Genomic DNA, 72089 nt, shown 5'->3' with positions numbered 1-72089 from the left:
TTTATGTTTGTTTAATTGATTAGATGTGTATTGTGATAGAAAGAAAGTTGTCAAGGATGAATGCCCAAGTCTTTGTCTTGAGCAACCAACACATAACATTTACACTTACTAAGATGACAAGACAATGGGAAGAATCTAGCGTTTAGATGTGGGCATGGTTAGCTTGAATTGTGTATCTGTATCCAAGTGCAGATTCAAAGTAGACAGTTGGAAATATGAAGCTGAAATTCAGGGTAGTGCGTGGGGGGAGTTGAAGTAGAAAGTATTTATGTGAAGCACTACCCTGATATACAGTGAATGCAGCAAAGATAAATCAGACCTTGCACCTGTCTCCAAAAAAACATATGATTGATTTTAGTAGAGAATACACATTTAGTTAAAGCATTGACGATTCTATGAGAAAGTTGCCACGAGGGGGAAGAGTGTATTATGACCACAGGAATTTTCTTGAAATTGTTTTCATGTCTCATATATTCAGTTCCTGAATCATTTTAACAAAATACAGTTGATAAAAATGTGCAATATTTGTACTTTTAATACCTATTCATTTGTTTTTCCATTATACACCTTGTTTGCTCATCCATTATTGGTTAAAAAAGAACATTTAAAATATAACATCAACTAAACTGTTCCATGCTGAAATTTTATATCATGTTTTTAAAACTTTTATAATGTCTATATATAGTAAGTACACCTACTGCATGACAATAGCCAATTAAACTAACCTAAGATGATATAATACTCAATACAGAAAATTGTCTACAAAGTATGGGAGGGAGTCATAAAGTGGAAAGATTGGTGGTAAGAATGCGATGAACAGAATGTAAGAAATACTTTCAAACTCCTAAATGTTGGCTAAACTAAAACTATATTTATCTTTGAGTTACATAGAAGAACTCTAACTAGGTTTTCAATTAATTACATTTAAGGAGACTCAGATATCTGAGATCTAATTTTACTTCCAGTAGTGATCATTACCTAAGCTTTAGGTATTTTGTCCCGGTTTCTACCCTACCCATGCCCATCCTCCTTCACCAGACAGGTGTGAAATTTGCAGACCTTAACAGTTAATCTACAACTGGTCAGTTTAACCAAGCAAAGTAAAAACTTTTCTAGTTTGAATATTTCTTATCATTTTGAAAATTATATAATTTAAATTTCTAAAATTATGATGTCGCATGTATTTGACAGTAGATATATTAGCTGCAGCCTACCTAAGAGCAAAGCCTGATACAAGGACATAGGTACAGGTAAATTATTTGGAAAGCTCTTGGCAAAATCAAGAGAGAAGGGTCAGAAAAATGAAGCCAGGGAAGGAGGATTTAGGATGTGTTTAGGGAACTGGTATGGGCACCAGTGTCTTGATTCTCCCAGTATCTCAGAGAATTTAGGATTGTTCTAAAATTGTCTGCAAAACAGCAAAGGGCTGAGACATCATTCCAAGGGAATGTGACATGTGTCATCAAAAGCCTACACTAGCTGTCAAAATCCAACCATTTGTTTCATGATTCTGCTGCAAAAATAAAACTATCCTCTAGAATCACAGGAATACAAAGGATTCACAGTGAACTAGAAAAAAAAAATCCTCTCAAACATGGGTCTTCCAGCCTCTGGTCTTGCCCAAGTAAAATTGAGATTGAACAATTCCAAAGTTAACTCAGAAGATCATCAACATTCCTAGAGCTTTGCATATTTTCACTGTACCACCCTAAACATGTCATTGATGACTGTTCTCCTGATCTAACTTCAGCATCTCAGGAATTGCAAGCAGATATTTAAAGACAGGGATATTGGAGAAGTATGATAGTTGACATTGTCTGCCACAAAATAGGTCTCACCGTATTTGTCTGTTTAATATTTAATTTAAATATATAAATTTAGCAAGGTTGAATTAGTAACCAAAAATATACTTCCATTTACAAGAGATAAAATTTGATGCCAACACAAGAAATATTTAATTCTTGACTTGAAGAATCTACTCATATTTTAAGCCACTATCTTTTTCCTGTGTCATTTTCATGGATATTTTGATAGCTCTAAATCTAAATACAGATAATCCTATATGACAGATCCCAAATAAACTTAAAAGCCTCAATAGTTAACGTTTCTCTTACCATTATAAATAGATGCATTCTCTGTTCATTATCCCCTCCAAGTCCCATATTAGCTTCCACCAGACATGTATATTTCAAATAAAGCTAAAGTAAAATTCTAGACAGTTATCTGCAGAAAAGATGAGCAAGCTTATTTATGATTCATTTGCCTTTTTAATTTAGGCTCTTCATTGGAAGACTCTGATACTGACAGTTTGAAGAGATATATAGGCCAACTATGGTCATTACACAGAGATATACTCAAGCACATCAGAATATTCTTGTCTCCTCTTTTAATTTACATAATTTCTAAATGTGTTGAGAATGGAAAGCATTGTTCATTGATGGCAGTTTTTACTACAGAAAAATCAGCAACATAAAACACATTGTGGCTTAAACAACGTTGAGAAAGTGATTGCTATAAGTTTTTTTTCATATCTCCCTTGTCAGAAACTTTTAGTTTGAATGCAGCTGTTTTCATCAAATGTTCTATCACAGGAACATTTACAAGTGGTCCTAGCAGGTCACTATCTGAGAATCAGATTTTATATCAAAGTTTCAGGGGATGCATGTATCTTTTCAAATTAATGGGTTTTTTAAAATTTTTTTATATATACCCAGGAGTGGAATTGCTGGGTCACATGGTAGTTTTATTTTTAGTTTTTTGAGGAACCTCCATACTGTTTTCCATAGTGGCTGCATCAATTTACCTTCCCAACAACAATGTACAAGTGTTCCCTTTTCTCCACATCCTTGCCAATGTTTGTTACTTGTGTTCATTTTGATGATAACCATTCTGACACATATGAAATGATATCTCATTGTGATTTTGATTTGCATTTCCCTGATGGTTAGTGTTGTTGAGCATCTTTTCATGTGACTGTTGACCATCTGCATGTCTTCTTTGGATGTCTATTCAGTTTCTCTACCCATTTTTTAATTGGTTGTTTGGTTTTTTGATGGTGAGTTGTATGAGCTATTTACATATGTTGGCTATTAATCTTTATCAGTCATATCATTTGAAAATATTTTCTCCCATTCAGTAGGTTGTTTTTTCTATTTGTCCGTGGCTTCCTTTGTTATGCAAAGGATTTAAATTTGATTAGGTCCCATTTATTTACTTTGGTTTCTATTTCCTTGGATTTAGGAGACAGATTCACAAAAATAGATTCATGCACCCTAATGTTCATAGCAGCATTATGTACAGTTTCCAAGATATGAAACAACTTAAGTGTCCATCAATATATGAATGGATAAAGAAGATGTGGTAATATATACACACAATGGAATACTACTCAGCCATAAAAATAATGAAATTCTACCATTTTGCAGTAACATATATGGACTTGGTGGGCACTATGCTAAGTGAAAAACATCAGAGAGAGAAAGACAAATACTGTATGATATCACTTATATGTGGAATCTAAAAAAATACAACAAACTAGTGAATATAACAAAAAAGAAGTAAACTCACTAATATAGAGAACAAACTAGTGGTGACCAGTGGGGAGAAGGAGCAGATGGGAAACAGAAGGGTGGGGGAGTGGAAAGTACAAACTATTGGCTGCAAGATAGGCTCAAGGATATATGGTACTACATGGGGAATATAACCAATATTGAGTAATAACTGTAAATGGAATGTAACACTTAAAATTGAATATTTTTAAAAATAAATAACAATTAATAAAATAGATTGGAATGATAGCTCCTAGGGAAGAGGAAATATTTTGGGCTGGTGCAACAACCAGTGGGTGAGTGGTCATTATAGAGATAGAAACTAACTTGATTATTTCCCAGATAAAAAGTGATCCAAGTGACAAATAGGAATAGCAGAGGAAAAACAGCTTGGGAAAGACAATGTTTTTTACTGTGCAGAATCAAAAAACATGATACTTTCACCTAAAAGGGATATAAGGTGGAGAGAATGAGAGAAAAAAAAGGAGAGAGAGAGAATGGAGAAAAGGAGAGAGAAGGAGAGACGATGAGCTGGAAGCTATAAGGGAGTGAAAGAATAAGAGAAAAATGAGGGAGTGAATAAAAAGAGTTAAAAAGGAAGGGAGAAAATGAAGGGAAGGGTACAGGCAGGAAGGAGGGGAGAATGCCAGACCTGTGCCAACATTCAAACCCTTAGGGTGCCCCATGATTCAGAAGATAGGCAACAGCAACCAAGTTTCCTCCCTTTAATAATATTAATGCATACTAGCTGTATGTTATCAGATGCTACTTAAATATGTCATCAAGAGAAAATGCTAGCCTAACTCAGGTTACATCTAATTTCTTTGGAAAATGTTTTCTCCAAAGTGGCTTAGAAAAAAGGATTGGTCTCAAATAGGGAAAGTTCTCTAGGTTTTATAGCTCCTCTTTTAACTATTTAAAAACCAGAAGACAAATCTTAAATTCTCTCTCTTTAAGAGGTCCCTATTAAGGCCTATGTGGATAGGCTTTAAAGAGACATTAAGTATGGGTATTATCAGAGCTTCTAAAAAACATTTAAATAAGAATGTTTGGTGGAGACTTCCGGGGAAGATGGTGGAAGAGTAAGGAGCGGATATCAACTTCCTCCCCACATATACACCAGAAATACAGCTACACGTGGAACAACTCCTACAGAACAGCTACTGAATGCTGGCAGAAGACCCCAGACCTCCAAAAAGGCAAGAAACTCCCCACATACCTGGGTAGGGCAAAGTGAAGAGATTCCCGCACAGAGGATCGGTGCTGACCGGCACTCACCAGCCCGAGAGGCTTGTCTGCTCGCCTGCCGGGGCAGGCGGCGCTGGAAGCTGAGGCTCGGGCTTCGGTCAGAGCACAGAGAGAGGACTGGGGCTGGTGGCAAGAACTCAGCCTGAAGGGGGTTAATGCGCCACAGCTAGCTGGGAGGGAGTCCGGGAAAACTCTGAGGCTGCCGAAGAGGCAAGAGACTTTTTCTTCCTTCTTGGTTTCCTGGTGCACGAGGAGAGGGGATTAAGAGCGCTGCTTAAAGGAGCTCCACAGACGGGTGCGAGTCGTGGCTGAAAGCGTGGAGCCCAGAGACGGGCGTGGGATGCTGGGGCTGCTGCTGCCCCAAAAAGAGGCCTGTGTGGGAGCAAAGGTCACTGTCCACGCTGCCCTTACAGGAGCCTGTGCAGCCCGTCACTGCCGGGGTCCCGGGATCCAGGGACGGCTTCCCTGGGAGAACGCACGGCGTGCCTCGGGCTGGTGCAACGTCACGCCGGGCTCTGCCACTACAGGATCGCCCCGCACTCCGTGCCCCTCCCTCCCCCCTGGCCTGAGTGAGCCAGAGTCCCCGAAGCAGCTGCTGATTAACCCTGTACTGTCTGAGCGAAGAACAGACGCCCTCCGGTGACCTACATGCAGAGGTGGGGCCAAATCCAAAGCTGAGACACGGGAGCTGTGAGAACAAAGAAGAGAAAGGGAAATCTCTCTCAGGAGTCTCAGAAGCAGCGGATTAAAGCTCCACAATCAACTAGATGTACCCTGTATCTGTGGAATACATGAAGAGACAACAAATCATCCCAAATTGAGGAGCCAGGAGTCAGTGCTGTGCCTCTGAGGTGGGAGAGCCAACTTCAGGACACTGGTCCACAAGAGACCTCCCAGCTCCACATAATATCAAACGGCAAAAATCTTCCAGAGATCTCCATCTCAACACTAGCACCCAGCTTCACTCAACGACCAGCAAGCTACAGTGCTGGACACCCTATGCCAAACAACTAGCAAGACAGGAACACAATGCCACCCATTAGCAGAGAGGCTGCCTAAAATCATAAAAAGTCCGCAGACACCGCAAAACACACCACCAGACGTGGACCTGCCCACCAGAAAGACAAGATCCAGCCTCATCAACCGGAACACAGGCACTAGTCCCCTCCACCAGGAAGCCTACACAACCCACTAAACCAACATTAGCCACTGGGGACAGACACCAAAAACAATGGGAACTACGAACCTGCAGCCTGCAAAAAGGAGACCCCAAACAGTAACATAAGCAAAATGAGAAGACAGAAAAACACACAGCAGGAGAAGGAGCAAGATAAAAACCCACCAGACCTAACAAATGAAGAGGAATAAGGCAGTCTACCTGAAAAAGAATTCAAAATAATGATAGTAAAGATGATCCAAGATTCTATTTCTAAGATCCAAAATCTTGGAAATAGAATAGACAAAATACACGAAACAGTTAACAAGGACCTAGAAGAATTAAAGATGAATCAAGCATCGATTAAAAAGACAATAAATGAAATGAAAAATACTCTAGATGGGATCCATAGCAGAATAACAGAGGCAGAAGAACGGATAAGTGAGGTGGAAGATAAAATAGTGGAAATAACTGCTGCAGAGCAAAATAAAGAAAAAAGAATGAAAAGAACAGAGGACAGTCTCAGAGACCTCTGGGACAACATTAAACGAACCAACATTCGAATTATAGGGGTTCCAGAAGAAGAAGAGAAAAAGAAAGGGACTGAGAAAATAGTTGAAGAGATTATAGTTGAAAACTTCCTTAATATAGGAAAGGAAAGAGTTAATCAAGTCCAGGAGGCACAGAGAGTCCCATACAGAATAAATCCAAGGAGAAATACGCCAAGACACATATTAATCAAACTGTCAAAAATTAAACACAAAGAAATCATATTAAAAGCAGCAAGGAAAAAACAACAAATAACACACAAGGGAATCCCCATCAGGATAACAGCTGATCTCTCAGCAGAAACTCTACAAGCCAGAAGGGAGTGGCAGGACATAATTAAAGTGATGAAGGAGAAAAACCTGCAACCAAGATTACTCTACCCAGCAAGGATCTCACTCAGATTTGATGGAGAAATTAAAACGTTTACAGACAAGCAAAAGCTGAGAGAGTTCAGCACCACCAAACCAGCTTTACAACAAATGCTAAAGGAACTTCTCTAGGCAAGAAACACAACAGAAGGAAAATAACTACAGTAACGAAACTAAAACAATTAAGGAAATGGGAATAGGAACATACATATCGATAATTACCTTAAATGTAAATGGACTAAATGTTCCCACCAAAAGACACAGAGTGACTGAATGGATACAAAAACAAGACCCATATATATGCTGTCTACAAGAGACCCACTTCAGACTTAGGGACACGTACAGACTGAAAATGAGGGGATTGAAAAAGACACTACATGCAAATGGAAATCAAAAGAAAACTGGAGTAACAATACTCACATCAGACAAAATAGACTTTAAAATAAAGACTACTAGAAGAGACAAAGAAGGACACTACATAATGATCAAGGGATCGATCCAAGAAGAAGATATAACAATTGTAAATATTTATGCACCCAACATAGGAACACCTCAATACATAAAGCAAATACTAACAGCCATAAAAGGGGAAATCGACAGTAACACACTCATAGTAGGGGACTTTAACACCACACTTTCACCAATGGACAGATCATCCAAAATGAAAATAAATAAGGAAACACAAGCTTTAAATGATACATTAAACAAGATGGACTTAATTGATATTTATAGGACATTCCATCCAAAAACAACAGAATACACATTTTTTTCAAGTGCTTATGGAACATTCTCAGGATAGATCATATCTTGGGTCACAAATCAAGCCTTGGTAAATTTAAGAAAATTGAAATTGTATCAAGTATCTTTTCCGACCACAATGCTATGAGACTAGATATCAATTACAGGAAAAGAGCTGTAAAAAATACAAACACATGGAGGCTAAACAATACACTACTCAATAATGAAGTGATCACTGAAGAAATCAAAGAGGAAATTTAAAAATACCTACAAACAAATGACAATGGAGACACGACGACCCAAAACCTATGGGATGCAGCAAACGCAGTTCTAAGGGGGAACTTTATAGCAATACAATGCTACCTTAAGAAACAGCAAACATCTCGAATAAACAACCTAAACTTGCACCTAAAGCAATTAGAGAAAGAAGAACAAAAACATCCCAAAGTTAGCAGAAGGAAAGAAATCGTAAAAATCAGATCAGAAATAAATGAAAAAGAAATGAAGGAAATGATAGCAAAGATGAATAAAACTAAAAGCTGGTTCTTTGAGAAGATAAACAAAATTGATAATCCATTAGCCAGACACATCAAGAAAAAAAGGGAGAAGACTCAAATCAATAGAATTAGAAATAAAAAATGAGAAGTAACAACTGACACTGCAGAAATACAAAAGATCACGAGAGATTACTACAAGCAACTGTATGCCAATAAAATGGACAACCTGGAAGAAATGGACAAATTCTTAGAAAGGCACAACCTGCCAAGACTGAATCAGGAAGAAATAGAAAATTTGAATAGACCAATCAGAAGCACTGAAATTGAAACTGTGATTAAAAATCTTCCAACAAACAAAAGCCCAGGACCAGATGGCTTCACAGGCGAATTCTATCAAACATTTACAGAAGAGCTAACACCCATCCTTCTCAAACTCTTCCAAACAATATCAGAGGAAGGAACACTCCCAAACTCATCCTACGAGGCCACCGTCACCTTGATACCAAAACCAGGCAAGGATGTCACACTGAAAGAAAACTACAGGCCAATATCCCTGATGAACATAGATGCAAAAATCCTCAACAAAATACTAGCAAACAGAATCCAACAGCACATTAAAAGGATCATACACCATGATCAAGTGGGGTTTATTCTAGGAATGCAAGGATTCTTCAATATATGCAAATCAATCAAAGTGATACACCATATTAACAAATTGAAGGAGAAAAAGCATATAGTAATCTCAATAGATGCAGAGAAAGCTTTCAACAAAATTCAGCACCCATTTATGATAAAAACCCAGCAGAAAGTAGGCATAGAGGGAAATTTCCTCAACATAATAAAGGCCATATATGACAAACCCACAGCCAGCATCATCATCAATGGTAAAAAACTGAAACAATTTCCACTAAGATCAGGAACAAGACAAGGTTGCCCACTCTCACCACTCTTATTCAACCTAGTTTTGGAAGGTTTAGCCACAGCAATCAGAGAAGAAAAGGAAATAAAAGGAATCCAAATCAGAAAAGAAGAAGTAAAGCTGTTACTGTTTGCAGATGACATGATACTATACATAGAGAATCCTAAAGATGCTACCAGTAAACTACTAGAGCTAATCAATGAATTTGGTAAAGAAGCAGGATACAAAATTAATACACAGAAATCTCTGGCATTCCTATATACTAATGATGAAAAATCTGAAAGTGAAATCAAGGAAACACTCCCATTTTCCATTGCAACAAAAAGAATAAAATATCTAGGAATAAACCTACCTAAGGAGACAAAAGACCTGTATGCAGAAAATTATAAGACACTGATGAAAGAAATTAAAGATGATACAAATAGATGGAGAAATGTACCATGTTCTTGGATTGGAAGAATCAACATTGTGAAAATGACTCTACTACCCAAAGCAATCTACAGATTCAATGCAATCCCTATCAAACTACCACTGGCATTTTTCACAGAACTAGAACAAAAAATTTCACAATTTGTATGCAAACACAAAAGACCCCGAATAGCCAAAGCAATCTTGAGAACGAAAAACGGAGCTGGAGGAATCAGGCTCCCTGACTTCAGACTACACTACAAAGCTACAGTAATCAACACAGTATGGTAGTGGCACAAAAACAGAAAGATAGATCAATGGAACAGGATAGAAAGTCCAGAGATAAACCCACGCACATATGGTCACCTTATCTTTGATAAAGGAGGCAGGAATGTACAGTGGAGAAATGATTGTCTCTTCAATATGTGGTGCCGGGAAAACTGGACAGGGACATGTAAAAGTATGGGATTAGATCACTCCCTAACTCCATACACAAAAATAAGCTCAAAATGGATTAAAGACCTAAATGTAAGGCCAGACACTATCAAACTCTTAGAGGAAAACATAGGCAGAACACTCTATGACATAACTCACAGCAAGATCCTTTTTAACCCACCTCCTAGAGAAATGGAAATAAAGACAAAAATAAACAAATGGGACCTAATGAAACTTAAAAGCTTTTGCACAGCAAAGGAAACCATAAACAAGACCAAAAGACAACCCTCAGAATGGGAGAAAATATTTGCAAATGAAGCAACTGACAAAGGATTAATCTCCAAAATTTATAAGCAGCTCATGCAGCTCAATAACAAAAAAACAAACAACCCAATCCAAAAATGGGCAGAAGACCTAAATAGACATTTCTCCACAGAAGATATACAGACTGCCAACAAACACATGAAAGGATGCTCAACACCTTTACTCATTAGAGAAATGCAAATCAAAACTACAATGAGATATCATCTCACACCAGTCAGAATGGCCATCATCAAGAAATCTAGAAACAATAAATGCTGGAGAGGGTGTGGAGAAAAGGGAACACTCTTGCACTGCTGGTGGGAATGTGAATTGGTACAGCCACTATGGAGAACAGTATGGAGGTTCCTTAAAAAACTACAAATAGAACTACCATATGACCCAGCAATCCCACTACCAGGCATATACCCTGAGAAAACCATAATTCAAAAAGAGACATGTACCAAAATGTTCATAGCAGCCCTATTTACAATAGCCCAGAGATGGAAACAACCTAAGTATCCATCATCGGATGAATGGATAAAGAAGATGTGGCACATATACACAATGGAATATTACTCAGCCATAAAAAGAGACGAAATTGAGCTATTTGTAATGAGGTGGATGGACCTAGAGTCTGTCATACAGAGTGAAGTAAGTCAGATAGAGAAAGACAAATACTGTATGCTGACACACATATATGGAATTTAAGAAAAAAACTGTCATGAAGTACATAGGAGTAAGACAGGAATAAAGACACAGACCTACTAGAGAATGGACTTGAGGATATGGGGAGGGGGAAGGGTAAGCTTTGACAAAGCGAAAGAGCAGCATGGACATATATACACTACCAAACATAAGGTAGATAGCTAGTGGGAAGCAGGCTCATGGCGCAGGGAGATCAGCTTGGTGCTTTGTGACCGCCTGGAGGGGTGGGATAGGGAGGGTGGGAGGGAGATGCAAAAGGGATGGGTTATGGGAACATATGTATATGTATAACTGATTAAATTTGTTATAAAGCAAAAAATAAAAAAAAAGAAACTAGTGGTATCTTGTCTCAATGACTAGTAGACATCATGTTTTCATCCCTGAATGCTTAGTACCTAAAGGAGGGGTGGTTCAGGAAGCTGGCTGGAGAACTAATCATTAAAGAAAAAAAAAAAAAAAGAGTGTTTGGTGACAACATTGAATGGTTCAGTGGAATGTGCATAAACGTTCAAGTCTAAATTATCTGGGTTCTTTGTGATATAAAGTAGGTCCTTATTAGTTATCTATTTTATATATAGTAGTATGTATATGTCTATCCCAGTCTTCAAAGAACACTACTCAATACTCTGTAATGGCCTATATGGGAAAAGAATCTAAAAAAGAGTGGATATATGTATATGCATAACTGATTCACTTTGCTGTACACCTAAAACTAACACAACATTGTAAATCAACTGTACTCCAATAAAAATTTAAGAAAAAAAAAATGAAAGACTAACGATATCTTGAAAAAAGTTATCTGGGTTCTTTTTTTGGCTTGCTGTCTGGGGGAATTTGAAGAAACAAGGCTTTTTCACCTCCAATTACTGCATCAATGAAATAGAGTTAATACCACTAATTTCAGAGATGCTGTGGGGACTTGATATGATGTAAGACTAGCACATGGCCCAGCCTCCAAGCTTCAGCCTCCAGGAGTGGTTTAGTTCCATCAATGTGTAAGTTGAATGTTGCTCTATATTTATCTATTTGAGTTACAAGATATTTATCAAAAACTATTTAAGTTCAAATCACCATGCTAGGTGCTGGAAAGTGGCTTTGCAGACTTCACTTGGATAAATATAAAATCGTTTATGTTATTTTATGTTTTGGAGTGAGAGGTAGGACTTAATAAATGATGCTTTATACCTTAGAAGTTTCTCTGCTCGTAGATTTTATTCTCTCTTCTGTTCACTAGCCAAATTGTCATGACCTGAATTGTGAGAGAGCTGTAGTTTAATTCACACTGCTGTGTATATATTTAAACACCTGTCTTTTCCCATAAAGTATAAACATTTTTAGGGCTAGACCTCTGTGTTACAGTTCTTTAAATTTCCTGTAATACCAAGAATATTGTGCTATATGTAGAGAAATTGTTGATAAAGTACTAGGGAGTTCTTACTAATTCCATTTGGAATTAGAAAACCAGAGAATTTATTATTATGCACTCTCTTGGACAGTTATATCTGAATTTGTGAACGATCATAAATTAACTCAAAAAAGTCCTATTTATGACTTTAGTTCCAATTTATTACTGAAGTGCGATTCACTCTGCCTCCTTGTAATATACCAAATCACAAAGAAAGCATGTATTCCAACTTCTTCAAGTCCAATTGCAATTGGCAAATGCTTCTTCAGATCATGAAAGAGCTATACACAGAAAAATGAAAATTTCTGGAAATACTGGAAGGCAGATAGTTTCTAGAGGACGTTGTCCTGTCTTACAGAGGAACAAATATTGAAAATGTTAGAAAGTTCAAATATATGCCAGTTGAAACAAAGCTACAAACAATCTATTACATTTATGAATTATAAATATATATTAGGCTTCAATTTGTTCATGAAAGTTTTATAATGTATATTTAAATTGCATTTAATAAACAAAATTGCAAATTAAAATTATTTTCTTTTTTATTAAGTTATATAAAATTACATTGGATATTTTGTATCACATTTTTGCTATTTGCAAAAAAAAGAAAAATCATTTTAATTAAAAATATTAAAGTAAGTTTGTGGTGTTTAAGCTAGTATTTTTTTTTACTGATAAACAATTTAATAATTATCTTCATGTACGAAATTAAAAAGCAAACAGAAAATGTTAATTTAATATATTTTAATATTTATTTATATTTTAATCTCTTGTTTCTTAATTTGCATTATAGACACTTTATATTTCCTCTGATAATTTAACTGTCATTGTTTTTTAAGTTCAGTGGTGGCATAAGCAAAAATGTATTAAAAACACTGGAAATGGAGTTCAGGAATCTTTGCTTTGAAATCAAATCTGTTGGTGATAAGACCAAATCATGTGACCTTGGGGAATTTCTGTCTACACTGAGCACATTTTCCTCAACTGTTAACATATCAGAAAAAGTGAGAGAACTCTGTGGGGTCACTTTTACAAAGGTATTATTATTGTTTTTATTATTATTGATTATTGTTTCTGGCATTACCAAATGCGTGACTGAGCCTCAGATATAATTTATGATTATTAGTCAACTCAAAATGATTGACAGAATATAATAGTTCTGTAAGATCAATGATTGTAATAGTGTAGCTCTAGATATGGGCAGAAGCAACAAGAGGGAAAAATTTCCTGGACCATAGTAGACTAGTAAGACAGGTGGTACAGAGGTTTCTGGCTACTGTTAACAGGGATTAGTCTGGTGATAGTACATTGAGAGTCTATCAATGAAATACTTGTCTAACCTGGGAATAAGCATTTCTAGCACCATGGGGCAAACTGGTCACAAAATGCCTCCTAAATCTTGGTCGAAATTAAGACCGAAAGGGAAGGGATTGTGAAATAAACAATGTTGCCCACCATCCAGTTCTACAAGAATCAAGTCATTAGCCACTGCAGTTGCTGACCTACAATACACCGTGAAAGGAATTCAGGGTGAAGATCAGGATGAAACACTCTGTTCTCTGGAGAAACTGGCAGAACAGACCTTCCTAACTAACAGGCATAGTTAGATTTTTTCCGAAGAAATTTTTTTATGAACCTGGATTTTGCATTTCCCATACTTAGAAAAGCAACAAATTCATTAATTAAAATATCTATTCCTTTTGGGTAGCAGCAATCTTCTACTGAGATGTGTGTTTGATTGCAGGTACCCCTTTCTCCAAAATCATGTAGATACTGACCTTCCTCTCTTACCCTTTTGGAACCGTTCTCAGAGATCTCTGAGAGATTGTCTCCTGGGCTATAATCCTCAGTTTGGCTCAAATAAAATTTTCTATTTCTTTCTTAGATTAATTAATTAGATTAATTAATTTTTTCTGTTGACAAAAATCTACCAGAAATTGAAGGGATAGAGAAACAGTTCAAAAATGCAATAAAGAAGCAATCAGATAAACACACAATATGTGAGAATCTATAAAACAAATTTATTTCTCCAACAAACAAAAACTTAAGTTGAGGGGAGAAGTATTATAGAGAGAATAAAGGGAACCTAAACAGCTTTTTTTTTTTTTCAGTATGCAGCCCTCTTACTGTTGTGGCCTCTCCCATTGCGGAGCACAGGATCCGGAGGCGCAGGCTCAGCGGCCATGGCTCACGGGCCCAGCCGCTCCATGGCATGTGGGATCTTCCAGGACAGGGGCACAAACCCGTGTCCCCTGCATTGGCAGGGGGACTCTCAACCACTGCACCACCAGGGAAGCCCTTAAACAGCTTTAATACCCAAATGTAGTGTTTGGACTTTGTTTGGAAATCGATTTGAACTAAGCAAGTGTAAAATAAATTCTATGAGTCAGTTGGGACAATTGAAATATGGGCTTGATGTTACACGGTAGTAAGTAATATTAATTTTTTAAAGATTGATATTGTCATGTTGGTTAACAAATAAAAGAGAATTCTATACCAGTATAAAGTCTTTACGAAAAAGTGGAAATATATGAAAATATGAGACAGTATACTGTCTGGGATTGATTGAAAATACTCTAGCACATAAAAAAAAAGTTGGGAGGGAGGGATACAGGATACAGACTGGCAAAAGTTTATACTTGTTGTAGCAGAATGAGGTATACAATATTTCATGATAGTATTATTTCTATTTTTATATTTTGATAATTTCATTGCTAAATGGCCCTAGGGAAATCTCACACACGATTTGCTAATAGTATAAATTTAAGATAACCTATGGTGAAAATTGTCATTCTACTAACACTTTACACAAGCTGGATGTCTCAAGCTAATATTAAGCTAAATTATATAATTTATATATCAGCAACCCTTTGGAATAAGCCATATTATTTATAGAAACTGTCAAAATAAATAAATATAAAATCATATTCATAATTTCATTCTGAAAAGTCACATATATTTAACCTTGGCTTGCCTTGTAATGTGTACCCCAATTATAAATAATCCTTAATTTTATAGATGAAAAATTATAGATATTGATAAAAATATGAATATGACTAATTGATAGAACTTCTCACCGATAATATATATGCAAATCTATCTAAAAGCTCCTTTTTAGAGAGCCATGGTATGTACTAATTACTGTGATAAAATCTTTAACAAAGATAATGATTTAACACTGTGCATCCTCCCAAATTTTTTAATTTATTTGACAATGGAATTCATTTTTCTCATGGCATGTGCAACACATATGTGCAAATATGTGCATGTAGTTGATGTGTATTCTTCAGAATTTTTACTCAACCAATAAATATGATTTAAACTAATATATTAGTATTAAGGAATCTATATTATGTCAATTAAGTCTTATCAGGTAGACTAGTTTGAATGGCTTTACTTAAAAATCAACTAAAATAGAAGTCACTGTCTTTTCAAGATTTAATATTCAGTCATATCAAATAATTGTTAGATTACTAATATATAAATTAAAATAAGAAAACTAGGGACATAAAAATAGAAAAACAAAATATATACTGTCTCATTTTAGAGTCATGTTTTATATTTTTAATAATATGATATGAACTGTTTGATAATTACATTCTGTTCCATTTGATGGGTGAAGAATTTAAAGAAATCTGCTGAGATGTCAGCATATTACATAAGAAAATGAGGAATCATAAAGATGCATAGGCAGAATGGCAATATAAGTAAAGTAGTGAATGAAAATATTTTTAATCATTAAAGGGGTAGGAGTCAAGCAAGCAACAATTGACTAGATAAAAGAAAAGAGAGATAACTGGAAAGCCTACATAAAGGTATATAATAGTAATCTCATGGGACCTAGTAATAGGATTAACACAGGGAATAATAATAAAAATTAAAAATAAAATAAAAAATAAAAATAATGAAATATAATTAGTGACATTAATTAGTGATATCACATAAACAGACCCACAGATCCCAATGATACTTCAATCATAATGGAGTTCAGTAGAAGAATCCTACAGAGATTAGATCAATATCCAGACATTCACCAAATTTATCAAGTATCTGGGCTCTGAAATATGCTCACTTTCTTACCTTCGGTAAGACATTTAGCCTCTGTAATATGTAATATCTAGGTTTAAGACCAGCATCTATTACAGAGTTGTAGTCAAGATTAAAGGGAATAAATTATGTTTTATGTATGCCCAAAACATACTAACAATGAAAAATGTCATTGGTTATTATGATCATAAATATTATTATTTATCATCCATGCTTTATATTGAAGACACAGGATTATTGAAGCAGTCTTTAACACCTAGTAGATACCCAGTGGCACAAGGGCTATATAAAAGTGAACTATTTTTAGATTAGTTTACTGAAAACTTTCAAGCTTGCTTGCATATTCACACATTCTTTAACAAAATTGAGGAATAGCCTATTTTCTCTTCTCTAGTACCAAAGCAGAAGCCTCACAGAAAGTGGGCAGAGTAAATGAACAGTTTTTTGAGTTGGGTGTGTTTGTGAATAGGAGAGTAATTGATGCTCCTGAGTCATAACTGGAATAGCCTGGGCCTCTGTTTTCAATTATTTGAATCACCCTCCCCAGGGAAGTCACTAGGCTACACTGGGTGTAAAAGTTTATGGAGCAAAAAAGCTGAAGAAGGGATTCATTGTTAATGCATGCCTACCAGAGATAAAGTGGTGTCATTAAAGCTGAAGCTTTTTACAGTCATAATTTCTCAAGGCTTATCCATGCTAAAAACCAACATTTTCACTTGAGTTTATTTCCTACTCATCTAGTTGGAGAGCCCTTGTAAGTGTCCATTTCTGGAGCATCTCTGATGCAGGAAAATGATGTTGAGAACATTGGGCTGTATTAGCATCCATATGAAATTCATTTTAATTTTATTAAAGTAAGCCAATCAGGCAAACTTTCTTTCTTCTTACATCAACATTACACTAAGAATATATCAAGATTAAACAACATGTACATATTTTTAAAAAGGATAGTTAGCTTAAAACATTTCAGTTTGCTTCTCTGTGTGTGTGTGTGTGTGTGTGTACTTGGATCTATGTTACATCAAGGAGATTTGGACTAAAAACATTCAATTTTTAAAATCAGATATTCAATGTGTTTTGTCCCCAAATTGGACCACTGCCCAGTTTTTTTCTTTGCATAACAATATTTCTTATTACTCAGTCTTACCTAATGCACAGTGCTCATTTTCAAAGGGAGATATTTCTTACAGTTTTCTCAGTCATGTCTATGTATTGTCAATGGATATTAAAACCAAGAGTTGCAAAGTGTAATTCTTGGTCCCCATCTCACAATTCTAACCACATTCAATAGAAATGTCACACTATTCAACTGAGATTTGTTATCATTTAGATGTTGGAAACAGAATTTCAAATTGGTATCGATACTGAGAACCACTCAAAGCATAAAAAAAATAAAACTTGGACCCCGGAGGAAGATGGCGGAAGAGTAAGATGCGGAGATCATCCTCCTCCCCACAGATACATCAGAAATTCATCTACACGTGGAACAACTCCTACAGAACACCTACTGAATGCTGACAGAAGACCTCAGACACCCCAAAAGGCAAGAAACTCCCCACATACCGGGGTAGGGCAAAAGAAAAAAAGAGTAAACAGAGACAATAGGATAGGGACGGGACCTGCACCAGTGGGAGGGAGCCGTGAAGGAGGAAAGGTTTCCACACACTACAAGCCCCTTCGTGGGCGGAGACTGCAGGTGGCAGAGGGGGAAAGCCTCGGAGTAGCGAAGAAGACCACAGCAACAGGGGTGTGGAGGGCAAAGCGGAGAGACTTTGGCACAGAGGATCGGTGCCCTCAGGCACACACCAGCCCGAGAGGCTTGTCTGCTCGGCCGCCGGAGCAGGCGGGGCTGGGAGCTGAGGCTCGGGTATCGGCTTTCAGTCGGAGCGCAGGGAGAGGACTGGGGCTGGCCGCAGGAAGAGAGCCTGAAGGGGTTAGTGCACCACGGCTAGCCAGGAGGGAGTCCGGGGACAGGGTCTGGAGCTGCCGAAGAGGCAAGAGACTTTTTTCCCTTTTGTTTCCTTGTGCGCGAGGAGAGGGCATTACGAGGGCTGCTTGGGGAAGCGCCGGAGACAGGCGCGAGCCGCGGCTAAAGGCACAGACCTCGGAGACGGGCGTGGGACGCTGGGGCTGCTGCTGCCACCGCCGCCGCAGGGCCTGTGTGCGAGCGCGGGTCACTGTCTGCCCCACCTTCCAGGGGGCCTGTGCACCCCGCCACTGCCGGGGTGCCGGGACCCGGGGATGGCTTTCCGGGAAAGCGCACGGAGCGCCTCGGTCTGGTGCAACGTCACGCCGGCCTCTGCCACAACAGGCCCGCCCCACACTGCGCGCCGCTCCATCCCCTCTGCCTGAGTGAACCAGAGCCCCTGAATCAGCGGCTCCTTTAAACCCGTCCTGTCTGAGTGAAGAACTGATGCCTTCCGGCGACCTACGTGCAGAGGCGGGGCCAGGTCCAAGGCTGAGACCCGGGAGCTGTGAGAGCAGAGACAGGGAAATCTCTCTGTGCAGCCTCGGAGGCAGTGGATTAAAGCTCCATGGTCCATTTGATGTGCCCTGCGTCTGTGGAGTGCATAAGTGGATAGCGAATAATCCCAAATTGAGGAAGTGGACTTTGAGGACAAGATTTAAGACTTTCCAACCTTTTCCTCTTTTTACAATGCATTATCCCAAATTAAGGAGGGGGACTTAGAGAGCAAGATTTCAGACTTCTCGCCCTTTTCCTCTTTTTACAACGAATTATCCCAAATTGAGGAGGTGGACTTGGAGAGCAAGATTTTTGATTTTTCCCCCTGCTCTCTTTTTGTGAATGCGTATGTGTAATCTTCTGTGTAAGATGCTCTCTGTATAGCTTTGCTTCCACCATATGTCCCAGGGTTCTATCTGTCCGTTTTTTTTTTCAATAATTACTTTTTAATTTTAATAACGCTACTATATTTCATACTTTATTCTATTTTACTTTACCTGCTCTTTCTTTTTTTCCTACCTTCCCTTCCTCACTGCCTCCCTCCCCTCCCCCTTTCCTTCTTTCTTTTTCTTTCCTCCCTCCCTCCCTCCCACCCTTCTTCTTTCCACTTTCTTTTTCTTTCCTTCCTCCCACCCTCCCTCCTGTCTTTCTTTCTTTCTTTCCTTCCTCCCTCCCTCCCTCACTTCTTCCATTCACTCTTCCTATTGCTTTCATTACTCCCTTCCTCCCTCCTTTCTTTCTTTCTTTCCATCCTTCCTCCCTCCCTTCCTCATTTCTTTCTTTCTTCCTTCCTTCCTTCCTTTCTTCCCTTCTTCCTTTCTTTCCCTCTCTCTTTCTTTCTTCTACTAATTCTTTCTTTCTACTTTTTCTCCCTGTTATTCTGAGCTGGGTGGATGAAAGGCTCTTGGTGCTGAAGCCAGGAGTCACTGCTGTGCCTCTGAAGTGAGAGAGCCAACTTCAGGACATGGGTCCACAGGAGACCTACCAGCTCCACATAATATCAAGCAGCAAAAATCTCCCAGAGATCTCCATCTCAACACCAGCACCCAGCTTCAGTCAACGACCAGCAAGCTACAGTGCTGGTCACCCTATGCCAAGCAACTAGCAAGGCAGGAACACAACCCTACCCATTAGCAGAGAGGCTACCTAAAAACATAATAAGGCTACAGGCACCCCAAAACACACCACCAGAAATGGACCTGTCCACCAGAAAGACAAGATCGAGCCTCAACCACCAGAACACAGGCACTAGTCCCCCCCACCAGGAAGCCTACACAACCTACTGAAACAACCTTAGCCACGGGGGACAGACACCAAAAACAACGGGAACTACGAATCTGCAGCCTGCAAAAAGGAGACCCCAAACACAGTAACATAAGCAAAATGAGAAGGCAGAAAAACACACAGCAGGTGAAGGAGCAAGATAAAAACCCACCTGACCTAACAAATGAAGAGGTAATAGGCAGTCTACCTGAAAAAGAATTCAGAATAATGATAGTAAAACTGATCCAAGATTCTATTTCCAAGATCCAAAATCTTGGAAATAGAATAGACAAAATGCAAGAAACAGTTAACAAGGACCTAGAGGAACTAAAGATGAATCAAGCAATGATTAAAAAGACAATAAATGAAATGAAAAATACTCTAGATGGGATCCATAGCAGAATAACAGAGGCAGAAGAACGGATAAGTGAGGTGGAAGATAAAATAGTGGAAATAACTGCTGCAGAGCAAAATAAAGAAAAAAGAATGAAAAGAACAGAGGACAGTCTCAGAGACCTCTGGGACAACATTAAACGCACCAACATTCGAATTATAGGGATTCCAGAAGAAGAAGAGAAAAAGAAAGGGACTGAGAAAATAGTTGAAGAGATTATAGTTGAAAACTTCCCTAATATGGGAAAGGAAATAGTTAATCAAGTCCAGGAGGCACAGAGAGTCCCATACAGAATAAATCCAAGCAAAAATACGCCAAGACACATATTAATCAAACTGTCAAAAATTAAACACAAAGAAATCATATTAAAAGCAGCAAGGGGAAAACAACAAATAACACACAAGGGAATCCTCATCAGGATAACAGCTGATCTCTCAGCAGAAACTCTACAAGCCAGAAGGGAGTGGCAGGACATAATTAAAGTGATGAAGGAGAGAAACCTGCAACCAAGATTACTCTACCCAGCAAGGATCTCATTCAGATTTGATGGAGAAATTAAAACGTTTACAGACAAGCAAAAGCTGAGAGAGTTCAGCACCACCAAACCAGCTTTACAACAAATGCTAAAGGAACTTCTCTAGGCAAGAAACACAGCAGAAGGAATATACCTACAATAACGAACCCAAAGCAATTAAGGAAATGGGAATAGGAACATACATATCAATAATTACCTTAAATATAAATGGACTAAATGCTCGACCAAAAGACACAGAGTGGCTGAATGGATACAAAAACAAGACCCATATATATGCTGTCTACAAGAGACCCACTTCAGACCTAGAGACACATACAGTTTGAAAGTAAGGGGATGGAAAAAGATATTCCATGCAAATGGAAATCCAAAGAAAGCTGGGGTAGCAATTCTTATATCAGACAAAATAGACTTTAAAATAAAGACTATTAGAAGAGACAAAGAAGGACACTACATAACGATAAAGGGATCGATCCAAGAAGAAGATATAACAATTGTAAATATTTATGCACCCAACATAGGAGCACCTCAATACATAAGGCAAATACTAACAGCCATAAAAGGGGAAATCGACAGTAACACACTCATAGTAGGTGACTTTAACACCCCACTTTCACCAATGGACAGATCATCCAAAATGAAAATAAATAAGGAAACACAAGCTTTAAATGATACATTAAACAAGATGGACTTAGTTGATATTTATAGGACATTCCATCCAAAAACAACAGAATACGCATTTTTCTCAAGTGCTCATGGAACATTCTCCAGGATAGATCATATCTTGGATCACAAATCAAGGCTTGGTAAATTTAAGAAAATTGATATTGTATCAGGTATCTTTTCGACCACAATGCTATGAGACTAGACATCAATTACAGGAAAAGATCTGTAAAAAATACAAACACATGGAGGCTAAACAATACACTACTCAATAACGAAGTGATCACTGAAGAAATCAAAGAGGAAATTAAAAAATACCTAGAAACAAATGACAATGGAGACACGACGACCCAAAACCTATGGAACGCAGCAAAAGCAGTTCTACGGGGTAAGTTTATAACAATACAATCCCACCTTAAGAAACAGGAAACATCTCGAGTAAATAAACTGACCCTGCACGTAAAGCAATTAGAGAAAGAAGAACAAAAATACCCCAAAGTTAGCAGAAGGAACAAAATCATAAAGATCAGATCAGAAATAAATGAAAAAGAAATGAAAGAAATGATAGCAAAGATCAACCAAACTAAAAGCTGGTTCTTTGTGAAGATAAAAAAAATTGACAAACCATTAGCCAGACTCATCAAGAAAAGAAGGGAGAAAACTCAAATCAATAGAATTAGAAATGAAAAAGGAGAAGTAACAACTGACACTGCAGAAATACAAAAGATCATGAGAGATTACTACAAGCAACTCTATGCCAATAAAATGGACAACCTGGAAGAAATGGACAAATTCTTAGAAATGCACAACCTGCCAAGACTGACTCAGGAAGAAAGAGAAAATTTGAATACACCAATCAGAAGCACTGAAATTGAAACTGTGATTAAAAATCTTCCAACAAACAAAAGCCCAGGACCAGATGGTTCACAGGCGAATTCTATCAAACATTTAGAGAAGAGCTAACAGACATCCTTCTCAAACTCTTCCAAACAATATCAGAGAAAGGAACACTCCCAAACTCATCCTACGAGGCCACCATCACCTTGATACCAATACCAGGCAAGGATGTCACACTGAAAGAAAACTACAGGCCAATATCACTGATGAACATAGATGCAAAAATCCTCAACAAAATACTAGCAAACAGAATCCAACAGCACATTAAAAGGATCATACACCATGATCAAGTGGGGTTTATTCCAGGAATGCAAGGATTCTTCAATATACGCAAATCAATCAAAGTGATACACCATATTAACAAGTTGAAAGAGAAAAACCATATGATCATCTCAATAGATGCACAGAAAGCTTTCAACAAAATTCAACACCCATTTATGATAAAAAAAACCTGCAGAAGGTAAGCATAGAGGGAACTTTCCTCAACATAATAAAGGCCATATATGACAAACCCCCAGCCAACATTGTCATCAATGGTGAAAAACTGAAACCATTTCCACTAAGATCAGGAACAAGACAAGGTTGCCCACTCTCACCACTCTTATTCAACCTAGTTTTGGAAGTTTTAGCCACAGCAATCAGAGAAGAAAAGGAAATAAAAGGAATCCAAATCAGAAAAGAAGAAGTAAAGCTGTCACTGTTTGCAGATGACATGATACTATACATAGAGAATCCTAAAGATGCTACCAGAAAACTACTAGAGCTAATCAATGAATTTGGTAAAGTAGCAGGATACAAAATTAATGCACAGAAATCTCTGGCATTCCTGTACACTAATGATGAAAAATCTGAAAATGAAATCAAGAAAACACTCCCATTTACCATTGCAACAAAAAGAATAAAATATCTAGGAATAAACCTTCCTAAGGAGACAAAAGACCTGTATGCAGAAAATTATAAGACACTGATGAAAGAAATTAAAGATGATACAAATAGATGGAGAGATATACCATGCTCCTGGATTGGAAGAATCAATATTGTGAAAATGACTCTACTACCCAAAGCAATCTACAGATTCAATGCAATCCCTATCAAACTACCACTGGCATTTTTCACAGAACTAGAACAAAAATTTTCAAAATTTGTTTGGAAAAACAAAAGACCCCGAATAGCCAAAGCAATCTTGAGAATGAAAAACGGAGCTGGAGGAATCAGGCTCCCTGACTTCAGACTATACTACAAAGCTACATTAATCAAGACACTGTGGTACTGGCATAAAAACAGAAAGATAGATCAATGGAACAGGATAGAAAGCCCAGAGATAAACCCACACACATATGGTCAACTTATTTTTGATAAAGGAGGCAGGAATGTACAGTGGAGAAAGGACAGCCTCTTCAATAAGTGGTGCTGGGAAAACTGGACAGGGACATGTAAAAGTATGAGATTTGATCATTCCCTAACACCATACACAAAAATAAGCTCAAAATGGATTAAATACCTAAATGTAAGGCCAGAAACTATCAAACTCTTAGAGGAAAACATAGGCAGAACACTCTATGACATAAATTACAGCAAGATCCTTTTTGACCCACCTCCTAGAGGAATGGAAATAAAAACAAAGATAAACAAATGGGACCTAATGAAACTTCAAAGCTTTGGCACAGCAAAGGAAACCATAAACAACACCAAAAGAGAACCCTCAGAATGGGAGAAAATATTTGCAAATGAAGCAACTGACAAAGGATTAATCTCAAAAATTTATAAACAGCTCATGCAGCTCAATAGCAATAAAACAAACAACCCAATCCTTAAAATGGGCAGAAGACTTCAATAGGCATTTCTCCAAAGAAGATATACAGACTGCCAACAAACACATGAAAGAATGCTCAACATCATTAATCATTAGAGAAATGCAAATCAAAACTACAATGAGATATCATCTCACACCAGTCAGAATGGCCATCATCAAGAAATCTAGAAACAATAAATGCTGGCGAGGGTGTGGAGAAAAGGGAACACTCTTGCACTGCTGGTGGGAATGTGAATTGGTACAGCCACTATGGAGAACAGTATGGAGGTTCCTTAAAAAACTAAAAATAGAACTACCATATGACCCAGCAGTCCCACTACTAGGCATATACCCTGAGAAAACCATAATTCAAAAAGAGACATGTACCAAAATATTCATTTCAGCTCTATTCACAATAGCCCGGAGATGGAAACAACCTAAATGTCCACCATCAGATGAATGGATAAAGAAGATGTGGCACATATATACAATGGAATATTACTCAGCCATAAAAAGAATCGAAACTGAGCTATTTGTAATGAGGTGGATAGACCTAGAGTCTGTCATACAGAGTGAAGTAAGTCAGAAAGAGAAAGACAAATACCGTATGCTAACACATATATATGGAATTAAAAAAAAATGTCATTAAGAACCTAGGGGTAAAACGGGAATAAAGACACAGACCTACTTGAGAATGGAGTTGAGGATATGGGGAGGGGGAAGTGTAAGCTGTGACAAAGCGAAAGAGAGGCATGGACATGTATACACTACCAAACATGAGGTAGATAGATAGTGGGAAGCACCCGCAGAGCACGGGGAGATCAGCTCGGTGCTTTGTGACCACCTGGAGGGGTGGGATGGGGAGGGTGGGAGGGAGGGAAATGCATGAGGGAAGGGATGTGAGAACGGATATATATGTATGACTGATTCACTTTGTTATGAAGCAGAAACTAATAAAAAAAATTAAAAAAGAAAACAATAATGCTTAACTATAGATTTACATCAATATATCGTAGGAACCTAAATCCTTAAAAAAAGGGGTATATGTTACCTGTGCAGAGTTGAGGCTGGCACGGTACCTTGGTTCTTTATGACAACGTGATCTACGAAACCAATGCTGAGACTGCCCACCTCCAATTCTTTTGTTAATGAGTAAGAACTGTGTCATATTCCTACCATAGGACAAAAGGGAGTGACGTAGGCCAATGATAATTTATTCCACAGGTCTGGACACATTGCAACCAACAAATCAGAAGGAAGGGGATAATAAGCAATGGGGCAGTAACCAAAGGTGTGTGCTGCATCACCTCTAGAAATCAATTCGAAGAATAGATCCTATGCTAGGATGATGAGTGTTATCTCTCACCACGATGGCATTCCTAATGATCAGGCATTCATGTTCACAAACAGCTTGGAGGATAAAGGTGTGCAGAAGTAATAACTAACATGAATTTAGCTGTGGTAGTAAGATACATACCATTTAAAAACTGCTCTAGTATCTATGCAAATATGATACATATTTAGGGAAACTTTTATTATTTCAGGCCACCAACTGATGCTAGTTAATAAAGAGGTTTTAGTTAATAAATAGGATTAGTATTACACCAAGAGTTTCAGGAAATAATAGTTGTTCCCAAACCTGGCTATGAATCTGAATCCCATGGACTTGAGAAATTCCAAGGACTTGTGGGATAGATGAAGAGGTGTTAGTATGAAAGGTGGAATGGTCCAAGGTATTTGTAATTTGAGCAATAAAAAAGCTTTGAGATATTCTGTGACCTATAGAGTTTAGAGTAACACCGTATGAAATAAACACACCTGCCCTGAGCACGCTGGCATTCTTAAAAGGTGAATAAAATGTACTTAGGTGTGAATAGAAACCTTCATTAAAAAAAATGGAACAAAAAAAATAAATAAAAAAAAATAAAACTTTATTTTGCCATCATTATTGTATAGAACTGAAAGTCTCTTGAGAACCCATCTTATCCCTGGTTCCAGAGAGAAAGTTTTACAGTTGTCCCATCTGATTATCAGATACAAGAAAATGAGGGTGCTGCATATTGACTATTCTCTTACTGTGTTAGTTTCCTATATTGTCTACAAATCATAACAGACTTTGCAGCTTAGAACAACATCCATTTATTATTACATAGTTTCTCTAGGTTAGAAAACCAGGCAGGCTCAACAGGGTCCTCTGCTCAGAGTCTCCCCAGGCCAGATGCAAAGGTTTGGATGGGCTAGTCCTTTCCACATTATCTGGAGAAGAATCGTCTTCCACACTTATTTTTGTTGTTGGCAGAATGCAGTTCCTTGCATCAGTTGGACTAAGGTCCCATTTCCTTACCTGCTGTCAGTTGGGGGCAGTGAGGTGGATGTGGGGATCTCTCCTGCTCCTGAAGTCCAAATACATTTCTTTTAACATTGCTCTTTATATCTTCAAAGTTAGCAATGGTACATCAATTTCTTTTTACACTTCAATTCTCCCTGACTTCCTCTTCTGTCTCAGTGCTTAAGAACTTGTGTGATTAAATTAGACCTAGTTGAATAATCTCCCTTTTTTCATATAAGTAAAGGGTATTCAACGGATGAGAGAGTTTTTGAAACACCATTCAGGTAACCAGAGTCTCTATACACCTACCCTAGACTTGCTAGAATATACATTTTATCAGAATATACAATGGTTAAAATGTGTATGCTCTACACATAAATGTATATATAAAATGTAGGCTTTGGAATTAACTAAGGCCAGGTTCAAGTTTAAGCTTAATTATTCAATAATTAGGTGATTTTTCGAGTCTCAGTTTTTTTAACCTCTAAAACTCAATTATTACCAATTTTATAGGGCTGTTGAATTGATTACATGAGATAAAGCATGGCAGTTAATACAGTAATTAACATAGAGGGAGCTCTAAATAAATGATTCTCACATAATATAGAAATTTTATCATTGTAAAGACTATTTATTCAACAACTCTCCCTAGCAGAGTCCATCCCATCCTTTGGTTCACTTATTTCTCTCCTAAAATGTCTTCTGTCCTCAAGCATGCACAAAAAGATGCCTAAAATATCTCTTTGCCACGTACTCCTCCAAATTTTTCAAGACTTTTTCAAGAATTCCAATGCAACCCTACACATCTATACACAGCGTGTATGATTTGTAATAAGCAGTATGCATGTCTTGCCATCTAATTTAAAAATTCACATTCCAAATTTTCCTGAATCGAAATTAGTGTGTCTTGATTACACTAAATCTTTAGTGTCAGGTATGTGATATTGAAACTGAGCAGGACCCTACAGGGCCTTCCCAGGGACAGGTCCCTTGTGTCCCCTGCCTGCCTCTTGTTTGTAGAAAAGCTTTAGCCTCCTGGGGCTTCCCTGAGTTCCAAAGAGTGCATTTAATCAGAGAAGTGAGAAAATGCAGAAATGAAGGAAAACATTCATGCAAGACAAAATGATAATAGTTTAGCCATAAGACAAAAAGTAAAGGACTTTTAGTTCTTCCTCAGAGGCTACAGATAATATCCCTAGCCATATCCTTGAGTTGTTTTGCAGATAATAAAATCCTCACCAGGTGGAAAAAGTTAACTGCATGCTGACCACCAGAGTGTAGAAACGAGACCTGCTGGAACCAGGAGGTTGATGATGTTGACTCCCAAAATACCACCCAGTTACCTAACCACCAACCAATCAGAAGAATGTCCACAAGCTGATCAGGCACCCTGTAACCCTCTTCCTCACCTTGCCTTTAAAAAACTTTCCTTGAAAGCCATCAGTGGGTTCAGATCTTTTGAGCATGAGCTGCTCATTCTCCTTGCTTGGCCCCAGGTTGGATGTCTTGCAATAAATGCTGTACTCTCCTTCACCATGACTTGGTGTCGGTAGACTTGCTTTACTGCAAGCAGGCAAGTGGACGCAAGTTTGGTTTGGTAACAATATCTCACCTACCAATAGGACAGTTGTCTATAAACTCCCATTCATTAGCAATTAAAATCTTGTTCAATAAGGAGATGAATTTGAGAATTTTATTTACAAAATGGTTTTTCCTTCCCAAAGGAATGGAAGGAAAATCATCAGCACCTTTCACTCATCCCCTGTTCAATTCATTTCTGCATCTGGAACAAAGCAATAGAAGAAAGTACCATTAATACAAATGCACTGCAAATCTTGATTTTCAAATACTAACTCCTGACCTCACAGGGATCATTTATTCAGCACCAGGGATCTCTCTCCTTCTCCATACATATTCTCTTTTCCTCCTGATAACTGATCACTATTCACTTCATTCCTGAGAGTCACAATTACATTTCCTATTGCAGCCATGATTATACAGAGTATTTTAAGCTGCCAACTTAATCCAAATGTTTATTAAACTCTTTCTGGGGAAAGAAAATTAAATTATTTTAGTAAAACTAGACCTTTATTAGTACACCAGTAAGCATGCAATGTTTATTACAGCTCAGAGATTTCAGCAAATGCCTTTTAACAGATCTTGTTTTATAGTTGTCCCCTAACAATTTTGTTAAATTCAGTAGTAATTAGCAATTAGGCATCTACATGAACTGCGATGAACATTACTGAATGATAGGTGCTTGAGCTGTATGGAAATACTGACAATGAGGTAAGGAAATGTGAATGGACTGATGAAAATGATGTTTACTTCCTGTGATCTCATCCATGCCCATAGGTTTTAATACCATCCATAAGCCAATAACTCTCAAATTCTTATTCCTTGGCAAGCTTTCTATGAGTTTCAAGCTACTTGCAATCTCCTGTTTAATGTCTAATAAGCATCTCAAGTTTTATGTACAAGTAGTAACACAAATACTTTCTTCACTACATACTCACTTCTAGTCTTCCTCATCTCAAAAACATAAGAGATAATACATCAACATAACTGTCTGATGGAAAATCTGTGAAAATTGGTAGATTTTTAAAGAACCACAAAACAGCAAGTTATTTTCTTGAAATTCTTCTGGCTTTATGGTACATAAATGGATACTACCTAAGCCAGATATCCTGTATAGTATATTACTGTTAATTTTTCTTGCATATCACCCTATTTAAGAAATAATCCTAGAATTTGATTGTTTTGTGCTAATGAACTTGGAATGATTTCAAAATTAATTAGCAAAATTATTTTCTTAATATCTAAAGTACAATTCTCTCTAGGAAAATATTCTATATATTTTTGTTTGATGATAATATGAAACAAATTTCTAAAAAAATACAATTTCACTCTGTGTATTAAAAACAAATATAGGATAAAATGCCAAAACATATACCATTTATAACAGTACAAAAATATTATAAACCTGGGAATAAATTTAACAAATGATGTAAAAGATTTCTACACAGAAACCCATAAAAGATGTGTTTCATAAAATGAAAGATTTATCAGATTTATTAGGCAGAAGACAATATTTTGAATTTGACACGTTCCCCCAAATTTAGATTTAGTTCAATTTCAATCAAAATCCAATAAGAATTTGGGAAATTTGACAAGGTAAAACTAAAGTTTATTTGGGAATATAAGTGGTCAATAAGAACTAAATATTTATTTTGAAAGGATAAGATGAGAAGACTTACTTTACTGAATGCCAAGACTAATTATAAAGCTATAATAAATATGGCAATACACATTGGTATAAGAATAAAGAGATAAATGCTCAGATACAAACTCACATATAAGTGGACCCTTGAATGTATTACTGCAGAGCGATAGACAAATAGTAAAGTTCTCAATAAAAGTTGCTGGAAAATTACCTACATGGAAAAAAAGTGGAACCTAATCCTACTTCAGATTTTTTGAGAAAAAATTGTAGTAGGCTTTCAAGAGTTGTGTAAAATAATGTTAATGTGAAAAATAATATGTATTTTAGGAGATTATTTAGTAAAACATTCTTTTGACTTCAGGATAGGCAAAACCTTTTTTTGAAATAAGCACAAAGAAAAATTTTAAACTTAATGAGAAAAGATAATAAGCTGGGCTACATTAAAATTAAAAACTTGAATTCATCAAGAGACTCTTGCCAAGAAAATGAAAATGCAAGCTATAGAGTGGGAGAAATTATTTGCAACAAATATAGATCACAAGCTACACACACACACACACACACACACACAATGTATATATATAAAACATACATATATATGTATATATTCCACATATCTCTAATATGTAAGTATAAATATCCCACAAATGAGCTTAAAATAAAGAAAACATGTAGGAAAATGAATAAGATTTAAACTAGTATTTTTTAAAAAAATGTGCATTGGTATTTATAGTTATACAATATGTTTGTAATAACATAAACTGGAAGCAATACAAAAGTTCATTAGTAAGGGAATGAATAAATAGAATATTCACATATAGATATAATACATCAGGGTAAAGGAGTGAACTACCACTAGATGCAATAATACAGATAACTCTAAGAAACATGTTTAGTGAAAAAACAAAGTACAAGACCATTTTAAAATTCAAATATAAACAAAATTAAGCAATTTTTAACATGCATAAAGTGGTGTGATGGTAAATTGGTTCTACAGAAAACAAAAAGTCATGATTTTTAGTTTATACTGATTTTTGTGGTGTAAATATTGCCATCATGACTGATTTTCTAACTAACAACATTGCAGATCTGAAAGTGAAATTAGGAAAAGGTGCAAATAATAGACTCTTTGGCACCAATACTCAGTGGCCCCAGCATACCACTGCATTCACAGGTGATATAGCAGTTAAATATTTCTAAAAAGCAAAATGCAAACTTTTAAAAAGTGTTCATTTTTCAAAAAGTTAAAAACTGATTTTCAGACACTTATATAATGAAAACATGAAAAACATTTTATTCAGCTCATTAATGAAGGAGGGAACTGATCAGATGGTAAACCTGGTTCAAACAAGAATTAGGAGAAAAATGATTATAAGTCCACTGTAAAAGGCATTCTAAAATAGTCTACTTAGTTAGCAACAAAAATGATTAATGACCTACAGGACAGTACATAACCTTTGGGGTTATTTTTCTACTAGACAGAAATTATTTGCAATTCTATTGGATAAGTTCTACAAGCTTAACAGGTAATTTATGAGTGTGTGAGCCTTTATTTAATAGCAACATCAACCACAGTTACATTTTTCTAGAGCGTAAGTTATTTGTTGCAGAAGTTTCAATGTAAATTTGAAAGAATATACTGTCCATATTTCTGCTTTATTTCCAAGTTGTAAATAATTGTTCTTAATGACCCTGCCAACTTGATAATATATAGTCTCCAAAGGTTATTCTTGATCACAAAAATGATAGTCCCTCCTAGAGAAATGGAAATAAAAACAAAAATAAACAAATGGGACCTAATGAAACTTAAAAACTTTTGCACAGCAAAGGAAACCATAAACAAGACCAAAAGACAACCCTCAGAATGGGAGAAAATATTTGCAAATGAAACAACTGACAAAGTATTAATCTCTAAAATTTACAAGCAGCTTATACAGCTCAATATATTAAAAAAAAAAAAAAAACCTAATCCAAAATTGGGCAGAAGACCTAAATAGACATTTCTCCAAAGAAGACATACTGATTGCTAACAAAAACATGAAAGGATGCTCGACATCACTAATCATTAGAGAAATGCAAATCAAAACTACAGTGAGGTATAACCTCACACCAGTCAGAATGGCCATCATCAAAAAATCTACAAACAATAAATGCTGGAGAGGGTGTGGAGAAAAGGGAACCCTCTTGCACTGTTGGTGGGAATGTAAATTGATACAGCCACTATGGAGAACAGTATGGAGGTTCCTTAAAAAACTAAAAATAGAACTACCATACGAGCCAGCAATCCCACTACTGGGCATATACCCTGAGAAAACCATAATTGAAAAAGTGTTATGTACCAAAATGTTCATTGCAGCTCTGTTTACAATAGCCAGGACATGGAAACAACCTAAGTGTCCATCAACAGATGAATGGATAAAGAAAATGTGGCACATATATACAATGGAATATTACTCAGTCATAAAAAGAAACGAAATTAAGTTGTTTGTAGTGAGGTGGATGGACCTAGAGTCTGTCATACAGAGTGAAGTAAGTCAGAAAGAGAAAAACAAATACCATATGCTAACACATAAACATGGAATCTAAGAAAAAAAAAAGGTCATGAAGAACCTAGGGGAAAGATGGAAATAACGATGCAGACCTACTAGAGAATGGACTTGAGGATATGGGGAGGGGGAAGGGTAAGCTGTGACAAAGTAAGAGAGTGGCATGGACATATATACACTACCAAACGTAAAATAAATAGCTAGTGGGAAGCAGCCGCCTAGCACAGGGAGATCGGCTCGGTGCTTTGTGACCACATAGAGAGGTGGGATAGGGCGGGTGGGAGGGAGGGAGATGCAAGAGGGAAGAAATATGGGAACATATGTATATGTATAACTGATTCACTTCGTTATAAAGCAGAAACTCACACACCATTGTAATGCAATTATACTCCAATAAAGATGTTAAAGAAAAATGATAGTCCCAATAGGCATTGGCTTAATTATTTACATAGGGCTACAAGAAGTGTTAATTAACCATATAAACCTCTTTGAGTATATAGTATTGAGCACATATTGAATCAAGAGAATTAACTTCTGTCTCAAAATTTCATCAAGGAATCTCAAATTGTATAATGTGAAAGCCTTTATTATTATCTCTTTCATCTTGAGGCTAACCAAGAAAAATAATTATCTCCACTATATTTCTCTTATAGTGTTTTGACTTCAGTGATTTTCTCTCTCCTCTTTTCAACTAAAAGTATCAAGCTAGTCTGATTCATCCAAGGATTCGTCTTAATAATACAAACTTTCAATCTTATATAAGGTTTCTGGGCTAGCAGTTTCTGACTCTCTTTCTCGAAAGACTAATATCATCAGTGCTCAAACTCTGGACTCAAGAACTCTCTACAACTCCTAAAAAATTCTGAAAAACTTAAAGTGTTTTCGGTGGGTTTATCTCTCAACGTTTACTGTATTAGCCATTTTTAATATTTTTTATTAATTTATTTAAAATAACAATAATAAATCCATAACATAATATTTATAACATGATTTATTTATTAAACTGTATTTTCCAAAATAAAATTGTGAGGAGAATGGGATCACTTATACTTTAATATCTCCTTAATAAAATAGATCTCCTTAATAAGATATATATCTGCATTCAACGTGTCAAGTTTATGTAGAACATCTGTCCTCACTAGATATGTAGTTAGAAAAACAAAGAGTATTTGAATAGCTTTTTTAGATTATTGTAGATATTTTCCTTTGATACTACTTCAAAAACATGATATTTTATTTCTAAAGGTTATTTGCAATGTAGAATTTGATATCATATCAGTAAATTTTTCATACTGTTTCTTTAAAATCCATTGATGTATTCTGTCTTTTGAATGGATCTTTTATCTGTCTTTCCTTTTATAAGATCTTCCATTGGTCATTTGGAAAATATTAGTTCACTGGATTATACAGATCTTCCAAATGTAAACACAACTGATCATATGATATCAGAAATTTTATTAGTTAATATCACCAGTGATCTCATCAGGAAAATCTCTTACTACTAGCAAGTTCTTAAGATCATGGTGACAGATACAAGTTTTCCAAAATTATAATTTTTGTTTGAAAGCTCAAATATTTTTAATGACAAGTGCCGTCAGTTTTTCCTTGACTTAATAGATATACTTATTCACTTTTAAGAAAATGTCTGCTAAAATATCCAAATCTGAATAACTATGTCTATTTATTGTTCTGTCAAGTAAGAATGGACAATGATTAGGTTATGGAGATAGCAGTAGGTACAGCTAGTAAGAGAATACTACTGAGAATATACTGAGTCAATGTCTGAATATGCATGTATTTACATGCAAAAGCTATTACCTTAAAAATTCTAGCAATCATAAAAACATTTTTCATTAGCTGTCTGAAAAATATTCTCATCAAATATCATGCAACATCTAGACAGATCCACTATATTCCCATAAAAAATGAGAGTAAAAAAGCATATAATGTCTTAATATTATTATGAAAATAGTTTTGACCTCATAGACAGCACACTTGAGAAATATTGAGCACGATTAAAGTATTAGAAATTTAATTTATCTCCTGGAAATGTTGGAATATTTAATTTCTATACATTTATTTATAAGCCAATTAAAATATTCTTATTTTAAGAGATATTTTAATCTAATTTATTAATGCTTTTAAACATAGAAAAAATGTTTCACATTCATACAAGGAGATATAAAGACCCTTTCTATTTACAGATGGCAGACCTACAGAAAGCTTAGAGATTACCCTAGTCAAAGTAAACACAGAAGCATAAAAAAATCACAGTTTCATATCTCAAAGAGTCATTCTCCTTTCCAGTGGGCTGTAAGTCTCACAGATAGACTAAAATGAAATAGTCTAAAAAAACTTGATCCTTTGTCATCTATTATCCAACAAAGAATAGATCCCATCATCCACTTGACTGAGATCATCAAATGATCTCATAAACCAGATCACATAAACCAGAATACAATCTTTGCTGCTTTCATAATGGAATAAATTATCAACTGTGTACAAATCAGCTTGACACATACCTGTGGTGCTCTTTTTTCTATACAGGTGAGACAACATAGTATATCCCAGGATGAGATACAGATTAATAAGTCCCTGGGCCTTGTTATGGAAAAGGCATGGACATGACCATGAGTTAGGCAAGATACAAACAAAATAACACACTCAATAAGAAAAAAATAAACCAAAAAAATCAAGATTACAAGAAAGTACACAAACTTAGAGAAATAGAGTCAATGAAAGTAAGGTCCTAGTGTTACCTGAGAATCATTTCAGAGACTATGAAAAGATTCGTCTGAGTCCATCAAGTGTGCTTCTCAGACAAGACAATTTAATGGTCTCTGGCAGGTGAGTCCTTTGAACTTTTGGTGGGTTCTCCAAAACTGTCAAAATACAATTTATAAACACTTTAAAATGTGATTATATGTCAGACTTAGGCAGTTTCCTAATTAATAAGCATGTTCAAATGATATTTTTAGGAACAGAGTATTTATAGTCCACTTGGGAAGATAGTCCAAAATATGTGTACTAAATCAAACTGGTTAATAGCTTATGGAAATAAAGTTGTAATCTTTAGAGTTCTATTTTCTACCAGAAAGTTATTATTTTGACTAGACAGGTCTGTAAGTTAACATGTTACTTCTGTAGTCTAAGCCCTTAACAGCAAATAGTCAAATCAAATAAAGTAAACTCTCCTATAATATTAAGTGATTATTAGGTGCTTTAAACAATTACTCAGTAAGGTATTTAAAGGTCATGCTCTTCACATTGTCCTTACTCCCAAAATTTAAATAATTTATCATGCTTTATAATTTGCATATATTTGCAATAAATAGTATATTATACATTTTTTGTTTTATTTACATACCCATTTAAACTGGAATATGGAAAATACCTTTCTAACCTTTGGGGTCCAGGCTAGTGAAAGTTTAAATGACAATGTATCCAATCTTTGTTTCCTTCACATTTCACAGAACCAATTCAATTATAGTTCTCAGCATGGAGCTAGTTGAAATACTGAGTTCAGACCAACTAATCCTGGGATTCAATAACAAAAGAAAAGATACAACTTAAAAGCCTTTGGCAAAAAACAGAAGAACAATTATCTTGTAACTATTGGGTATCAAATGAGAGAACTTAAAAACAACAATGATAAAAATGTGCTTATAGCTTTCTATTGTCTTTTTGAAGTCACTTATGGAAGTTCAGAAATCATCAGCCCCATAGTTTTAAGCACTCATAACCTAAGATGCAATTGTATTAATAATTAAAGCTTCCTACAGCTATAGAAAGTAACATACAACCCTACTTGCTTGACTGAGTGGTAAATGATTTATTATAAATGATGAGTATTCTATTTTTCTTTCCTGATTGGCTTAAGTCCAGGAAATGAAAATGTTAGTTATTGACATGTGAAGAAAATGAAATCAGTATGCTGAAGTGATTCCATTCCAGTACTATAAATACAACTAGTGTTGCTTTAATGTATTTTAAAGCTAAGATAAAAGCCACCTCTGACAGTTCCATTTATTATCTTAACATGAAATATTCTGCAATTGAACTTATAGTGCCCTGCCACTAATAATAACCAATGAGACATTTGACTAGTAGTTCCTCAAATAAAATCTTGAGTATAATCTTCAAACTTAATGTCTGCAGATTCCTCAAATTCTGCCCTTTCCTCAAGTTCTTTATTTCATCTTATGCTAAGATCGAAGGCAGGAAATTGTATCTAAATTTCTTGGCAGCTGTGAAATTTTATTCTAGAGACAGAACACCAGGGGAAAACCACCCTTCCTTTCACAGTGCTATCTCTAAATTGGCTTCAATTCAACTTAAATAAAAACATTGTATATATGAAACATTATAGATTACTTGGGGAAAAACTAAAGGAAAATATTTCTAGATACTGAGGAAAAATAATATTTCAAAAAAACCCAAAACTTTTAGAAGAGACTACTCACATACTCAGCTCACATCCAAACTAGCATGCTTGACCTGAAGTATGTCGTCTTTTATATTTGAGAAAGAGGACTTGATTGAAATTAAAAAACAAACAAACAAAGGAAAAAAAAACACCTTTCTTTTCTCAGGGTGTGGCTTGGCTCTATAACTTCTATCAACCTCTCTGCATCCTTCATTCCATCACCCACATCAGCAGGGTAAACTAGGACACAATTACATTTTCATGGCCAAGAACAGCCAAGGTATTTTTCAAGAAGAACAAAGTGAGCCAGTAGAAGATATTGATTTCTATTATAGAATTTTAATTTTCAAAAGAGTGTGGTAATTTAACAAGAATACACAAATTGACCAATGGAACACAATAAAGATGCATACATACATGGTAAACTGATTCATCAAACAGGTGACACCACAGTACCACAGTACAATGGAGAAAGGGTAGTATTTTAAATAAAGGGTGCTACTATTTACAATAGCCATGTCGTGGAAGCAACCTAAATGCCCATCGACAGACAAATGGATAAAGAAGATGTGGTACATATATACAATGGAATATTACTCAGCTATAATAAGGAACAAAACTGGGTCATTTGTAGAGACATGGATGGATCTAGAGACTGTCATACAGAGTGAAGTATGTCAGAAAGAGAAAAACAAATATCGTATATTAACGCATACATGTGGCACCTAGAAAAATGGTACAGATGAACTGGTTTGCAGGGCAGAAATAGAGACACAGATGTACAGAATAAACGTATGGACACCAAGGGGGGAAAGTGGCATGGGCGAGGTGTGTGTGATGGATTGGGAGATTGGGATTGACATATATACATTGATATGTATAAAATAGATAACAAATAAGAACTTACTGTATAAAAAAATAAATAAAATAAAATTCAAAAAAATAAAAAATAAAATGAAGGGTGCTAGGTAAGTTAATATCCATACAGGAAATAGAGGAACTTTGTTCTTCTTATGACAACAAAAATTCAATGCCAGATATGCTGCTGACATTGTTATGGAAGGTAAATTAATACAGACTTTTGAAGAAAACATAGAGAATGTCTCCTGAACTTGGATTAGGCATAGCCATCTCATGCTCAATTTTTAAAAATACTTTTAAAAAAGGAAATAAAAAATAAATAGCAATGTGTAAAGAAGATTAAGAACATTTTTCCATCAATAAATGGGTCATAAGAATGAAGAGGCAATACATAGAATGGAATAAGATATTTGTAGCACATATATTTGACAAATATCTAGTTCTCAAAAGATAGCAAAAGAAAATTTTACAAGTTGATTAAAAATCAGTAGAAAAAAGCAAACTTGAAGAGGTACTTTATAAAAAAGGATGCACATAAATGGCCAAAAAGCAAATGAAAAGTTTCCCACTTCATTTGTTATCAGGGAAATGTAAATTTAAATTACAATAAAATTTCTCTGATTACCCAAGGGACATTCTAAAATGTAAAAGGGATCATAGCAACAGGTATCAGGGAATTGGAGTAATAAGGAATCTCATTATACACTGCTGGTGGGTATATAAATTGTTAGCAAACTCTTTAGAAAGTTACTTGGTAGAACAGACCTACACTGAACATAATCTATTACCCACTGACTCCATTTCTAGTTGTGTTACTAACAGAAAAATGTACACCAAAAGACATATATTAGTGTGTTTATAGCAGCATTATTCATAAGGGACCCTAAAATTGAAACAACACAAATCCCAATCAAGAGTTGAATGAATAAAATATGATATGGTCAAACAATGGAATGCTCTACAGAAATGAGAATGAATGATTTACACCTACTTGTAACAGCATGGATGAATCTCAGATATATTATTTTGAGCCAAGGAAGCCAGATACCAAAAGTATATGATTCTATTGATGTACAGTTTTAAAACAGGCAAAATGAGTCTATAATATTAAAAATCAGAATAGTGATTACCCTGGAGGAGAAATGAATAGATGATTACATGTTAGATTTTTCTAGGATGCTGCTAGGATATTCTGTTTCTACATGCCAGTGCTGGTTTCAGGTGTAGTAAATTTATAAATTAATCCCCCCACTTCTGATTTGTGTATTTTCCTGTATATATATTATACTTCCACAAAAGTGTCAAAAAGGAGAAAAAATATCTTTAACGTTTTTCAAATTCTTTCACCAATACATTTCCCCAAATTGCAATGCTCAATCTAGGAATAATATCTTTTTTTAAAAATTTTTATTAATTTTATTAATTTAATTTTTTGCTGTGTTGGGTCTTTGTTGCTGTACATGGGCTTTCTCTAGTTGCAGAAAGCAGGGGCTACTCTTCGTTGTGGTGCATAGGCTTCTCATTGTGGTGGCTTCTCTTGTTGCAGAGCACAGGCTCTAGGTGCTCGGGCTTCAGTAGTTGTGGCTCGCGAGCTCTAGAGTGCAAGCTCAGTAGTTGTGGCACATGGGCTTAGTTGCTCCACAGCATGTGGTATCTTCCAGACCAGGGCTAAAACCCGTGTCCCCTGCATTGGCAGGTAGATTCTTAACCACTGTGCCGCCAGGGAAGCCCTATCATTTTTAAATGGTGTGTTAAAAGGGCAAAGTAATTTCAGCAAATGGGTTGATTCAGACTAAGCTATGCCACACACACACACACACACACACACACACACACACACACACACACACACACACCAGAGACACACACTCACATATATCTTCTAAGGAGATAAAATAATTCTCAGATTCAATGAGGTCTAAATCCATATTAATAAAGAATGATTGTTTTCCTAAAGCAATAATCGGTAGAAATATGACATGCCAGAAATGAAAAAAACTCCTTTATATTATTATGCAAAGCAATTTCAACCTTATTTATAGCTATATCTGTTTTTTCCAAACTCTATCCAGAGACATAATAGTTCATAAAAAAATGTCCTGTTATTGTGACTTCTCCCCTCAAACACCATTTATTTCTCTTCATTCAGACTATACAAGAAACCTGCTAAAGAAGCTAAAGAGTTTTCAGTGTGTTACTAACTCAAGATGGAAACGATTGGTCAGTGTGACACACACTGCTCCCAAGTAAGTGCTGGCATTTATGACTAACTTCCCCGTATCACCTCTCATCCGATTTAGGAGGAGTTAAATCTCCTATGTTCTCCGAGCCAAGAGAAACTTACAAATGTTGTTGAATATTTTTGGCATATAAGAATTAAATGTATCTTAAAGAGAGCATTACAAACTAATGGGAAAGTATTTTTTTTTTAAATACAGTTTTTAGAACAGTGGTTGGAAAAAATTAAGTTTGGATCTTTACATTATAGAACAACTAAACTATATGCCACCCAATAAATTTAGAAGTTATGTGTAAAAGTGAGCAGTCATAAAACACCAAAAACAGTATAAACAAAATGTAAAATTATGATGCTCTAAGGGAAAATAATCAGAGGTGAATAGGGTGACATATTAAGTACACATTTTGTAAATATTTTAAACCCTGAATAATCACAGATAACGTTAAAAGATTAAAAAATAAACGTAAATTTTGTAATAAGTATGATTGCAGTTAATTTTTTAATATGTAAAAATGTCATAAATCTAAATGTATTAACATATACAGCAATAAAAATAGAAATAGATGTGAAAGAATGGGTACAATTTTTTAAAGAAGTGTTTTACTTTAATATTGATATAATTACTTAATTTAAAATAACTAAATTCTATTTGCTGCCAAAAAAATATTTAGGACTAATACATTGTGAGGGAGGGTATGGTGTGACCAGTAATTATTACTGCTGATGAAAGATAAAATTGTGATGCATGTCTGGAAATGATTTTGGAAGTCTATATAGAGAGGACAAAAGTATTTTTCTATCCTTTGTGCCAGAATTAAATTCCTAAAAACTTCATTCATAGGTGTGGCAATTTAGGTGAGAATATGCACTATAGAATTGTTTACAGGGGAAAAAAAGTACTAACCTACAAATTAATAGATGAGATTCTTCAATAATTTATGTTGCCCATATGTTATAGAATGTTATTCATCAAATATTTTATAATTTTGAATAATATTTAATATAGTCTAATGCTAAAAGCAAGTATTGAGTTAAAAAAATATACAATAATGTATTTGCAGGATAACAGTTTAATGCCAATTTTATAAATATATATATCTATTTCTACCTTCATTATTTTTTATCCATCTATTTATGAATCATCTGAGTAGTGAAAAATTTTTCAGCATAACAAAATATGAAACTTTGGATATTGGAATTATCAATAATTTAATCTCCTTTTTATATTCTTATATTATCCAACATTTCTCAGGGCACACTTTTAAATGCAGAATCAAATGTTGAAAATAAATGGCCTCATTCCTCTTAAGTTTTTTCACCTTTGCTTTTCTTATCTTACTGTAGTTGTACAATGTACATGTACTATGTATATTTGTACAATGTAGCCAGTTGTACAATGTACATGTACAATGCATATTTGTACAATGTAGCCAGCACAGAATAGCACATCATGTATAAAAGGAAATTATTTTGTTATTCATTAATTCACCCTCTAGATCATATTGGACTGCTCCTCATTATATTCCACAAATAATCATGTATTTAAACTACTAAAATTTCATCAAAAGTTTTTTACTACTTCCAACCTCTCTGCAACTGATAAATCAGTTTCTCAAAGAATATAGTTTTTCTGCTGATTTGTGTTTCCAAGATCTTAAAACTTAACAATTAGAGCTAAATTACATATAACCACACAAATCTTCATCTTCTCAAAAGTAGTTGAGGTAAACGAATTAGTTCATAGTAATTGAATATAACCTGTCAAAATTATGGCAGACAATGAAACTTTTTTACATATTTCCAATCTAGAAATTTGTTTTAAGTGGCATCTGATTACATTTCCCTTCCTTTCTCTAAGTCAAAAGTGAAGTCTACTTTACTGTAATATAACTGGTAATCTGAAATAAAGGCCATATTTTTTTCATAAGTCAAATCCTGTGTGCATTACCTTCATGAACTTCAGCATTCAGACTCATCAACATCAGCATCAGAAAGGAATACAGGATTCCAAATTAGTATTTCAATATCTCTTTGTTAATGTGAAAATCATTTATTGAAGCCTAGCCAATCAAAACAAAAAGAAATTGGATGCACACCAGGACTGAGGATTTCTGCCAATGTTTCCTTTATGTAAATAGCACCAGAAAAAGAAACAGATAAAAATATCTCCAGAATCTGCTTAGACTTTCAAATCAAGGGTCACCTGGAAATATTTTCTCACATAGATGATTGCCAAAATTTGTATACTTATTAGAGAACTTTTCAAACAACTAGATTTCTTATTGCACATGAACTCAGAGGGCCTCTGTGGGTTTGGTAGTGGTACTGAGCTGGACTCATATCTCTGAGATGTCATATTCCACCTATATGACCCTAAGCCTACAATGTCCTCTCTGTCAAGAATGACCTTCCTCTTCTTTTCTGCTTAGAGAATCATCTCATGTGTCAAAATTCAGAAAAAAAGAGAAGATAGCATATTTCCAGGAACTTTTGGTGTCATTGAAGGGAGAATCTCTCTACACTGAAAATTAGATATAACTATGAACAAGCAAATGGTAAACTGATACATGCAGGATGAAACTACATAAAGTTGACTTTTGGAGATATTAAGAAAGTTACTATACAAATGAAAAATGAACTTTAATATTTAGTTTTGGCATAAGATAAAATAGCTAGCATTTTATTTTTATATACAAAAATAAAAATAGGGCTTCCCTGGTGGCGCAGTGGTTGAGAGTCCACCTGCCGATGCAGGGGACATGGGTTTGTGCCCCGGTCCGGGGAGATCCCACATGCCACGGAGCAGCTAGGCCCCTGAGCCATGGCCACTGAGCCTGCGTGTATGGAGCCTGTGCTCCACAACGGGAGAGGCCACAACAGTGAGAGGCCCGTGTACTGCAAAAAAATAATAAATAAATAAAAATAAATAAATAAAAATAAAGTTATGGCAAAATTAAAATTCCAAAGTAATCAAATACTGCCTTTTTCGTATGTCTTTTGGAAATAGTACGCACACAGCAGGAAAAAACAGCACTGAGTGAATGGAAACATGTAATAAGTAAAGGAAAAAATGAGAGGATATGAGAAATGATGTAAGAAGTTACAATTAATCATGGTTTCACCAGCCTCAGAGAGACGATTTTGAAATGCAGGCTTTTACTTCACAGTAGCCCTTTTCCTCTCTGAGGAGTGGCCTTTCGAAAGCCATTGAAGTTTAAGACATCCTCTGAGGGTGAGAAGGACCTTTTATTCCTTATTATTATGTTACCTTCACTTCTCACCACCCTCTCATATGTACCAGCAGGAGGAGGAGGATACTCTGCGATGTTTCCAGCAGCCATGTGCACTTTGTGGCAGATACAGAGGGATTATCAAAGGACACTTGCTAAATTCACATAGTATTATGTATTATGAAAAGCACAATAGAAAAATGTTGATTTAATTTTGCTATGATTCCTTTTTGTGGCCACATTTAAAACAAAGATGTGTTCATAGGGGACGCATGATAGAAAATGTGCTTTATTTAAAACTGAGCCAGATAAGCACACTGGTTTTTTGTTTTTGTTTTTGTTTTTGTTTTTTTTTTGCGGTACATGGACCTCTCACTGTTGTGGCCTCTTCTGTTGCAGAGCACAGGCTCCGGACGCACAGGCTCAGTGGCCATGGTTCATGGGCCCAGCCGCTCCACGGCATGTAGGATCCTCCCAGACCGAGGCACGAACCCACATCCCCTACATCGGCAGACGGACTCTCAACCACGGTGCCACCAGGGAAGCCCAACACACTGGGTTTGTATTTATCACCTAAACTGACACCACAAGGTGGTAAGATGTAAACACAGATTACAATTCACTGTGCTCCTTAAATATGCATAAAATGTGAACTGCTCTGTATAGGTTCATTTCCTTACTGGAAAGAATCTCATTTGGTGGTAAACAAGGAAGTCAAAATACAATGATTAAAAATTTATATAATTAAGACAGAAAAACATGAAGACGATGGGGACAAGGGATATTTCTTATTTATGTCATTCAAAGCAGCAAGAAAAGAATCAGGAAAAATATGGCACTAAATAAATCCTTCATGACTTTAATCATTTAACAAATGTTACATTTCTACTATGACAGTCTTCTAAATGTGGGGGAGGGAGGGAATGGGATATAAAGCTAAGGGAATCATATTCTAGTGATAAGGATAGTGTTTGTTGAATGAATGACTATACCTACCTGGGTAAATTCAACTAAAGAAGGAGAGAAAGTCAGATAGGTATAAAGATTTGGAAAGAATCTTTTTATTGTATGCATATTATCTATACTTTAGATTTATAGAACATTTATTTTACCAAAACTTTATATTTACAGATTATTATTTTACCCCACAACAACATTCCAAGAAGGTATTAACATAACCATTTCATTGCTGAGTAAGGCTCAAAGTAGTGAATTGTATTGTTTAAATTCCCATAACTATTAAGGGTCAAGTAGAATCTTGAACCCAGGTTCTGGTGGCTTCTTTTGTTCTCCTTTATGGAAGAAAGTGCATCTTCTCTACTACAGGCACACCTGAGAGATACTGTGAGTTCAATTCCAGATCACATCAATAAATTAAATATCACAATAAAGTGAGTCACACAAATTTTTTTTGGCTTCCCAGTACATAAAATTTTGTTTACACTATACTCTAGCCTATTAACTGTGCAATAGCATTATGTCTAAAAAAACAATGTATATACCTTAATTAAAAAAAATACTTTATTGCTAAAATATGCTAACCATCCTCTGGGCATTTAGAGAAGTCCTAATCTTTTGATGATGGAGGTTCCTGTCTTAATATTGATGGCTGCTGACAGATTAGGTGGTGGTTGCTGAAGCTGGGGGTGTCTGTGGCAATTTCTTTAAATAAGACAACAATGACATTTGCCCCATTGATGGACTCTTCCTTTCATGAAAGATTTTTCTGTAGCTCACAGTGTTGTTTGATAACATTTTACCCCCAGCTGAATTTCTTTCAAAGATCAGAGTCAATCCTCTTAAATCTTGCTGCTGCTTTATCAAATAATTTAACATCATATTCTAAATACTTTCTTGTCATTTAAGCAATCTCCAAGCATCTCCACCAGAAGTAGACTCCATCCCAAGAAAACACTTTCTTTCTCATCTGTGAGAAGCAATTCCTCATCTCTTCAAATTTTAACATAAAATTGCAGGCATTCAGCCACATCTTCAGGCTCCACTTCTAATTCTAGGTCTTTCCACCACATCTACAGTTACTTCCTCCACTGAAAACTTGAATCCCTTAAAGTCATCCATGAGGATTGCAATCAACCTCTTCCAAAAACTCCTGTTAATATTGATATTTTATCCTCTTCCCAGGAATCATAAATATTCATAATGGCATCTGGAATGATGAATCCTTTCCATAAGTCTTTCAATTTACTTTGCCAAGGTCCATCAGAAGAATTGCTAATTATGGGCTATAGCCTTGTGAAATGTATTTCTTAAATAAGACCTGAAAGTCAAAATTACTCCTTGTCCCATGGGCTGCAGAATGGATGTTGTGTTAACAAGCATGACAACAGCATTAATCTCCTTGCACATATCCATCAAAGATCTTGGGTGACCAGATACATTGTCAGTGAGAACTCATATTTAGAAAGGAATCTTTTCTGAGCAGTAGGTCTCTGCAGTGGGCTTAAATGATGTTGTGAACAGATGTACCATCATCTAAACTTTGTATTTCCATTTCTAAAACACAGGCAGAATAGATTTAGCATCATTTTTAAGGGCCCTGGGATTTTGGGGATGCTAAATGAGACCTGGCTTCGACTTTAAGTCACCAGATGCATTAGCCCCTAATGAGAGTCAGCCTGTCTGTCCTTTAAAACTTTGAAGCCAGGCATTGACTTCTCCTCTCTACCTATGAAAGTCCTAGATGGCATCTTCTTCCAACATAAGATTGTTTCATCTACATTGAAAATCTGTTGTTTAGTATATCCACCTACATTAATTATCTGAGTTAGATCTTCTGGATAACTTGCTGCAGTTCTACGTGAACACTCATGGCTTCACCTTACACTTTTATGTTACAGAGATGGCTTCTTTCCTTAACCCTCATGAACAAACCTCTGCTGGCTTCAAACCTCTTTTTCTGCAGCTTCCTTACCTCTCTCAGCCTTAACAGAATTGAAATGAGTTAGAGCCTTGTTTTGGATTAGGCTTTGGCTCTAGGGAATATTGTGTATGATTTGGTGTATCCAAACCTCTAATACTTTCTCCATAACTAGCAATAAGTCTGTTTTGTTTTCTGAACATTTGTGTGTTCACTGGAGCAGCACTTATAATTTCCTTCAAGAACTTTTCCTTCGCATTCACAACCTAGCTAACTGGTGCAAGAGGCCTAGATTTTGGCCTACGTCAGCTTTCAACATGCCTTCCTCACTAAGTTTAATCATTTCTAGCTTTTGATTTAAAGTGAGAGACTTGTGACTTTTCTTTTCAGTTGAACAATTAAGAGGCCATTTTAGTATTATTAATTGGCCTAATTTCAATATGGTTTTGTCCTCAGGAATAGGAAGGCCCGAGGAGAGGGAGAGAGATGGGGGAACAGCCGGCTGGTGGAGCAGTCAGAACATAAACACAATATTTATTGATTAAGTTGACCACATTATATGGCACAGTTTGCGGTGCCATGACACAATTACAATAGTAACATCAAAGATCATGGATCACAGTTCACCATAACAAATATAATGAAAAAGTTTGAAATATTGTAAGAATCACCAAAACGTAACACAGAGACATGAAGTGAGCAAACACTTCTAGAAAAAAATGGCACTGATAGTCTAGCTTGAAGAAATGTTGCCACAAATCTTCAATTTGTAAACAACGTTCTATCTGTGAAGTGCAATAAAGCAAAGCACAATAAGATGAGGTATGCTCTTACCTTCATGGAACCTGTCAGGGTTGTATTCCCATTAAATCTCTTCCTGTGAAAACGAGTCCAGTGAAAATATTGTACCTGCATTTGAAAAATCTCAGGCTCTATCTGGTATTGCTGTGGACAAGCAGCATGCCTGTGGTCATGCGTGCTCATGTTCAGTTTCTTCATTTCTGAGGAGACTTCTACAAAGCTTCTATCCCACTACAATCAGCAGTCCATCGTCTAGCACAGACAGAAAGAAAAGTAGATTTTACTCTAGTTTTTCTTGTTGTCTGTTTATTAGTGTTCCTTGGGGTATTCTGCTTGTCACCCACTTTTCCCAAAGTCTTGAAGAGGAGTTCCTTAGGATCAAGGCTTGTCTGGAACTTCTGTTCTCACTGCTTCCTCAACAGGACTCAAAATTCTTCCAACTAGCGCCATTGGAGAGTTTACTATAGGGCAAGTCACACTTTATTTACTGTTCTCTATCTTTATTTTCCATGACACTATTATATAAAACATACAGGTTTATAAGACTTAATAAAGCCTTGAGAAAATGAAATGTAATTACAGTGTAGGAGCAGAAAACTTAGAGATATGTGCCACATAATAATTTTCTTACAGAATAAGGGTACTTATTCAAGAGGTTAAGCTTTAAGGAGGCAGGAGGGGGAAGAAGGTCCCTTTATAGAGAAAGACTATTTTTATCCTAATTTCTTTCATTCAGATTTTTTTCTCTCTTCAAAAATTGGTCTAACCTCTGCTATTTTACTAACCCCCTGTACCGACAAAATTTCATCTGATGCCAAGTTCCATATTCCTCCTTTTTTTAATCAGGTAAGATTAACACACGATGGGTGTGTCAGGACAGCTTCAGTAGGATAATCAGGGCTTTCTATTTGAGAGAAAAGTATATTAATTACATTCTGAGAAGTACAGGAAATATCTATTCTTCCCTGACTGGATGACGAGAAATGATATAATTCGTCTCTGCATACAGTAACTTTAGATTTAGAACTCTTTGACTTCACCCCCTTATGCAGTATTATTTGTAATCTTAATACTACACAGTCATTACCAACTTGTACTTTCCATGGAAATGTGCTTTTTTAGTTGATCTTAGAGTCCACAGGGCCAATTTTATAACTTTCAAACAGGATGCAAGTCCCTTCTCCTTCTGGTCTTCCGTTGGGAATTTCCAAGACAGATACTTTGTCAAAGTACTTACTTCTCTGCTGTGCTAACACTCCATTAAGTGCTTTTCACCTTTATTAACAGTTGTTTTGGTCATTAGTATTTGAATTGCAACAAGTTCATGCCAGTACTCATCATCACATAAACTCTTGCTCAATTTTTCCTAAAAATCATTGTCTGTACTTCTCCTGATTGTTGCAAGTTCTCAAGCAGCTCAGCTGGTGATACTCAGTCTATACCCACAGTGCACTTCAAGGTACGTATTGCACTCTTCCAGCATCAAGTATTTACAGTTGGGTGACTACCTGACTCTTGTTCTCCAGTGTTCCTTTTTTTTTTCCCAGGTAGTATGGGAATTTCTCCCTTATTTTCAGTTGGACCCACAACATAGTGGTATAGGTCCAATATCAATACATTTTGAACTTCCACACTTTGTGCCTTGGTGGCAGGAAACCCCTATCATATTCATTTAGATTGCTGTTAATAAAGGGATTTTCTTTTCACCTTTGATCATCCCAACCTCTGCTTTGAACTTAAGGGATGGGAAATGAGTCAGATAATGCTCAGGATATCTTTATTTTGTGCCAGGGATCACTATTCTCTTGTTATACTATTGTGAAAATATGAACCAAAATATTTAAATTAATCAAAAATATGGGTGGATGAACTGAAGGCCATCAGACAAAAACCAAAGGAAATGTCTTTAGTTTGACTTGTTTCCAATTGATTAAAAGTCCAAAATTGAGTGAAGCTGTAGATTAACTATGGTTTTTTTTGTTTTGTTTTGTTTGTTTATTTGGTATTTTATACTGCAGATTCTTATTAGTCATCAATTTTATTTTATTTTATTATTATTATTTTTTTTGTGTGTGGTACGCGGGCCTCTCACTGTGTGGCCTCTCCCATTGTGGAGCACAGGCTCCAGATGCGCAGGCTCAGCGGCCATGGCTCACAGGCCCAGCCTCTCCACGGCATGTGGGATCTTCCCGGACCGGGGCACGAACCCGCATCCCCTGAATCGGCAGGCGGACTCTCAACCACTGCGCCACCAGGGAAGCCCAGTCATCAATTTTATACACATCAGTGTATACATGTCAATCCCAATTGCCAAATTCAGAACACCACCAGCCCCACCCCACCGCAGTTTTCCCCCCTTGGTGTCCATACGTTTGTTCTCTATGTCTGTGTCTCAACTTCTGCCCTGCAAACCGGTTCATCTGTACCATTTTTCTAGGTTCCACATATATGCGTTAATATACGATATTTGTTTTTCTCTTTCTGACTTACTTCACTCTGTATGATAGTCTCTAGATCCATCCATGTCTCAACAAATGACTCAATTTCGTTCCTTTTTAAGGCTGAGTAATATTCCATTGTATATATGTACCAAATCTTCTTTATCCATTCGTCTATTGATGGGCATTTAGGTTGCTTCCATGACCTGGCTATTGTAAATAGTGTTGCAATGAACATTGGGGTGCATGTGACTTTTTTGTGTGTGTGTGGTACGCAGGCCTCTCACTGTTGTGGCCTCTCCCGTTGCGGAGTACAGGCTCCGGACGTGCAGGCTCAGTGGCCATGGCTCACGGGCCCAGCTGCTCCGCGGCATGTGGGATCCTCCCAGACTGGGGCACGAACCCGTGTCCCCGGCATCGGCAAGCGGACTCTCAACCACTGCGCCACCAGGGAAGCCCAGCATGTGTCTTTTTGAATTATGGTTTTCTGTGGGTATATGCCCACTAGTGGGATTGCTAGATCATATGGTAATTCTATATTTAGTTTTTTAAGGAACCTCCATACTATTCTCCATAGTGGCTGTGTCAAATTACATTCCCACCAACAGTGCAAGAGGGTTCCCTTTTCTCCACACCCTCTACAGCATTTGTTGTTTGTAGATTTTCTGATGATGCCCATTCTAACTGGTGTGAGGTGACACATTGTAGTTTTAATTTGCATTTCTCTAATAATTAGTGATGTTGAGCAGCTTTTCATGTGCTTCTTGGCTATCTGTATGTCTTCTTTGGAGAAATATCTATTTAGGTCTTTTGCCCATTTTTGGATTGCCTTTTTGTTTCTTTAATATTGAGCTGCATGAGCTGTTTATATTTTGGAGATAAATCCTTTGTCCGTTGATTCATTTGCAAATATTTTCTCCCATTCTGAGGGTTGTCTTTTCATCATTTTTATACTTTCCTTTGCTGTGCAAAAGCTTTTAAGTTTCATTAGGTCCCATTTGTTTATTTTTTATTTTTTTTATTTTTCCATTACTCTAGGAGGTGGATCAAGAAAGATCTTGCAGTGATTTATGTCAAAGAGTGTTCTTCCTATGTTTTCCTCTAAGAGTTTTATAGTGTATGGTCTTACATTTAGGTCTCGAATCCATTTTGAGTTTAATTTTGTGTATGGTGTTAGGGAGTGTCCTAATTTTATTCTTTTACATGGAGCTGTCCAGTTTTCCCAGTACCACTTAATGAAGAGACTCTCTTTTCTCCATTGTATATCTTTGCCTCCTTTGTCATAGATTAGTTGACCACAGGTGCATGGGTTTATCTCTGGGCTTTATATCTTGTTCCATTGATCTATGGTTCTGTCTTTTTGCCAGTACCATATTGTCTTGATTATTGTAGCTTTGTATTATAGTCTGAAGTCAGGGAGCCTGATTCCTCCAGCTCCGTTTTTTTTCCCTCAAGACTGCTTTGTCTATTTGGGGTCATTTGTGTATCCATACAAATTTTAAGATGATTTGTTCTTGTTCTGTAAAAATTGCCATTGGTAATTTGATAGGGATTACATTGAATCTGTAGATTGCTATGGGTATTATGGTCATTTTCACAATATTGATTCTTCCAACCCAAGAACATGGTATATCTCTCCATCTGTTGGTATCATCTTTAATTTCTTTCATCAGTGTCTTATAGTTTTCTGCATACAGGTCTTTTTTCTCCCTTGGTAGGTTTATTCCTAAGTATTTTATTTTTTTAATCTAGAAGAGGTGCCAATTTTTGTTCAGTAAAATAGATAACCACAAGGTTATCTTTTTTTATCTTTATTTTATATTAGAGTATAGTTGATTTACAATGTTGTGTTAGTTTTGGGTGTATGGCAAAGTGATTCAGTTACACATATACATATAGCTATTCTTTCACAAATTCTTTTCCCATTAAGTTATTACAGAATATTGAGTAGAGTTCCCTGTGATATATAATAGGTCTTTGTTGATTATCTATTTTATATATAGTAGTGTGTACACAGTTATATTTTATTGCTCTGTGAGATATTAACAAGTTTTTTATGTAACCAGGCAATCTTATTCTAACATTACTTTCTTAAATTTACTACAAATACACTAGTTTCTTAAGTGTTGTGTGGACAAGATTTAACACCTTCCCAGTTTCCTCATTAATGAGTTAAATAAAATCTATGACAAAAGTTGTTTTTCAATGTGCCTGAAAGTCATGATTTTACCTTTTAAAATATTTAACTTTAAACATTCTGCTCCCACCAGTGGATTTCCATTTAGGATATTCTGGTTCATCCTTGTGTGACTTCGCTTGACTCTGCCATTCTGATTTCCAGTAGTACTGATGCAATGGATGATTCTACATTTAATGGGCCTTACAAATTTCCTGTTTTTCTAATTATTTATTTATTTTTTGCTGCATTGGGTCTTTCTTGCTGCACGAGGGCTTTCTCTAATTGAGGCGAGCAGGTGTCACTCTTCATTGTGGTGCACGGGCTTCTCATTGTGGTGGCTTCTCTTGTTGCAGAGCATGGGCTCTTGTTCCCGAGCTTCAGTAGTTTTTGTGTGTGGGCTCAGTAGTTGTGGCTCCTGGGCTCTAGAGTGCAGGCTCAATCATTGTGGTATACAGGCTTAGCTGCTCTGCTGCATGTGGGATCTTCCCGGACCAACGATTGAACCTGTGACCCCTGCATCGACAGGTGGATTCTTAACCACTGCATTACCAGGAAAGTCCACAAATTTCCTTTTAATTCACCTTTTAGAGTCATTCAACTGATGCTATTACACTTCCCAGGCCTCTGACCTCCACTTTTGATGTTTTATTAGATAAAACAATTCAATTAAAAATAACTTCTGGGCTTCCCTGGTGGCACAGTTGCTGTGAGTCAGCCTGCTGATGCAGGGGACACGGATTCGTGCCCTGGTCCAGGAAGATCCCACATGCCATGGAGCGGCTCAGCCTGTGAGCCATGGCCCCTGAGCCTGTACGTCCGGAGCCTGTGCTCTGCAACGGGAGAGGCCACAACAATGAGAGTCCTGCATACCACAAAAACAAAACAAAACAATGCAAACTTCTGATTTAAAACTTCATGAAAATATACATAAAAGATAATTTAATTCTGTGAAGCTCATATGCCTTTTTATGATAGAAGTCCATTCACATATTTGGAATACAAAGTTAATTTCATCAGCTCAAAGATTTTTTTTTTTTTTTTTTTTTGCGGTACATGGGCCTCTCACTGTTGTGGTCTCTCCCATTGCGGAGCACAGGCTCCGGATGTGCAGGCTCAGTGGCCATGGCTCACAGGCCTATCCGTTCCATGGCATGTGGGATCTTCCCGGACCGGTGCACATACCTGTGTCCCCTGCATCGGCAGGCAGACTCTCAACCACTGCACCACCAGGGAAGCCCCAGCTCAAGGATTTTAAGAGAAAAGTTTATTATCTGGATTATTGACCCAAAGTTTCCAAAATTAATGAAGATTACTCTTTATGGAACTGTAAGTTTGGAGCCAAGAGCCAGGAGAAACAACCATTTGAACAGATTTGTACTGGAGATACAGTGTATTTAAACTTTCATTTTAGAATCTTTGATTACACAGTCACTGGGTGTTATGTATATATATCAGCATTCAGTGCAAGTTTTTATATTAGGAAAACCGAAATAAGTATACAGCAGAAACTAATTTATTCTGATTATTATTACACTTGGAATTCTAAAGCTCCTGCTCCAATAACATATGGATCCTTGTTACTTTAATTTTGTCATGTTTAAGAGAGAAAATTTCATAGAATGGGTTGAATCTCATCCATAATACCATGAATCTCTGATGTCTGAAAGTAGAAAAATAAATGATGTGATGGCATCGAGGCCTGGATGGGACTCTCAAGAAACTCGTCCAGCAGACCACTCCTCTACCTGCAAGAAGCCTTCTCACTTCCCAGTCCTGTATCACCACTACCACCCCAGGGTTCTAGGAGACACAGTTGAGGATGCCTGCCTGAGAGCATTCTAGAAGCTGTATGAACTCCCGTATTTTCATATTTATTTCTCTTTTTTGTTCTCTTTCTGGTAAACATGGTGGATTTACATTTATAATAGTGATATAAAGCTTCCCATTTAAATAAGTTTAAATTAAAAATGAATTCATACAAGAGAACTGTTGAGTAAATTATAGTTCTATTGGCATATGGCTAGAACAAAGCTTGAAACTCAAATAAGTACACAAAAGTAATCTGTGCCTTTGTGAAAATCAAAGATTGATATTTAGGGAATCTAAAATAGGGATAACACTTCCTTGTATTTTAGATTTTTTTTTCAGTAAATCCCATGGGGAGGTTAGTAAACAGTATAGTCAATAGAAAATATACTCAGGCTGTTTGGTTAGGCAAACCACAGCTTAAATGCCACCACTGTTTAAGGAGACCTTGGTCTCAGGGTCCTCATTTATAAAATAGGAATCTTATCTCATGAGACTGGTGTATGGATTAAATGACATTGCACACATAAAGTGAATGGTATGTAGGTCCTACTCATTCATTACCTTTGACTCCTTCTTGAATAATGATATTTGCTGTTTCTGTGTCTTAATGGCTTATGAACTGGAAGTAGGTTATTTTACATTCCATTATTTTTTTGTAATTTGTCAACAAAATAAGGAAAAGTCAGATATTAAAGCCCCATATTACCGTGGCACAGGGAAATAAAAGTCTATGTCAATGGCAAAAAGAAAAAAGAACAAAAGAAAGAGAAAGAAAGAAAGAAAACTGTATATCATCCACTAAAATGCCAGGTGGACACACCTGATGGCAGCCAGTAAGCAGTAATGGCAGAGAAGTGTACCCTGTGAGAGATTTAAACCCAGGCATATATTTTCTTGGTTCCATGAGTGAATCCCAAATGACAATAGTACTAAGATATTTGTGACTTTTTTTTCTTTACTTCCTACTGTTTTTATCATTTTGTTTTTGTTTCTAGTTTGTACACAGACAACAAGTTATTCTGCTACAGTAATAATAAAAATCAAATATTTGATTTTATGGTCTAAATATTTGATAATCTCCATTAAAAAGATTATAGAGATCTATTCTATGTTGTTTGAGCTAGGAAGGAATATATGGCTTGTTAGTCTATTTATATGTTAGCTTTTTAAAATTGCTTTTTAATCTGTTGAGTTATTTGTGAGTGCATATCAATTAAGAATTGCATATGCACTGAGAAGGAAAACAGCTCTTTGAAATCTGAAAAGATGATTTTTCATTTTGTGTTTACTTTTTACTCAGGGTTTAGCTTGTAGAATTGAAACATAATTTGTCTATGTGTCTGTAACTGAAGAAAGCTTTAACCTTTCATTTTGAGTGTGAAATATTTTCCTAATTCCAGAGGGTACAAAGTAGATTATAACATTTCTTAATTAAATAGATTATCTTCCAATTGTTTTATAGTTATATGTATGCACATATAAAAATTAGAATATTTTTAAATTTCACAGTAAATAAGTAAAATGAATCAATGATCCTTTAAAAGTACTAAGAGATACGTTTATTACAGACACTGCTATCAGAAACATTTAGAGTCCAAGATCATATAATCAATGTGAATTTTTAAAATTATATTATTTAAATAATTTTATGTTTAAAGATAAATGATAACTATATGTTTGTTACTTGTTTCAATATGGTATAAACTATAAACCTTTTCTAAGATTATAAAAATATTATCTATTTTATAAGATTTATAAGAGCTTTATTTTTTATAAAATTTGGATTTGTTTTCTCATAAAGATAAAAATTATTCTGAAATTTCTAATCTTCTCATACTGGTTTGCTAACATTAAATCTATATAATGTTTAGGCTCATAAAAATGTAAGTGTGAGGGGCTTCCTTGGTGGCACAGTGGTTAAGAATCTGCCTGCCAATGCAGGGGATATGGGTTTGAGCCCCGGTCCGGGAAGATCCCACATGCCACGGGGCAACTAAGCCCATGCACCACAGCTACTGAGCTTGTGCTCTAGAGCCCGCTAGCCACAATTACTGAGCTCATGTGCCACAACTACTGGAGCCCATGCTCCACCACAGGAGAAGCCACCACAATGAGAAGCCCGCGCACCACAACGAGGAGTAGCTCCTGCTTGCACCAACTAGAGAAAGCCCACAGGCAGCAAAGAAGACCCAACACAGCCAAAAATAAACAAATTTTGAAAAAAGAGAACAAATGTGAAAATGATTTTAAAAAATGTAAGTGTGGATTTAATTAAGTTGAATCATAATTCTGACAAGATTTTTTATTAAAAGTATAAATATGTTTTATAGTACATCATACTGAACAAAATTTCTTAGATCCTTAGATAACCAAAATCCTTCAACTAATACTAAAATGAGTTAGTGAATAATCTTTAAATTCTTAGATAATTTCCAAGTGAGACTGAATACTGAACAACTGGTTACATAGCATAATTTAAATTTTATATTATTTACTTCTTATTTGCATGTGGTATGGAGTGGCTTTATCTTTGGTTCATGGTAATGAACCTGTTCTTTCTTGCCACTTTAATAAGGCAGAAAATGGATGTTTGTAGCTGTACTTATGTTATATGTATTTATGAACTGTGATAATTTGCTAAAATTGTGCTTAGATATAATGAAGTTTCAGTACCATCTTCCAGTTTCCTCTTTCAATAGAAGATGGTAATTTTGGTTAAAAATTATAACTAATATTGGTTATTGAGAGTATACTAGGAGTAATAATCATTGAGAAAATCACTGTGTATGTAAAATTGAGGCATTTGCTTTCAAGGAAAAGAGGAGAGTAATTTTGTCTTAAAGTACGTTTGATCCAAAATAAGAAAAAACACAAAAAAAGGAAAAAAAAATCTTTGCTGTGTACAGCAAGTAGCAGAAGGTATGAGGGAAGTTAACTTTGTTTTCCTTAGTTTATAATACCTGGGCTTGAAAGGCTCTATAAAGAGTTTTAAATGTTGGTAAAGTTAAGTCAGTTTCAATGGACTTACTCACCAGATAATTTACAGAGGTTCGGGGAGACTCATGAAAATTTTGCTGTCAAACATGCATTGATGCAAAATTAAAATTTGGCTCTTTTTCTCTTTCAAATTGAAAACTAAGTCTTAGAAACTCTTAATGGATCATAAAATATCATTCTTTATCTTCTACGTAAACCTCCCACATAGCAGAGATGCCATATCTTATCAGAATAATATTCTCTGCTTAGGTTTGACTTTATATGTAACTGGTTAATTTAAAACAAAAAAAAAGGAAAATATTTATTCACTTATGGAAAAAGGAAAGTTTCTTACAAAACTGTTATAATCATTTATGTTTATTTAAAGCATTTTATCACTTTAAGTAGATAGCCAAATACTGTTTCTCTGCATCAATGGTCCTATCTTGAGTCATCAAATCTGCTCTAATTTTTTGGTTTGCCTCAAATATCAGATCCCAAATTTAGAAAAAAATAAAACAATATATTTAGGGGGTCTTTATAGGTCTTCTAGACAAGCACAAAGATCTGTTGCTTTACCTTATAAAAAAAGAGATGATAGTAACAATTAGTGTTGTTTGCTGCATTTCATATTTCATAATTAGCTTAACATTATTGTAAAATCTGTGTGGGAAGAATCATCAAAACAGCAGAAACACACAACCTTTTCTTTAGTAAAGATTATATAGGTAAAATATTATTATAATCAATATTTCAGAAATTATGCAGCCCTCAAGTAATTTGCCAGAAGACTTGCTATAAACTATAGGTGGGACTTTGTGATACTGATTTAAAAAGGCAGTCAGAATGCCTACTGAAAGGACTTCACCAGACACTCTAAATTATTGTTGCTTCAAGGAACAGATAATTAGAAGTATCTTCCAAGCTGACAACACTTAGGAAACATTCGTACAATATAGGTGGTCTGAGTCAGTAATTCTAGAACTCTTTTCTGTCTGGAAGCAGACCTACATTATGAAAGCAGACCACTTACTAAAGATGCATAGTTAAAAAAAATTACAAATTACATAATGAAATGATGAAGGAAATTCAATTGTGATATTTTGGAAATATTATTGGTATCATTTTATTGTTCTAATTGTATGTATATATGAGTTTTATAGACTGAATGTTTGTTTCCACCTTGCTGCCCCCAATTCATATGTTAAATCCTAATGACCAATGTAATGTATTTGGAGGTGGGCCTTTGGGAGGTGATTTGAGTCATGACTGTGAGCTGTCATGAATGGATTCATGCCCTTATAAAAGAGACACCAGAGAGCTCCCTTATCTTTTCCACCATGTGAGGAGACTGCAAGACAGCTGTCTGTGAACCAGGAAGCAGGTTCTCACCAGACACTGAATGTACTGGCACCTTGATCTTGGACTTCCCAGTCTACAGAACTGTGAGAAATAAATTTCTGTTGTTTATAAGCCACGTAGTTTATGGTATTTTATTATAGCAGCCCAACTGGACTAAGAAAATGAGGAAACCCTTCTAACTCTTGATATAGGTTATGCTGATCTAAACTGAAATTAACCATTTAAAATAAAATTTGTTCTCTATAACTCTTCAGAATTGAGAGAGAAATACTTTGCTGAATCACCTTACATTTTCCAAGCAATCGCTTTATTTACATAGGCTCAATGAAAATCCATCCTCGTTTTTACCAAGATATATAATTGGACAAATAGACTCATAACTTGTCAAATTGATTGTGTGACCAATATCACACCTGTAGTGTCATATTGGAGAATAAATCTCATTTAATAAGATATGTTTCTTTTCTTAAGAAACACAGATACTCCACCCAATATCAAGTAACAAACGCAGAATTTATGCTCTGGCCTAAAACAAACGAAAAATCTCCATGAAATATATGAAACATGGCTTATCAAGATACTGAACATCAGACAATTTTGATGAAAGTTAACATGCAGTAAACCATTACCTATAACTGTCTATTTTTCATCATTTACTTCATCATTCAGTTTCCAATTGCTTTTGAAACTAGCCTGTCTAAGTCTAGATTGGATTTCTAGCAATTTAAGTCAACATTTATTTAGCTTATGTCTCCAGTACTTGTAGTAGATAATGTAGCAGTGGTATAAATTTGACATTTGATTATGACCCCGTGAAGCATATTCAAACAATTTCAAGTCCAATGGTGGATACATTTATAACAATAATCAACAACAAAAACAAAATAAGTGTGTGGTTTTATTTTATTTTATTTATTTATTATTTTTTCTTTTTTACGGTATGCGGGCCTCTCACTGTTGTGGCCTCTCCCGTTGCAGAGCACAGGCTCTGGATGCGCAGGCTCAGTGGCCATGGCTCATGGGCCCAGCCGCTCCATGGCATGTGGGATCTTCCTGGACCGGGGCACGAACCTGCATCCCCTGCATCGGCAGACAGACTCTCAACCACTGCGCCACCAGGGAAGCCCAGTATGTGGTTTTTGATGAATAAAAATACCTATGTAAAAAGTATTATATTCCAGGCAGTGTTCTAAGGTAGATAGAGAGAAACTAAAAAATATGGATAATTATCTTATTCTATAAACTATTTATATAGTTTATAAATAGTATGTGGTTTATATATACTATAAACTATATTATAGTTTATAAATAGTATAACTATTTTATGCTATATAGAGTATAATTTATACCCACAGCAACCTTAGGTCTTACAGATGAAGGAACCTAGGCACAGAAATGATAAAACTGCTACATGGTAGAACCAGGATCTGGATTTAGTTCCAGTATTTCCTGTCATATTTATCATTTACATTGATACTTTTATGTGTTGTATAAAATTTGGCTGTGCTCAATTTTACTTATTTCTAATTATTTTAAAAAATTATTTATTATTTATTTTGGCTACCAACAGAAGAATGAACAAATACACCATGTTACATTCATAGGATAGAATACCATCCAGTTGTTAAATGATCTAGAGCTAGGCATAGCCTCACATATGTGTCATAAAAATATAATGTGCATAAAAGCAAATTGCAAATGGATATGAAAGTATTACACAGTCTTCAATTATCTAAAAATTCACAAAACAATACTATGTTATGACTGGACACTGACATAGGGAATTATAGTACTAAATTATGCATGGGAGGACTAACAACCAACCTCAAGATAACAGTTACCTCTGGGGATGGCTGACAGTGAGTGGGGGGGGGGGAAGGAGAGAAACTTTAGAGGTAATATTTTATTTCTTTAAAAAAAACACCTAACATAAAACTATATATATATATATATATATATATATATATATATATATAAAACCTAAAATATGTATATGTAGATATGGCAAAATGTTAATACTGGTTAAATCTGAAAAATAAATTTGGCTGTGCTCATTTAATGAAGTAGCTGGCACATAAAAGGAACATAATAAGCACCAAAGAACCACAAAAAGTCAAAATTGCCCATTTATTCAAGGAACCAAGGAAAACCTGGCATACCAAAGAAGTGACATATTTGGACATGTATTAGCATGTTTTCTGATGTTTCTGATCAGAAGGACAAAGTATGAATGAGTCATTGGGGAATGGCCATTTTTCATTCATAGCCATTGCTGCTTTGGAGTTGGATTGTAGATGCTGATTATAAGAAAATATAGACTCATGTATGAGAATAGTGTTCTCTCAGACAAGCAAAAGCCTACTGCAGAATATTTTTCTTCTCGCCCAAAACATCTTGCATTAATACCAGCTTCTGTATTTTCAGGAGTGTTTAATGGATAAAGATTAAAGGATTATTTTTTTCACTCTATAATAAGTAAGGTTATATTAGAAATTAAAATTATTGAAGAAATCTAAGATTATTATTCAGTGATCTGAAAATAATAACAAATAACAACAAAAAGGAGAAACAAATATTCTAGAGATAAAATAATAATGAATAAGGGTAAGATACTGCCAGTCTTACATTACAAAAACAGAAAAACACTACGTGGCAATATATTTTTTTCTGATTACCCCACCTCCTCATCTCCGTAAAATTTTCACTAAAAAGTCTCAAAAAATAAGTAACTATGACTCAGATCCAAGGTAGGATGCATGTCATTAAATAAATTTTAATAGAAAAGTGACAAAGCCTTTCATCAATAATCACTTTTGAGGCTGTCACAATTATTGACAGAATAAAGGAGTATAATTTAGATCGGTGATATGGTTATTTTTTAATTGCTCTGTTTTTATGTGGAGAACATTGGAAGCATTGAACTATTATACCCCTTTGTTCTTTGCATTGTTGTCTTTAAAATTAACGTATCTCTCAAGTATGCAAATACTTTGTGTTGCTAGAGAAATCTGAGCTTTGTCATAGTGAGGTTCAAATCACATCGTATTGAATTCTAGCTTGATTTCTAGATCAAAATAACATGAAGTTAGGAATAATTTATTTCCTGTTAAAGCAGGTTCTAGATAGAACATTGTTCATTTAGATATTGGCATTTCTTAAATTGAATCTATAATTTCATTTTAAAAATTAATAATGTGTTTACAATAAAGAGAAATTAAACTGAACAACACATTTCCTCAAAAATTAAATAGAACATACTATTTACTTCATTATTCCCTATGACAAAAAAAATGACATTCCAGAAAAAGATTTCTTAAATCACATTCTAGAAATCTAAGATTGATTGATAAATTATGTAATCTAAAAATGAAGGGTACTATCCTTGTTCTGATAACCACCAGGTGACAGGTGAAGTGCTAATCACTTTATCTAGTTTAATTCTCCTAACTCTTTTAGGAAATAGTTATCAGAAAAATGAGAAAACTGAGTTCAACTTAGTCTTAAGCTAAGATCACATAACCAAGAAATCAGCCCAAGAAGTGCTTGACACATCCATCTATACTTATTGTTCTCAAACTTATTACTTTCCATGCAATATTCCACAAGTATAGAAAAGATTAATTTCTATTGTAATAATAAAATAAACCACAAAATCTCAGTAAATCAAGATTTAAATGAATAAAATGTATCGCCCATGCTTAAAGAAAAAAATATTTAATGACCCTTGTTTAAGAATTGTAAGGCAGCCCTTATTCAAGGGAGGTAGACATTGAGATGGGTGTAGGAGCCACTGCAACGGGGCCTAGCCCTGGGGGAAGAGAGATGAGATTCAGCTCTGACTTCAACTAAGATAAGTGGGAATTTATAACTAAGGAGCAGGGTGGGGGTCAGTGAATGGAAAATTACTGAGAAAACATCAGGAGTAAGTGGGAGTCTTGTTAGACTAACTCAACAGAATTCTTTCTGAAGAGAGGCCAAGGTGATGAGATATTGAGGGTGGTCGGACACTGAGGGTGGATGGGGATTTTTGCTAAACTGACTTAGAAGGATTCTTCTCAAGGGCAGAGAGGGAACCCAATGTCCACCCCGGTCCAGCAGGGGGCTCAAAGGAGCCTGATTAAAATTACATGAAGAAGAGTGTCTTTGTCATCACTTACACTAAATGTCTGCCAATGTTTATAGAGCAATTCTGAGATTCAGCATGATAGAAGGTCTACTCTCTGTGGTCTCACTCTCACTGTTTAGTCCCTTTGGTGGTGAGGTCAGACAATGAAAGCTGAGGGACAGGCATTTGATTTCACCAAGCTGCACGGGGATTGTGAAGTATAAGAATATGGAATATTCGGTAACGTTACATACATTTATATGATACTTTACAGCTGGACAGGACTTTAGTGAGAATTTAATAACATTATTTTTTAAAGTTTTCCTACTGGAGCCCTTTCTTTCTTCTACCTTTTAAGAAAGAGCCTAGAAATCAGATCACTCCGAAATCTCACTCCTGGCCCAATGTGAAGGACTAAGATGTATGTTTATGTGTCTAAATATGTGTGTGTATGTGTGAATGTGTGTATTTGTATGTATGAGTATGCAAGGTAAACCTTGCTTCAAGGGTGGGAATGAACTGATTGTGTTCCCCACACCCCAAAGAAGTTCTGTCTGCTAAAGGGTATATAGAAGTCTTAGCCTAAGAGTTAAGGTACCATCCCACACTAGCTGATGATGGTTGATATTTTTCCCTGTTGTGTGGACAAGTATAACAGAGCATGCAGATAATAAGGATAAACTGTTTTAGTCAACATCATGTCAATTCCTTCCATCCCACCTTAAATATTGAAGAGTAGAGCATGCAGCAAAGTCTGAAATTTCTCTGCACTCCAAATTAAGCTATCAATATATTCATTTTAGGGGTACTTTTAAATGTTTACATGTAATCTCTGCTTTTTGCTTTTAAATCCATCCTTCCATAGTCTCCTTTTCTGATATATTCAGTTGGTTGAGCAAAAAATACAAAATCACTTTTTTCCAATCATTCTTTGTTATGTTCCAACTTGGTTTCCAAACTCTTTCAAAACTCTTTACCTGAGAATTCATTTATTTATTCATTTCCAAATATTTATTTGAAATGATGGTTATATGCCTGCCACTATCTCAAATGCTAAGAATATTGAAGTGAACAAGACAGACAGTATTCTAGCACATAAGGAACTTACATTCCAGTGGTATAGATATAGATATAGGTAGATATAGAAGTAGATGTAGATGTAGATATAAAAGTAGATGTAGATATAGATATAGAAGTAGATATAAATATAGATATAGAAATAGATGTAGATGTAGAGATATATATTCAAATATATACACATACAGTTTAAAACTATATAAACATGCAAATGAATAAAACAATTCATCAAAGAATCTCCTAACTTTCACTACATTTCTCCTTGAGTATTTCTCCTGGACAGCTGATTTGCATGCTCTTTTCAGTGCTACAGGAAATTCAAATGACACAGTCACATTTTTAAAGCCTCCATCTTGCTCTTGGGCATCCCATGTTGTCCTTATTTAAGATATTTACTTAAAATACTTTAAATCTCAAATTTTATTAAAACAATAGTTCTAGAAGCTCTAGAAGTTTTTCTCATTTATGTAAGTACTTTTTCGAGAAGATTTTATTTTCTTAGTCTCTTAGTATTATTTTATTTGAACTTGTTTCATTTTATCAAGTTTAGCAAGATCCACTAAGAATGAGTATAATCTTTCTGTGGGCCCCTAAGAAACACTGGAAATAGAACTGTTACTGAAATTTCACATGGCTGCCCTCACTGGGAATCCTGAGATCTAGCAGGGAATGACCATTTCAAGTCACAGCTGATTTGCTCTTCACCTAATCATCGGAGGTCCTAAAGAAACATCGTTATCAGTGTTGCATGCTCTTGTTACAAAGTTAGATTATTTTCTATTCCCTTTCCCATAAACCCTAATCAAAAAAAAAAGTGTGTAAGGGTGAGGAGATACTGTTATATGGAGGAGAAAAAGAGGGAAAAGAAGAGAGTAAAACAAAAACATACAAACAAAAAAACCTCTGGTTTGATTCAGAAACTATTTGATTTTGATAGCCCCAGACCTAAGCAGTAATGGAAACAGAATATCTTCATACATTAAAAACACCAGGGGCGGGCCTCCCTGGTGGCGCAAGTGGTTGAGAGTCCGCCTGCTGATGCAGGGGATGCGGGTTCGTGCCCTGGTCTGGGAGGATCCCATGTGCCGCGGAGCGGCTGGGCCCGTGAGCCATGGCCGCTGAGCCTGTGCGTCCGGAGCCTGTGCTCCGCAGCGGGGGAGGCTACAGCAGTGAGAGGCCCGCGTACCGCAAAAAAAAAAAAAAAAAAAAAAAACACCAGGGGCTTCCCTGGTGGGGCAGATGTTGAGAGTCCGCCTGCTGATGCAGGGGACGCGGGTTCATGCCCCAGTCCGGGAACATCCCACATACCGTGGAACGGCTGGGCCCGTGAGCCATGACTGCTGAGCCTGCGCGTCCGGAGCCTGTGCACCACAATGGGAGAGGCCACAACAGTGAGAGGCCCGTGTACCACAAAACAAAACAAAACAAAACAAAAACATCAGAAATTATTACACACTTTTATCTCTAGTGTAAAATTGTATGTACCTAAATGGAGAAAAGAAGATCTTTTTAATCCAAATGATAAAAGTAAACAGGACACCACAGTACACTTCTGAGGCACTGCAGAATGTTAATTTTGCCTCAGTCTTCTAAATTTGTTCATGTACTTGTTCTTACTATTTTCTTTTTACCCCATTCATGACATAGTCATTCATTCAGTTAGTATGACTTGATTGCTGATGGTAACATTGACTATTTTTCTTTTCCCATTATCTATCCCATTTTACTGATGACAGCATCTTGATTTTCTTTTGGAAAAAATCACCCCTCCTTTTACTTCCAACACAGTTTTTAGAAGGCCAAGATCCGACCTCCTTCCTTTGGTGGTGTGCATTTGATTTTACTTCTCCAATCAGCATATTTCATTTATTTTGGTCAAGTGTTTAATTCCAAATTGCTCATTGATGAACACTGGACTTTTAATTATATAGAGTAATACATTTCTTATTTTTTTCTTAAAATTTTGAGCTTTCTGTTAATTGTAGCCCAAATAATTCTGACCAGTGAAAGTACCCATTATGTGGCAGGTATCATGCTAATTTTCCTGCATCCTTTTAACATGTAATTTCCAAAGTTATTTATATGTAGGTTTGGAAAATGGCATCCATCCTCCACTTTTCTAAAATAAAACAAACTTCAATACCGTGCTGTTTGATATATATTTTAACACAATTTTAAGTTTTTCACTCTTTTTCTTTGACTGTCTCAAAATTGTTTTATAATGTCATCAGTTCTTTAATAAAGTGGTTCAGGAATTTGGTTGACAAAATTTTTGCAAGCATAAGTATATTATCTTTGCTTTTTGCTTCCTAACTTTAGTCTTTTTTTACCATTCATCCCCCGATTGCTCACCCAACTTCTATCCTGAGCTGGCCAATGGAAATCTCTTAGGGTTCTGTGTTTGGTTCATACAATGTTTACATGTATTGTCAATTAATTACAGGAATTTTATTTCAAGGGCAAATAAAAGAATCCTCAGTTTTAATAAAAATCAATCACTACAAAATTATTACCATTATTTCTAACTATCCAATGGAGAAATTTTAGGGTCAAAGTTGGGATGAAATGTGAAATAAATAAGATCTTACATGGTCATTTATCTGTTGAATCTGCACTGTTGAAACGGGTTTCAGATTCCACACTGGCCTGAGACAAATGTCATGTAAATCTCTGGTCATAACAGGTGATAAAAATGAGAAAGAGTGCTTTGCATTCATATTCCTCAAGCAGTTCACTTCCCCAGACCTAAACATAAGCATGTGTTTGCACTGTGGGGTTTTCATTTATTTCAGAGGGGATATTATCCTTCCCATAATGACTATTTCCAACTTCCGATTGAATGTATGTCCCCCATATGGCAAGGAGCTTAACACTGTTCTCGTCTTCAACATCTTTAAAGATTCGGTGCCCTTACTCTCTCCTTATATGCCATACAATCTGTTTCCTTAAATGTGCTTTAGTATTTCCCAACACAGTTAGGATTCAGCAGGATGCTTTTCCAAAGGGCTGAAGGGTAGGGAGTGGAGCGGTTCATACTTCCCCTAAGTATGTTAACTGGAAAGCTCTTCCACTCAGGTGATATACCGAAGCACTTCAACAACTGCTCCTCTGACCCTGACACTTTAAGTGGAACCTGAGCTCAGTTCCTATTAAAAGAGACACATAAAGCTGCCATTGTCACAAATTCAGCCAATAATGGATAAAGTGGTAATTAAATTAAGATGGCTGTTGTGGAGAGAGGTGGCTTCATAACAAAATCTAACAGGCCTGAAATTCACTTTCCCACTTCCCATCTCTACCAATTAATGCAGCAGCTCAGGATCGAGTTATTTATATTCAGCCTTCCAAGTCACCTTGTTATAAGAGTTGTCTCTAATTGCTAAAAAGTTTGCTAGAAAGAAAAAAAAAATCATATAAATAAATAAATATATATATATATATATATATATTTAACAAGCCTATAGCAGGAGTTTAAGAGTTCTTAGAAAAAATAACTTCTCATAAAAGAAGAAATGCTTGGAGTGAGTTCTGAAAGGAATACCAATGAGAAGGACTAGCCAAACACTCAACTGCAGATCAATTATCTTCAGTTTTGCTCTGTAATTGAATTAGTCTCATACCAAAAGAGCCACGGATGGCTGAAGAGAAACTGAAAACTAGGTACCTTTAAAATACTCATTGTTAGAGCCAGGTTTGCTCAAATCATGCACAAGACCAATACACAAGGCTGCATATTGAAATCACTTATGGAGCTTTAAAAAATACTGTTACTTGGATCCAACCCCAAGAGATTCAGATTTAATTGGGCTTGTAGGCAGCCTTTGAATTGGGACTTTTAAAAACTCCACAGATAATTTTTATATGAAGCAGAGGCTAAAGACCACTGCACTACACAGTTAAATTTCATCACAGTTTCCTCTTTGTAGCAGTTATTTTGTCTGCTTTTTAAACAGACAATTTGTGTAGCCTTAAGGCTGTAGTAACTTAAAGACGGAGGAACTTTAAATAGGCACACAGAAATGTTGCATCAATATTCATCTCCCTAAAGTTTCTAGTTCCTGCTCTTTTGAGTAGAGCCTGAAAGTGTCATTCTTATTCCCTGCATCTTAAACTTAGATTTAAGACTCGCATACCCTGTACACTAGAAACCCCCTAACTGATGTGATTGAATCATTATTTCCAGCTAATCTCTAGGATCAGGGATCTGATTTTCTATCTCCTCGACAAACTGAAATTAAAACACTTAGATAATAAAAGAGAATTTTCTTTATCCAGTACATCATTCTCAGCTATGGAGTCTGCCACCTACAAATATGAGGTGATTAGCAAGTAAATTTGTATCAAGAAAAATAGATAAATGTGGGTTTGTGTTAAACATAAGAGCATAAATACAACCAACATAATTTCCTCTTAATTTCTCATGGAAACAAGTGTAAAGTTTTTTTTTTTCAAAGAAGAAATAGTATATAAGGACAATTAAAGTGACAAAGAAAATATAAGGAAATGTAAAACAGATGGCTAGTGGTAACAAATTTAGAAGACCAGAGAAAACAGAAACTTAAGATAGCCCGAGAGAAAGACAGAGAATGGCCTGCTTTGCATTGCATTATCCTAGAAATGTGCAAGAATTTGCTGAATTCTAGACCTCTGTAAATTGGGTTAGAGGGAGCTAAATGCAGGGGATAGTTTGAAAATCTATTTAAGAAGCTGTTGGACACTTTGATCTTCACTGACCTGACTCAGACTGGCAATGACCCGTTTCCTGCACTAGAAAGATACTGAAGGTATATCATCTACAAAGAGTCAGCAATAAATAGTTTGAACAGGAGGAACACTAGGCAGACAAGAGGGTGATTTCATCAAAAAAGAAAGCAGGGGTGGGGGATTAAATGTATGTCCAGATAGGAAACCAGGTATATCCCATTTAGGAGTATAGCCTCTTGAGTTGGAATCCCAGCTTTGCATGTAACATGTTCTATGACCTTGGCTAAGTTAGTGTTCTTCTTTGTGCCTCAATTTCTTTAACTGAAAAATGGGTACACAATTATTAGATTGATGCAAAGTTTAAATGGGTGAATACATGTAAAGCGTATATTTTAGTGCTGGGCAAAAAAATAAGTACTACATATGTGCTAACTACTCTTATTATCCCCCTACTCAGGATCCAGAATAATGATAGAGGAATTTATACTCTACAGGCAGAAAATGGAAGATTCTTCACAGAGGGAAAAAATATGTATATGTGAATATATATACACACATAAACATATATATTCACAAACATACACATACAGTTCTCAAATGAAATATCCCAGTCAGATCATGTAGAGTAAAACCCACCAGGGAAATGACCTCACCAACTCATAGAGCTTCCAATCAGTTTTGGAGAGGTGTCTTTCTTATTTTTATGCAACAGTCAAATACCAATAGCTATTTAAGGAAATTACCTATCAGAACATATAGAAAACAAATTTCCGAAAAGCTTTTGGAATAAGTGGAAACAATGTGGGGAGAATAAAATTGCAAAAAGGGTCTATAATTATTTTTTTCCAAAAAAAAAAAAAAGAAAGAAAGAACACATCACACATATGAAGGAACAGCCTGCTATGAAAAGGAATATTTAAAGAACAAAACCAGCCCTTGAAATTTAAAAATATATGAGAAATTAAAACTAAATATAGGGGTAAGGAAATAAAATTGTGGAAATTTTCCATTAAGTATACTAAAAAATAGGTATAAAATAGGAGAAAATAAAACAATATTAGAAGATCAGTACAAAAGGACCAATATGTGAATAATGAGAGTGCCTGCAAGAAAATCAGAAAAAAAATAATAAATAAAATTTAGGAAATTACCAAACAAATATTTCAAGAAAATTATTTAGACTAAATGAATTGCATTAGTTTTCATATTTAAAATATTTATGATGCTTCCTGCATAGTTAATAAAAATAATCTACACAAAGGGACATACTCTTGATTTTCAAAGCAATAAGAGAATTGAAAAGACACTAAAATTTTCCAGTGAGAAATATTAATCTAATTGTATGACTGGTAATCATAATTGTATTTTGAAAAAGGTTTCCTATTCTCACTGATCTAAGTGCCAAATCTGCTTTGAACTAAATTTCCATATGTATATAAATCTATTTCTGAACTCTGTATTTGAAGCACTATAATAAGACTTGTTATATCATAGAAAAGTTCCCTGATTTTTATACAACTAAATTTATCTTTTTTTGTGTTTTTGTTGTTGTTATTATTTTTCTTATAAAGAATTTTTGCTATTCCCAGCCCTTTGCGCTTCCATGTAAAGTTTTGCATCGACTTGCCAACTTCCATGAAAAACTCCATTACTAATTATAAGGGAATCTATTTAATAAATTGCTTAATTTAGGATAATTGACATCTTTAAATATGACAATGTCCTATCCATGAACATGGTATAGGTACTTATTTAATTTTTAATATCTTTTGTTTTTTAACACCTTTATTGGAGTATAATTGATATACAATGGTGTGTTAGTTTCTGCTTGAGAAAAAAAGTGAATCAGCTATACATATACATATATCCCCATATCTCCTCCCTCTTGCATCTGTCTCCCACCCTCCCAATCCCACCCCTCTAGGTGGACACAAAGCACTGAGCTGATCTCCCTGTGCTATGTGGCTGGTTCCCACTAGCTATCTATTTTACACTTTGTAGTGTATATATGTCTATGCGATACTATCACTTGGTCCCAGCTTACCCTTCCCCATTCCTGTGTCCTCAGGTCCATTCTCTACATCTGTGTCTTTATTCCTGTCCTGCCCCTAGGTTCTTCAGAACATTTTTTTTATTCCAGATATATGTGTTAGCATATTGTATTTATTTTTCTCTTTCTGACTTACTTCACTCTGTATGACAGACCCTAGGTCCACCCACCTCACTACAAATAACTCAATTTCATTTCTTTTTATGGCTGAGTAATATTCCATTGTATATATGTACCACATTTTTTTTTTTTTTGTGGTATGTGGGCCTCTCACTGTTGTGGCCTCTCCCATTGTGGAGCACAGGCTCCAGACGTGCAGGCTCAGTGGCCATGGCTCACGGGCTTAGCTGCTCCATGGCGTGTGGGATCTTCCCGGACCGGGGCACGAACCCGTGTCCCCTGCATCGGCAGGCAGACTCTCTACCACTGCGCCACCAAGGAAGCCCGTATATATACCACATCTTTATCCATTCATCTGTCGATGGACACTTAGGTTGCTTCCATGTCTTGACTATTGTAAATTGAGCTGCAATGAACACTGTGGTACATGACACTTTTTGCATTATGGTTTTCTCAGGGTATGGGCCCAATAGTGGGATTGCTGAGTTGTGTAGTAGTTCTATTTTTAGTTTTTTAAGAAACTTTCATAGTGTTCTCCATAATGGCTGTATCAATTTACTTTCCCACGTACAGTGCAGGGGGGTTCCCTTTTCTCCACACCCTGCCCAGCATTTATGGTTTGTAGATATTTTGATGATGGCCATTCTGACTGGTGTGAGGTTATACCTCACTGTAGTTTTGATTTGCATTTCTCTAATGATTAGTGATGTCGAGCATCCTTTCATGTGTTTGTTGGCAATTTGTATGTCTTCTTAGAGAAATGTCTATTTATTTAGGTCTTCTGCCCAATTTTGGATTAGGTTGTTTTTTTAATATTGAGCTGCATAAGCTGCTTGTAAATTTTGGAGATTAATACTCTGTCAGTTGCTTCATTTGCAAATATTTTCTCACATTTTGAGGGTTGTCTCTTTGTCTTGTTTATGTTTTTCTTTGTTGTGCAAAAACTTTTACGTTTCATTAGGTTATATTCATTTATTTTTGTTTTTATTTCAAAAATAGGTCAAAAGCTTATTGCTGTGATTTATGTCAAAACATGTTCTGCCCATGTTTTCCTCTAAGAGTTTTATAGTGTCTGGTATTACATATAGGTCTTTAATCTATTCTGAGTTTATTTTTGTGTATGGTGTTAGGGAGTGTTCTCATTTCATTCTTTTACAGGTAGCTGCTCAGTTTTCCCAGAACCACTTATTGAAGAGGTGGTCTTTTCAACATTGTATATTCTTGCCTCCTTTATCAAAAATAAGGTGACCATAAGTACGTGGGTTTATCTCTGGGCTTTCTATCCTATTCCATTGATTATATTTCAGTTTTTGTGCCTGTATCATACTGTCTTGATAACTGTAGATTTGTAGTATAGTATGAAGTCTGGGAGCCTGATTCCTCCAGCTCCATTTTCCTTTCTCAAGATTGATTTGGGTCTATTGTGTTTCCAGACAAATTGTAAAATTTTTTGTTCTAGTTCTGTGGAAAATACCATTGGTAGTTTGATAGGGATTGCACTGAATATGTAGATTGCTTTGCGTAGTATTGTCATTTTCACAATGTTGATTCTTCCAATCCAAGAACATGGTATAATCTCTCCATCTCTTTGTATCATCTTTAATTTCTTTCATCAGTGTCTTATGGCTTCTGCATAGAGGTCTTTAGTCTCCTTAAGTGGATTTATTCCTAGATATTTTATTTTCTTGTTGCAATGGTAAATGGGAGTGTTTCCTTAATTTCACTTTCAGATTTTTCATCATTAGTGTATAGGAATGCAAGAGATTTCTGTGCATTAATTTTGTATCCTGCTACTTTACCAAATTCATTGATTAGCTCTAGCAGTTTTCTGGTAGCAACTTTAGGATTCTCTGTGTATAGTATCATGTCATCTGCAAAGAGTGACAACTTTATTTTTTTTCTGATTTGGATTCTTTTTATTTCTTTTTCTTCTCTGATTGCTTTGGCTACAACTTCCAAAACTATGTTAAATAATAGTGGTGAGAGTGGACAACCTTGTCTTGTTGTGGAAATGGTTTCAGTTTTTCACCACTGAGAATGATGTTGGCTGTGTGTTTGTCATATATGGCCTATAGTATGTTGAGGTAAGTTCCCTCTATGCCTTTTTTCTGGAGGGTTTTTTTTCATAAACGGGTGTTAAATTTTGATGAAAGCTTTTTCTGCATCTATTGAGATGATCATATGGTTTTTCTCCTTCAGTTTGTTAATATGGTTTATCACATTGATTGATTTGCATCTACTGAAGAATCCTTTCATTCCTGGGATAAATCCCACTTGATCATGGTGTATAATCCTTTTAATGTGCTGTTAGATTCTGTTTGCTAGTATTTTGTTGAGGATTTTTGCATCTATATTCATCCGTGATATTGGCCTGTAGTTTTCTTTCTTTGTGACATCTTTGTCTG

General features: G+C 35.7%; 1 pseudogene; it reads left to right on the top strand.

The window, feature by feature from the left end:
• Positions 1 to 25676: 25676 nt before the first annotated feature.
• Positions 25677 to 53099, top strand: LOC132494135 (AP-5 complex subunit mu-1-like; annotated as a pseudogene).
• Positions 53100 to 72089: the final 18990 nt, after the last annotated feature.

The sequence above is a fragment of the Mesoplodon densirostris genome, chromosome 7 (assembly GCF_025265405.1).
Source record: "Mesoplodon densirostris isolate mMesDen1 chromosome 7, mMesDen1 primary haplotype, whole genome shotgun sequence".
Taxonomy (NCBI): Eukaryota; Metazoa; Chordata; class Mammalia; order Artiodactyla; family Ziphiidae; genus Mesoplodon; species Mesoplodon densirostris.
Note: the sequence above shows the minus strand (reverse complement) of the source record. Positions and strands in the feature narration are given on the sequence as shown.